At 40.0% G+C, this 54,700-nt stretch overlaps 1 protein-coding gene across 1 annotated transcript; it reads right to left on the bottom strand.

The window, feature by feature from the left end:
* Window positions 1–38,277: 38,277 nt before the first annotated feature.
* CREG1 (cellular repressor of E1A stimulated genes 1) lies at window positions 38,278–41,225 on the bottom strand. Its single transcript, XM_003202828.4, is given in 4 exon segments — window positions 38,278–38,463; window positions 40,423–40,542; window positions 40,871–40,935; window positions 40,938–41,225. Coding segments are annotated over 4 exon segments (576 nt in total). The 5' UTR covers window positions 41,143–41,225.
* Between the last annotated feature and the right edge of the window lie 13,475 nt (window positions 41,226–54,700).

Below are 54,700 nucleotides of genomic sequence, written 5' to 3'. Positions count from 1 at the left end.
TTTTAAAAGCAAGACTGTGATGATCAGAGGTTGTTTGTTTGCTTGCAAAACATGGCTGAGTTGTTGCATTCATCCGTGAAATGAGCTACCCCTGGAAAGCTCAGCAGAGAGAAGTGAAAGCAATGCCTTGACATCTAACACTATGGGCTCTGCTGCCTGAGCTGAGAAAATCAGCACTCAGCACCTCCCGGGAACCTGGGAAAGAAAACACTAACTACTCCTGTGTTGCACAGCCAGACCAGGGTGCAACAAGGGCAGCCCCAGTGAAAATGCTGCCCAACATGCTCAGACAAAAAGGAAAGGCTACAAGGCTTGGTGAGCTTTGGTTTGGGTTGAGTTTTATAAAAGGCAAAATATAGATCTCTTGTCAGAAGGCAGCTTTGACTTTGGAATTGAAAAATGAAATTGCCAGAGGGAAAAACAAGTTCACATCCACGAGGAGTAACCACCAATACATAAATACTCTCTCCCTTCTTTTATAAGAAGCGCCCAGAATAGAAGCATATATTTTCTGCTTATTTCTTGCCAACTCCCACTCCTTCATAATGAGCAACTGGAAGGTTTCAATCTGAATAATATACTTTAAAAGATTTAAGGAAATATAACTCAAGTTATTATGTCAAAGAGTAAAAAAGCCCTGCTTGTGCTCTCTGCAATATACTGTATTGGTTCCCATGAGCAAGCAACAATTTTGAAGATGTAGAAATAAAACATGGCTTCCTACAAATGTTTCATGCACTGTCATTTCAAAGTCATAATAAACACTCAGAAGGTTAAATTCTTATTGTATGAGGCCAGGCTAAAACTTTCTCATAGAAATAAAGGTAACCACAAAACAGAACACTGCCCATAGAGCAATGGTTTTTTAGAACAGCAGGTATGAGCTGCAGTCAGAACTGCAGAGGCATTACACAGTGTTTGCAAGAAAAGGTTTGAAGGTCTTTTGCACGATCAAAAAGATTAAGGCACACAGCTGCAAACATGTAGCAGAGTTCAAATAATCAAAACAAAAATCTACATTGACCTTTTGAAAATATCTTCAATTCAAGAACATCTTTTCCCCTTTCCCATTATTTTGCATTAATGCTGCCTCAGATCATCCTGCTCCTGAAACTACCGACTTCAGTGATAGATAAATGGAAAGAAATACAATAGGATTCTCCTCTGATCTCATCTTCCAGTAATGTAGGACTTGATTAAATCAACGATCCTATTCAGTCTAAAAGAGATCCTTAAGCCTTTTGGTTCATCCATTGCCATTTTGCTTTTGCACACGTGCGACATAATTGCTGTATTCCCCGTTATATACCAGGGGTGTTTGTGCAGGTATACGTACACATATATATGTATGAGGAGTGTGTTGTGGATGTAAATACACAGAAGTGCCTGTGTATCTGCTCCCCAGTTATGCTCATGGCAAGTTGCGAACCTGAGAGAGGAGGACGCTCAGCAGCAAAGATCACTCACATAGTGGCAGCTTTCAACCAGGCAGACACACGTTAAAGAAAAAAAGAGCTCAGCAAGGAAGGGAGGCACCTATCCTGCAGGCCACGTTGCAGGAGAGCCTCCCTGCCTTCCCCTCACAGATCAGAGGGTGCCAGGACCGCAGCACAGAGGAAGTCATACCATCTTTGAAATGAGTCCCAGCACAGCACTCCCACCTCCCGCGGTTTCCCTCAGCGGAGTCCCTTCTACTACTCTGTGCTGGGAGAGCAGCTGGCTGCTGAGAATGCACTCAAGTAGAATGCATGGATTGGCCCTGCAGTGGAAAGCCCTGAAGCCTGTACCCCAGAGAGCAGCTCAGCCCAGGGCAGCCGGCAAGGCCCCACCTGCCTGAGGGGCTGGGCTGCTCTGCTTGTCCAAAATGTGAGATCTGCTGGCTGCACAAGAGAGGGTCCCTTCTGAACGGCCTATGTCTCACTGGCAGGCCTATGGGGCCAGCTAAACCGTGTCAGAGACAACACTAGTGCTTCAGACAACACGGATGGGCTGGTAACCACACCTGCATACCAGCCCCATTTAACCCACTACTGTGTATTTAACACTTGCTCTGGTTCTTGTGTTATCATAAGCAAGTACAAACTCCAGGATTCCATTTGCACCTTCCTTTGTAACACTAAGATCCTGACAGAAAAACGTAGCATCCTCTGTTTTCTTTCTAATCAGTCTACGCCATCCATGCTTCAAGTTCTTCTGGCATTATTTTTATCTGATTTTGACTTTATAATGTATGTATTTTTCTGAAGACAAAAATTAAGAATGTGGGCAATTACATGAACCCTCAGAAGCCAAGGTTTGAAGAAAAATTACCACTTCTGTAAGACACACAATAAAATTCATGATTTAAAGACAGGTCAGAAAGTTATTCAGAAGTTAAAAAAATACCAGGTCAGCAAATGGAGCCTGTATATTTGATCTCAAGCTATTAGAGAGAGTGTGTGGTGCTCTACAAGTTGTAGTTAATACCTCATTTGCATGGAGAACCATAAAAATCAGTTGTTGTCCTTATTCTCATAATTAATTTACAACATTTCCAGTTTGTGTAGCTGTAAAGCCTCTTTACCAGAACCACAGATACTGACAAGTCCATCAATAAGCCAATATCAAAGTGTCAGTGATCACTCATGTCACATCAGTCCTTTAAAGCACTGCAATGCCCTAGCCCAAAGCTGCCCTGACACCTGGCAGATGTTCCTACACTGAAAGGACCAGAAAACAAGAAGGTGAATTACATAAACTACATCAAGCGCTGCCTGTCAGCATTTATGATGGAGAGGACTAACTTACTAACAGAACAGACAAAAAGATACTTGATCACATCAAGTTGTATTTCAAAGCACATTTGTTGTACTAAATATTTGTACCATGAGAACATTTTCCTTTGTGGAAATAAGTTGTTAAATTTCATACCTGATGTGTTCATTTATGCTAAAATAGAAGCAAATGCTTAGGGCCCAGATTATGCCCTCCTTGAAGCAGCAAACATAGATGCCTTCATTTAGCAGCATAAGCTGCTATAGTTGCCTTCTTGAATGCTCTTTCCAGCCCCCAATGAACCTGATAACTCAGCCAAAAAAAGCAGAATTATTTTGTCCTAATGCACTCTGAAGAAAATGGCACGCATGCTCCTAGGCCACTCTAATGATAAAAAAAAAATATATCACTCCTTGTGGTGCCTGAGGTTGTTGACTGAGTTTGCACACTAAGAAGTTCAAGCTACATTTATTAATGTGCTATAAACAAAAATGATTTTTCATAGCTAACACCACAGTTTCCTATGTTTTAAGGAAACAAGATGAGAAAAAAGTGCCAAAATTTGGTTTTAATACCCTCTGTTGCAAGTTTGTATTCACGTAGATATACCAGTATGGCTAACAAAAATAAACATTCCCTCATTGTTTAAAAGCTCATAAAACACAATAAAGCTGAACGCTAGTTTGGTGGAGATTACAGCTTATAAACATTTTCATCCTGTAGAATTAGAACTCAAATATTTGGGTCATTACCGTTTTTGTTTGGTTTCTTGACATATCAGAAGTAGAAATAAAACCATATGCTTTTTCATGTAATTTTTTACTTTAAAAACCTCAAGAAGTACCTTTGTTCATTTATAAATATCAAATGGCTTAAAAGTAAACAGAACAGACAAAAGTCTTAAAAATCTTTTCTGGAGTTCATTGTAAGTCTCAATGTTCTGGCATAATTCAGAAACTTATCTTTACTATCCTGATATTGAGAGATCACTTTAATTCACTACAATTACACATGAAAATTACAGCAAGTTGAATTTTAAATTTAGTCAGTGCAGTTGGATGGAGAAATTTCAACCACCGAACAGCAAGATAGCTATTTGTATTTAAAAACTTATCTGGCTTAGTCAACAACAACCTTCTTCGAGATGCAGACAGGCTTCCTCTGTATGATGAAAACCTGTATTGCTAGCCCTTAACCAAAACCACTTGCACGAGAGCCCTGTCAGGCTGCAGACCTGGCCTGGTTCATTCAGCACAAAGGTCAAAGATGGGGTTTCTGCAGCTTGCTCCTGCATGGCAAGCACCAGCCCAGCTGCTTTCTACCGTTTACGATAAAAGGTAGCAGCAGACCCTACAGGAGTCGCTCACATGCGGAAACACTTGAGTTCATAGAAGCCGTGGCTTTCTGACTCTACGTGGGTTTTTCTTCTGCTTGTTTTTAACCTCCGTGGTACAGCCACGTATGTTCCATTGCCCACACTGTGCCACACAGTCACAACCTGAAGATGCTCCAACACTTGAAGAGTTTTACTGAACAGCTCTTGTCACCATGACTTTCTTCCATATCAGCCTTAAACACAGTCTGTTTGCCAGTATATCCCTTCCCCCTGCAGAAGTTTTGGAGAAAAACCGCGGAATGCCATGAGGTCAAAGAGAGACAGTGCAGGTGGCCACTAACAACCATTCAGCAGCACCCAAAGCTACAAACACAGCGAGGAATTGTGCACAGAAGGGCAGAAAACATCTGTAAAGGCAGGCAGGTACACTGCTACTGACAGGGGATGGAAACTGAGATAGGAAGAGCTAGGAAAAGCAGAGCTACTGAACTGCCAACACAACACATTGAAAAAATAAAGGATTATGAAAGTAGTTAGCCTGCAATCAAAAGTTTTTAGTAAACACAAACAAAAGCACAACATACTTGAAAAAATATCACATACTAGCAGTTCCATAACAAACAGAACTGGGTAAATGTTTTGTAAGACTGAGTTCAGTGACACTGATATTGAGGCAGGGATTCTTATCAATCTCAGGCTCTCTGACACAAAGCCAAGCTGCCACCTTTCACCTATCACCTTCCTTTCAAGAGCCACACTTCCCTGCAATTTTAGCACACTTTCAGCACCGAGAAGAAAGAGTGAAAAAAAAAAAAAAAAAATTTACACACCATTTCTGACTAAACCTTAGTTCTGCTCCTTCAGAATTTAGCAGCATCCTCAAGAAACGGGATCTAGAGTTGTGTATTAATGTTACTTGAATGTTTCAGATTTGATGTCAATCATGAATTCCTTTCTGTACGTGCTAAAATACACAGTCAATAAATGCTTTATGTGCACAAAATCACTAGGGTACAGAAATCAAGGCTAAACATGGCAGAAGGTTTAAGGTGGGGGAAATGTTAAAAATTCAGTCACCTCTTTATGCCAAGGTAGAAGAAAGACATTCCAGCAAAAAGAATGAGGGCTCCAGCATACCTTCTTGTCATCAGTCTGAATTCCTTGTCACTGAACAGAATGCAGCTGAAGATAGTAGACAACACAACACTTGCATTCAATTCAAATAAGGCTTAAAAAGACATAACTTCACACAGCAGCAATGTATTGCTGTATGTAATCATCATTAGAGTTGTTACAAACTTCTGTTGAACTTCAGATAGCAATTTTCATCTAATTCTTCCTCACACTTCTAACAGAAAGGAAGGAAAATCATGATCTTTTCAGTTTACTGCTGTATTGTTAACTAGAGAGGCTTAATTGGCAGGGACATAAGGTGGCGACGGTCTGGGCTTTCTAAGCAGAGATAAACAGGACTCACTAGAAGAGTTATTATAGATGAAACCCAAGAATGCCTTCCTATTGCCCTATCCCAGAGATGCACAAGCACAGTTCATGCACCACTTTAAGATCAGTAGGGGCAACTTCAGCAGTTAAACTCCCCTGCTCATTCTGGCGTGCTGTTTCAGAACCTGAGTTACTTTTATGGACTCAGAAACTCTAGTTTCTATTTTGAATTAATTAACATTCATTGTATACTAATTTTGTTTGTTTCAAGTTAAAAAATATTTATGTAAAAGTACAGTTCCTCATATCTTCTACTGTATAGCAATAGCATCTGAATAATAGATAACATGTCTACACTCAAAGAATCATAAAGTGGCCTGGGTTGAAAAGGACCACAATGATCATCCAGTTTCAAGCCCCCTGCTATGTGCAGGGTCACCAACCATCAGACCAGGCTGCCCAGAGCCACATCCAGTCTGGCCTTGAATGCCCCCATTTCATCTTATTTGTACCAGTCCATGAAATCCAGTCAAATATCTCACTCTGCTTCTGTGTTGAAGACGTGTTTCAGCCTTGTGTCTTCAGCAATTTTTATTCACATACTCCTTTTTTCTGCTACTGTTATTAGCTAAGACATTAAATGGTAATATCCAGATAAGCTGTTAGAAATTCCCACTAACCATCTGTTTGGTCTTCAGTTTTCTCCTGCAGCATGTCCTACTGACACTTTCTTGCTAGCCACTTCACCATGTCCTTTACAATACCGGCACTAAACTCCTTCTCTTTTCTATGTAGCTTCTATGTAATGAAAAAACATGAAAAAACATGAAAAAAGTCTACCATCCATTCATATGTGAAGATAACTAACAATCTTATCAATTAACCATTTCAGTTATCCTTAGAATCAATCTCTGGTTAAGTCTTTTTGCATTTTCTGTTACTTGACCTATAACTGTCTCTCATGCTTTCCCCACTGAATTTACCCAGAAACATTTCAGCCCACTGTGGTAAAAGATCAGCAGAGTGGTAATTGATAACTGTTCTTCTGTTTCTGAACTATTAGCATCAAGTTTGTTATGCTTCTGTCTTACAGAGAAGTGACCCCATAGTGGTTCAATCCCAGTTTCTACTGCCTAGTTAGTAAAGGAGTAGGAAGCATTATTTACAGACAACCAGCGCAGAAGAAACTGAAATATCTGAGATAGGAAGTGTTTTAAAAAGGAGAAAAACAAGAAATGTTGTGGACAGTTTAGATGGACAGTGTAGATGTCTATCCAAACCTACGTACTTATCTGCAAGAATGACACTGCTATCACAGCTCGATGCTGTGTGAGATTCAGCCAGAACAATCTTTTATTAGACGGCTCCAGCGATCCCCCCAGGATTCTGTGCTCATCCCCATCCATGTAAGCAAAACTCTAGGAAGGTCATTTCTACCTTTACCTTAGAGGTCACAATCAAAGCAGTGTTTGAATTGCATCTTTTCTCTGAGCCACAGCTTGCCTTCCCAGAATCATTTCTAATATGAAGAGGACGATACAAAGGTAAGTTACTGGGCCATCAAATCTACGATTCTCTCCTTAATCTTCTGCTTTGCTGCTTATTCTCTGATCCACTAAGTGATGCTTTCCCTTTTGTTCCCACCTGCGCTGTCTCTGCAAGTAGTTTAACCTTTTACAGAATATTTGCCTCATTCCCTCCTCCTCTTCTTTTCATCTTCACCTTCCTCCCCTTCCATATACATCTTACAGAAAAGCTCTCCAATTTTAAATCATCCTATAGTAAATTACAATTAAAATGGGGCACCTGTGACCAAGTAATCCCACGTAACGGCAGAAGGCCCAATTCTGCATAATTATGGAGATTCCACTGCTCTTATTCATCTCCGTAGAAGTTCGAGGTTCAAGCCCCTCACAGTATCAAGCCAAAAGATTGACTTGCAACAACTTTATAAATAATTTAATATTTGTCTGATGACATTCATTGTATCTTGGAACTCTCCTGCCTGCACTAATGCAAGGTAGCTTCTGCTTCCCTTTTCTTTACAATCAGAAAAGGGAACATCACAGGACTCCATTCTTATCCCTCATTTATTCGGCCTTAGCACGACTTAGGTATTGAGAGATGGCTCTGAATTGAGAATCTAAAAACTGAAATTGAACTCAGACATGGAGCAGTCTCTTTCAAATCATGCAATTATTTTCCCTCATATCAGTCCGTATGATGTATGGATTTATACTTCAAAGACTACTACATAAGGAACAGATTAGTGGCAGTGATATGACTTGGTAGGAAGGAGAAGGATAACAAAGAAAAGAGAAAGAATAATGAAAGGAAAAGGAAGGACTACAGATCCTTTGGAGTTACTCAGTTCTCCTTTGCTTTTTCACTAATAGTCTGCATAAATTGTCTCCCAGTAAAAGAGAGGGAATGTAATGATTCTTCGTAGTACTTTGCTGTCCATAGTTCCTCTGCAAGTACCCTGTGACTGTTTTTCTTGCTGGACACCTGCACAGAAGCAAGGTCCCACAGGGTAAGTTTGCTCTTTTCCTGGAGGCCCCAAGAGGTTTGCACGTTACAGAGAAAGAAGGTCTAAGAGACATGCTGGAAATGTAAAGGTACTGAGTGCTGCTAGCACAGAAATGTCTTACAGCTCATCTGAAGCAAAGAGCTCTAAAAACTTCTGCCAAGGCTGCCGCAATATAGTAGTTCTAAATAAAACGGTGGAAAAGAATTAGGAAGTTCCTGAAAAAAATACTCCAGTCTGCTTCCAGTATTCTCACATAAAGAGAGAAACATTGCTGGTAGAGTCCTATCATTCAGACGTTCCAAAGAAGGATGCACATTAGATGAATAACATTGCCTTTCTGTACAAGAAGAAGCCCTTCTTTAGCTAGCAATCACCACAAGTCTTGCCACAGAACACAACCTTGGGCTGTATGTGGCATTTTTTTTGGAGAGCATCTACAGAATTGGAATACACCTATTTTTAGCTTGCAAGGTACTGATATAACATATTGAAATGTTCCCTTTTATCCAGTTAAAGTCAGCTAAACTAGGAGGAAATAAGGAATCTGCCTGTAACAAGTTATACAATTTTAAAGCCTGAGTCACTATAATTGCTTAGTATGTCTAAGACATCAAAAGTTATCTATTAGAAACAAATATCTGGTAGTGCTGCCAGCATTTAGGTGATTCAGGTCCTAAAAAAATACATGCACACAATACCTAGCACTTGGACATTCTATGAAAATTCATTCAAAGTTTTAGTGCTTCCCCTGAAATAAATTCTTTATCAGGTCAGTGTCCCATTTTTATTGAAAATAACTCCGGTATAGACATTTTATTTCCAGAAGCTAATTATCTAATCATTCCTTTTTCCCTCAGCTTCTCATGATTCACAGCTGTGCTGTGCGTACAGTAAGGCTGTTAACCTCAAGTCTCCAATTAATACTGTTATTTCTTTATTTTCTGTTCTGCACTGCATTCTCTGATGTATTAACACAAAATGTCTGATAATGTTTATGTTAAAAAGAAAAAAGGGGAAAAAAAAAAGACAACATTTCTCCAAAACAGCCTAAAATAATAGACACTGCTGATGGTTTCTGATCACATATATGAAAAGCTGTCATAGTGAGTCAGCCCAAAACCAAATCCAGATAGTATTCTTTGCAATACAGTCTAACAACAGATGTTTAAGAAACATGACAGACAATGATCTTTCCCTAATATATCCACTCAGTTTTTGACAATAGTTGTTGAGGAAATTACTAATGTATATTTAATGAGCAAAGTCATATACAAAGGTGAAGGTATTAATACAGCTATTCTTAGCCACAAATGTATTAATATCTGTAAATATTCTTTTCCACTTAGCTGCAGGGTAAGTTGGAGGCAAAGCAATTCCGATTCAAAACCAGGCACCCACGTCCTACCAAATGGTATTTTCCTAACAGTACAGGGGCAGGATGAAGAAAAACAAGTTTATAATTCAGAAACAGTTAACACACTGAGAAGGAACATGACAAAGTTAAAAATAAAAAGCACTGAGAGGTGTGCTTGTGTAATGTGAGACAAACTAAACCAGCTGGGTCTACGCTATCTTTTCCTTATTTATTTGCATTTTTTAAACAAAAGCTGACACAAGAATTGTTAATACTTTGTTGAATATACTCTAATTAAAACAGCAAATTAAGCAAAAACAAACAAGAAGTCTTTTCATGTGGGAGAGGGAAACAAGAAAATACATGCAATATGTAAAGTAGATAAAAAGTAGGAGGTGGTGAGAACTGCAGTATAATTTATTTTGAACAAACTCTTAATTCTACAAAACACATTATCTCACTAAACTGTACTAAACCCAGTGTTCCTGTCCCTGTTTTTTCTTTCAGCTGAGTACTCAGATCCGAGAATAAAGCTGTCACTTCAGCCACCAGGTGCTTTCATTCCCACCTCCAACCCACAACAGTTATGACACGAGATTAAGAAAAACAGCTACCCCAGGCAGCCCAAGCTGGTGTGTAATAAACAGTTTAACCCTGGATAAATCAGATGATAAGTGTGGGTGGCTCTGATTGAAATGACAAGGCAGTTTGTCACCCATCGTTCTGCCATAGAGATATCAGCAGTACTAACATTTTCTGCTGAGTTGAGAGGAAAGCAGCCTGAAACTTGCATGTTTTGGAGGTTATGCGCAAAAGACATTGAAAACAAAAGGGGTCAGCCCCAGTGCTGAAATGTCTCCTTTGCCCTAAACAAGTCAGCAGTGGAAGAAATGTAGTTTCTAAGTGGCTCTTGCAAGAAAACACCACTGTTTGTGGAGACGGACAGGAAAAATAACAGGACAAGAAATAGGCCGAGTTCTCTTGCTTTAAGTTATCTATATACTACTGTCAGATGCTCAGCTTACTTGAAACTCTCAATAGCAACGCCTGCTACTATAAGGGCTGCATTTTACTCTGTGAGGAGTGTTCATTGCTCAACAGCAAGACTCCATCACTGTCATAAAGCATTAACTAGTCTTGAGTGCCCCACGGGATTTGGATGGTACTGTTTCAGGTACAGGTATATATATATATACACACATCAATTTAGCAAATGTTCGCAAAAGACTGTATGTACCTCAGTCTTGCAATGACCTGTATTTGTTTGATCTTAACTTCCTTTTGTGCATTAACTTCTGGACTGCACAATATGGTACATAATCAGAATCTAAATGAACAGCTGACAAAAATCTGTTAAGGGGAACAGGCACAAAAAGAGGCAGCAGCTGTTTGAAGTTCAGAGAATCACAGAACCGTAGGGGTTGGAAGGGACCTCTGGAGATCATAAAGTCCAACCCCCTTCTAAAGCATTTCCCTTCAATAGGTCGCACAGGAAAGTGTCCAGGCAGGTCTTTAATATCTCCAGAGGAGGTGACTACACCACCTCTCTGGGCAGCCCACTCCAGGGCTTTGTCACCTTTGTGACAGGTCAGTAATAGCCCAGGATCCAAAACCACTGCAAATGGAGAGGGCATGTGACAGCGTTACGAGACTCCCAGCAGCATGAGAGGCATCGAGGTTTATAAGAGGAATTAATATCATAACTTCAGATCCTCTGAAGTTGTGAACTTATTCATTGTATGAATTTGAAGACTGTGGCCTTACTGCTTTTTCATTTTCAACACCCACACAGAGCCTTTGTGAAAGCCCCTCTCTTTCTTCCCTCTGACTTAGCCTTCTAATGAAGAAGACGTCAAAACATTTTTAGCCTCTGCACCTGGAGAAAAATTCTGGTGGCTCCTTTGCCTCCCACTCTCACCACTCCTTTTCAGCACCTTGGAAAGCCCCTACTGTTTTTAATCTACATACCTCTGCAGTTAGAGATGCCAACATTTTAAGTTAGTCAAAGTTCATTATCCTGCTTCAATGCCAAGAGCAGGAGCAGACCCTGCTAAAGGTTTTCTACCCAGCACTAATCCAGGGACATCTGGGTAGATGCAGCACACTATCTAATCTCATTGCAATGCCTTGGGAACTCATAACCTTACTACAGTTCTGCACACCACATTTTGCACGAAACAAAATGTTCTTTGCTATTAAAATTTTGCTAGAAATGAAAATATAAATCAAGCAAATGGATTGATACACTTTTGTTCCATTAAAGCCCTTAATTTAATACAGCAGTTGCAGTATTGGCATTTCAAAAGAAAAACAAAAGCAAAGTAAAGAGATTTCCCTTCTGGCGGTAACACAACAATCTGTCATTTTCTTCTACAGAGGAGCACATTCACAATAGGTTTTCTGGTGTTTATTTCCATACTGACCTCCTTCTAATATCAACTCTCAATACCCAGCTCTGTCAAGGAAAAGTCAACTTTGTCATTTCTGATCTACAGACAGTTGCTTAAGAGAAATACTGTGACCTTATTCTTGCAGTTTCCCATACGTCATTAGCATTCTCAGTAATAAGGGTAGTATCATGGAAAGATATTATCTTTTAACATCCATTTAACACCTTGTAATCAATATCAGAAGACTTCCCCTTCCCAATGACCTATCTGAACATGAATGCTAACTGATGAATGCAATTCATTCCTCATCTCCAGGTTTGTTTGCACTTGTCCTTTTGAATTCTTCTGCTTTTACATCTTCTTTCGCTCTTATCTTTTGCATGTACCCCAGACTCAAGCTAACCTTCTAAGAACTTCTAGAAAACAATCTTCAGTGCAATTCCTGTGGCTAACCCATACACTGAAATTCCATATTTAATAGCCTACCTTTGTCTGGGATCAATAGATGTCCAAGAGTAGAAGAATAATCTTTCTATGAAGTAGAATCTTTCTGAGCTACAAGAACATATTAACTGGTTTTTTGGTTTTTTGTTTTTTTTTTTGTTCTCTTATGACCTTTCAGCATCCTGTTATGAAGCACTGAATGGATTTTAACCATTCTTTGTAGCACTAGTAAGCTTGTGTGAACATTTAAAAGATGTCATTTCAAACAACCACACTGATTTCTTCTCTAGTGTTATTATGGGCCATTGCTATTTTGAATTTTGTTAGGTCTCGTCTTGCAAACTAGCTAGCATAGCAAATATCCTCATGGGAATTCTATGTCTTTACACACATTCTCAATTTCTCTCTCTCAAAGTTTATTTTCTTTAAAATACCGTATTCCCTTTTACATATTTTTATCCTTCCTCTCTTCCCTCCTCTTTTCTTTCTCTCCCCAATTCAAATCTGTTGATACAGAAAGAATCAGAACAGATTAACTTACCCAGTGAGTTCTCAGCACTCCCAAGAGATAAGGCCATTTAAGGTTCTATTAATTGGACTCTTAAAACCTTCAGTCAATTTTGAAGTTTCATTCTTAATGTAAATCATTGTAAATATTTGCACAAATTTAATTTTAACATTGCTGACAGATTCTGAAGTGATCATGTGTGTTTCAGCCATGCTCTACTGTTTTTATCCACCTGTTATTTCTTGATATCACACACTCTGAGGCACATTCCAGCTGTGCCCAATACACCTCACTTCAGCCCAGTTGTACAAGAGGTCCTGGCCTCTGCATGCTGGACGTGGCACTTATTTGCTGACAGACTGTGCTTTGATTGATGGTTTTATTTTTGTTAATTTAGTGATTGTATACATAAATAAATCAATAAATAGTATCTTACAATTAATCTACTACACGCTTCAGCGATGTATTTATCTTCCATTTCTTTCTATTCTTTAAGTAACAACTTATATGGAGATACTTCTCTTATCTTAACAGGTATTTCTATTTATATTTCTGGGTTTGTTCAAAAATAGCAACAAGAAGCAACTTCCTCTTGCTTTGGTGGAAAACTCATAACCAAGGGTCCTGAAAAATACTTTTCAATAGTTTCTTGCTAGTTCTAGTTGACTCTTCCATTCCGTTTGTCTATCCTGAATTTAGACAAGGAAACATAATACAGCTAAGAGCTAAAGTAATTAGTATTTCTATTCCGGGCTTTGCCCAAGATTTAAAAACAGCAATTACCCATTTGTTACTTGATTTACCACATTCAAGAACATACTACCTCAGAATAGTAGCATTAGAACCTGCTAATGCTCATGAAGTACTGCAAAATTCTAAGAAATTATTAAATTAACAGAAGTAGTATAATTAGCAGCAAGCGCCATTGCATTAAAGGATACAGAAATCTATACTGGGAGAGGAGAATATACTCAGGAGATGATAATTGCTAAATCCTGCTAGGAACATAGTTTATTCTGCAGTGTAGGTAATGTCAAGCCACATTCCCAAATGATGTTACAGCTCAACTGGAATCAAAGGCTATCATGTAATTCAGATTAAGACACAATTCATCGTCCTGTTTACATTACAAGACCAAAATGTGTTTTAGCTGCAATGTAATTACAGCTATCAAGAAGCTAATTTTTCAGCATAATTTGACTGATTTTGTACAGGGGCTTCTTTCTGTTTGCATTCACAAAACGTCTGTCTACACTAAGGCTTTTAGGAGATTCCTATTCATACTGCAACTCTGATACTGAGATGCTGATAATGGTTAAAAGCCTGGTGTAGCCATCCTATGCTAATTTCATATGCTAGGTACAGCATTCACATTGTCAGCTCCCAATACACAATGCTAGGTATGAAGGCAACATCCTACCCATTAAAAAATACAGTAGCAATGCTTCCATTGTTTTGTGACCTCACACAACTCACCCACCCACAGCGGTCGTCTTGGAGGAGGAGGAAAGCAACTGAAGTAGCAATGATGAACACCTTTGGGTAAGCAATGTGAACAGGACACGAATCTAAAATACATATAAATTGTATAGTTCCTTACAGCAGAGCAGCACCATACTCTCTCCTCATCATTCAGTACAATATCTCTCCTTGTAGAGAAAGATTTGTGTCTCAGTCTTGTAGATATAACCATCTCTGATAACTGATCTCAGCTGTGTCACCAATGGGGAGGTAAATAACTAGAAAGTCATTCCTGTGCCTCTTGCTTCTAAAAGACAAAATCCTGGTAATACTACAGCAAGAGAATTGAAGCAGGGCAGAAACAGAGGAGGTCCCAGCAGCAATACCACTCACTGCCTTTGAAATTGTAAATGCAAGCTAAAAGATAAATATTGTTATTACCGGCATCAGCTGAGAAAGCATTCTTGCCCCTCATCTTGGACTGCGTGCACGTAATACAAAACAAAAACACAAACACCACCAACATGCTGTATATCATAGAAAAGATGAAATCAATATGTTTTGTAATTTTAATACGTACAGATATAAGGTTAAATAAACATTTGCTTAAGATCATTTTATTTATTAAATTTACATTTATATACAGCTTAGGTAATGGAGGTGAAATTAATTTGCATGCTACTATACCAAATAGCACATATGAATTGAATGGGCTTGCAGAGATTTGCTTGCAATGCACCCATACAAACCCATTCGCATGTTTTTGTATTGCTTTCTGCATATACACTTGTGCAAAGTTAACTTGTGCAGTGTCCGTAGTTTTATCTGGCCATTCACTTATAATGTGCTTGGTTAAACATAGTGTATTCTTGTGCACCTCTCGAATACGCAAACAAGAACAAAGGTCTGCAGAAGACCTTCTTGGCTAACTGTCTTTTGCTCCTACATACAGTCATATGATAAAATTCCACAAAATCAGCATGCTTCTCCTGAATATCAGATTCTACTACCCTTGCCCAAGAACAATCTATGCCAAAGCTCTTCATATGGTGCCAATACCTACTTCTGTCCCTCTAACGTAGTTCAGCAACTAGTTTATACCTATTTGTTCTAACATGCACTTATTTTTATTTCATCCTCTCTCCTCGTGGTATATTTTAGACAGCAGTCATCACCTCTCTCAAATCCCCTACACAAATATACAAGTGAGTGTTCTTTTACATACCACATACAGATGTTGAAGAGGTGATGTTTTGATGAGCTATATGTAAATTCCATTCAAAGTGCCACTTGCCTTTAGGGCCCTATTTCAAAATATTTCACGCTTCCCCTCCTCGCCCTTCCTCAGCTCAAGGCTCCAAGATTGAAAGGTTCAATAGAATGACAGCTCTGGAAAAAAATAAAAATAAAATCCCAAGCAGCTTTCAGGCAAGCTCACACCCCTCTGGCTCTCACATACTACCACACAGATAATAGATAAGTGCCATGCACTGAGCGTTTTCCAAGCCACATTATAGATATTACCCTGTATAAGCCAGAACATCCTGAACAAAAGCTTTGCTGAAGTATAGCTCCCCTTAGGCAACTTGGCTTCTCAGAAGCCAAAGACCAGGGAGTTCAAGACCGAGGTGCTCTATTCTGTGCCTGAGGCAAAAGAGGCTACATACATTGAGCAAATAAACTGCAGTCAATCCCCAAAGGAAGTCCTTGCTTTGATGCTTGGTTAATAGTTAATGCATAGGGCAAGTCCTCCGTAGCCAGAAGCTACCTATGAGAAAAGAAGCAGGCAGTTCTAGGAAGATAGACAGCTGAGAGCTGAGCTTCAAAATCCAATGACATAGTAAGGACTACTTCCACTAAAAATAATGTATGTTTTAATTAGTCTAAATGAGATACGTAGGCATTACAATCATCACGTCCTAGCATCGGTGTTCTCATGGGAGTAAAAGATGGCTGCAATAATTGTTCACATAAATTTGTGAACCCAATGCCGTGGTCTCTAAACAGTAATGCTCAGACTGTAGCCAGGTCAAATACCACCACTCTAAGAGTTGCACCAACATTAAGAGCACCAGCATGTAGGTTTTGCTTTACCTAAGCAGTAGCATTAATTCATGCAGAGGAGGACAAATCTGTAAAATACTGAGGATGTCAGAATTTTCTACAAATGCCTCAGACAAGATCCCAAAGTTCAAACTTCCCAATTTGAAGTTTACATTATATTCATATTAATTTTGTCTAGTGTCTTAATAGCAATTTTCCTAATCTGATAAAAAAGAAAGAGCACCAGAAGATGCTTTTAAAATATTCAGACATGGAGTTAAACAGGAAAACACCGAAAATGAAAAGCTTCAAAACAAAGCACCGCTTCAGGAATCACAGAATATCCAGAGCTGGAAGAGACCAACAAGGATCATCAAACCCAACTTCAGGCTCCACACAGGACCACCCAAAATTCAAATCAAATTTCTGTGAGGAATCAAATACCTAACTGCAGACTTAATAAAACCATTTTAAAGAATCACTTATGCAGGCAAATTGACAAATAAAATCTGCTTAACATGGCTACTTAGAGGTGCCTTTTTTCTTTTTCTTGGGAGTAAGATACTTTCTAAATGTAAAAGAAGCTGAAAACTACTACTAATATGATCCCAATATTTAAAAAGAGGCAAAGATCCCACTGCATTTAAAGGTACAGAATGAGAAATGTGTCCTTTCCAAAATGTCTGTGCGTGCTGCAGTTGTTATGGAAGCAGCGGCGGCTCACAGAAACGTAGCTAAATTGGTTTTATATCAACTGACTGCGGAGTATTTCCTTCAGCATAAATCATTGTGTGAGCTGCAAAAATCTGACTGAACAGTTTGCTAAAAGCTTAGTCAGTTAGTGTGAAGTAGAACTTCTGCCAATACCACTTGAGAGCCGCCTAAGTAGGAACACTAATTGGAAGTTAGATATGTTTAAATAAGCAGCATTTTCTAAAACATTAATGTGCCCCTTTTAGAAGCGGGAAGTTTGACAGAAATTAAATATTTTGACCACTTTACAGTTACAGCATATAGACAGCATATTTAGACATGAAGCTAGTCATCCAAATCTTTTTAGGTGCCCAAAGCCCTCCTTTATTGCTCCAGATAGCTTGTGCACATGCTGGGCTTTCTCAGATTGCTGCTTCCAATCATATTCCATGTTGTTGGCACCCACAGGTTCTTATGTACCCTCAAAATTCAGCAGCTTATGACCTTCTAAATCTTACAGTCCTACATGGTTTCAGAATTGGAAGGTCATCAATGTACATGGAGAGAGAACATAGAGAGCACACTCTATGCTGCATTTTGAAGACAAAGTCACACACAGGAGCCTGCTCAGGGTTATGCTGTTGCTGAAATACAGTCACTACTAAAGAGTGCACAATTCATGTAAGGATGGGTCGGGAAACTCTCAGGTACACACTCCCCTGTGTAATGCTGACCCTTAGTATAAGGCTTCTTAAGACCAGCAAGGGCATTGCTAACTCTTCTCCAGAGCAAAAATGCACGTATTCCATTGATTGCAAAGGATTAAACTGACTCCATAAAATACTACTACTGAAAACAAGACCATTTTTTTAAAATACATATGTTTAACTAGATAACAGCAGATCATCAGAAACATTTCACATGACAAATTCTGATGACACATGGGTTGGGGAATGTTTCTGGTCTCCCTTCAGAATTTCTCATCAATACCACTGAGCATCTCTTGACAAAATTAGCACATAGGAGTCCCCGTCAAGCTCCTGCTTTGAGTCAGACAGACCAAGGACCTGAAAGGGTTTCCCTCTTCCCAAACACGAAAGACTAGTTGGTCTCAGACTGCTTGGCATCTCAGGAAAAAAAACTTTGGAAGGCTTTGGTTTATCCCAGTGGAAAACAAGGAACAAAAATCTTGAGAAGTTTAGCAGAATCAAAAAATGGCTTCCCCTGAAGTTTAATTTTAAACCTGGTATCTGATTTACTAAAACCATCATGTCTAACAAACAGACGTTTGGCCCAAGATATAAAAAGAAGAGCAAGAGAGAAAGGAGGCAAACCTGTTAGCTACTTCTTTGCAGCTGAGAAAGATAAAATCAGATAAAAACATCTTGGAAAAGATGTTACAATGAGATAGGGTTGAAGCTTCATAGCTATAACTTCAAGAGAGTTATAAAAAAAAAAAAAAGAAAAAAAAAAGCCTGAAAATCTGCTGTTTTTCGGTCAGAAGAGACATACCTAACAGCAGCAACAAATGCTTTATAGCACTGCTGGGTTTTGAGGCAAGTAGTAAAGTAACATCTGAATTATTAGAAGAAAAAAGCTTAATTTTGCTGTGTGTAAAGACAGGACAATGAGAATTCCAGTTCTGCCCAGTTCACACTGGTATCAGAAGCATCTGAAACTTAACGGAATTCGAAAAAGCATGAATTAAATCTGCTTCTTCTGGAGAGAGAAATAATGTAGTGGGAATCTCCATTTTTTGAATCATGGAGATACAATCAAGGATGTGATCAAAAAATGCATCCTCAGAAAAAAGATCAAGTAATACATCAAACTTTTCTTGTCATATTTTAGGCAAAATTCTTAAAAACAAAAAAAACCCCACACACGCACAAAAATAAATAAACAAACCAAAAACCCCAAACCTTTCATGAAAATCTGTAGTTACTTTCAGAATTTTGGGGAGGGATTACATTCTGAAGTTACAAGCAGCCTTCATTAGACATCTAGGTCACATCTAAGGTAGCATTGCTAATTGTCTGAAGCAGCCACCTTAAATGACACCTTTGAGATTTCTCACAAAATTTATGTATAAAGAAAATGGACAATGTTGTGCTGGTTTTAATAAAATTATTCATCATTTACTATGGGAAAAAGAAAACCACATTCTCAGCAAGCAAGCTGTAATTGAGCCTGATGCAGAAAGTGGAAGTCATCTGTCATAATGGGGCACTGAAAAAGCAATCCACAAAGCTAAATTCCAGAGGGCTTTTACATAAAAGATTTTTATATTAGATTTTCATTTTTTTTTAAAAGAAACTGAAATGACATCTGATCTCCACCTAGAAATCCAGATTGGTTAACCTTGCTTGTCTCTTCTGGTCTGTTAGGTGTGGTTGCTCTCATAATACACAAATGCTCAGTCTTATACATAAAAGATCAGTAGTTTCAAGAAGTTAAAAATCAAGTCACTTGAAATTGAATATTACTCCTCTTCCTTCTCAAGAAAAGGCAATTAAGAGACATTTTTTTTAAAATTGAGGTTTAATTTTATTTACTTTCACCAAAACTCTTTAAGCTCACTATCTGCAAAATTTCATTGGTATATCCTATTCATCAGAGTAGTCCCCAGCAAACATATATATAGAAAAGTTGAACTTCAGGGAGAGATCAAAAGAAACAGAATACCATTAGTAATGAAGAGTATGTCACAGGCAATAGGAAAAAAAACTGCAGGTAATAAATATGAAGTCAAACCTACTGCTAATGTAAGCATCCACAGTCAGCTATCACATGGATTATTTTGGCTGCGTTGCATTTGTAACTCTTCATAACATATGTCAAAGTAATATTAACAGCAAGAATATTAACACTTCCTGAGAAATGTGAAGAAAAAACACAACAGAAAAATGTGTACTTACGTTACTTTCTAGAGTATCATTCTCACATATCTCTCCTGAACATCCTTTTGACAAATTCCCTGAACAAGTTCCAGCCTGTAATGATTAAGCCTTCAAGAATGAGTTCACCTGTACAACTTATTCCTGGTCAGGTATGATACCTGAGGGAATAAACCATAAAATAATACAAAATAGCAACTCGAAAATTAGTAGCAAGTTGTTAGGAAGAAATCTATAGAACTGAAATAACATCCTTTAAAAAATTGTAAGAAGCCAATCTGTTAGAAGACCTGTCATGAACGGACGAACTGTACTCAGAATAATTCACAGAATTGTTTGCTTCCTTCTCAGAAACCAACTGCCCTTAGTGAAGGTAGACTGTTTTTAACAAGGTATCAAATAGTAAATATTACTCCCTCTATATCCTATTTTCCTTCCTTCATAATATGGTTCCTAGTGAAACTCGCAGGGTTTTGTTCCACTTTTCCTCATAAGTGCACCTGCGTGCTTGCACAAAGCACTGCCAAAATTGCCTTACTTATGTAAGAGTGCAAAACAGTGATACTGTGTGAATTCTGTAAATTCTCACAACGGAGAGGGAAACTCAGAAGAAAGGAGCCATTACTCCAGAGAGTCCTGTTAAGACTTCTTTACTGCAGTCAGTTTTACATGGTTAGACGGGAAACAATGTAAACTGCAATAACTAATACAAAGTAGAGACAGAAAAGAGTTCTCCCACCAAAGACTGGATGTTGGTTTTCGGACTGAAGCTTGCCAATATATGACCGAAAAAAGAAAATAATATTATAAGGATCTAATGTATAATTGGGTGTCATTCAAAAACTTTCATTGTAAAGACTTTGTACTGACTACGAGCTATAAAGTCTCATCCCAGGCACTCAGTTTAATTATACTTTTAAAAATCATCACTCAAACCATCCAGCTATTTCTGAATGACAGAACTGGATACACTGGATAGCCAGGAATGTGCAGTACCTAACTATAGAGGTTGATCTCTTTCAATAAACTAATGCATGCCAAGAATATTTAAAAGTAGTATTGTCACATTATGCAAAACTCTTGCTTCAAATTGACCTGAGAAAGTAATGAATTATCCTATGTTAATTTATAGTTTGAGCCAATTTTCTGTATTAAATAATTCTAAATAAATACCTTTAGCTGAAGAACCTTACCAGTTTAGGCTCTGACTCCATACATCAATGTCTGCAAAAAGGTATCTTGAGTCGCATGCAAGATCGGTGTAACAATAAGGGCATGCTCTCATCCATCTAATTACCTACTGGATATTTTTCTCTTTTCCCTCCTCTAAGCCTCAGTTTACTTTGTGACAAGATGTACACCATGAGGAATTCGAATGAATTTATAATGCAAACTTATGCAGTCAGTATTTGGGAAGCATTTCTATAAATATTTGACACTGTTTATTTAAGGTTTGGCTGTCATATAGATGACAGCAACGTTTTAAGTGAAATGAATACAAAACACTCATACTCCTAGCTGGAATAAATTGGATATAAAACCTGGATAAACAATCAGCAAAAGATTTTTCTCATCAGGTAGCTCTTTCCTTTATTGAGCAGCTTACTTAAAATTAAATAACATACCACAAAAATTAGCACTGTGATATTAATTTCCTGAATATCACATCTTACTCCATTAGAAAAGTGTTTCAGTTCATTACTTGCTATTTTTTAAACTATTATTATTTTTTTAACATGCATAATAAAGTATGTTCTTTTTTTTTTTGAGATTGAAATTTCAGGGCACCTGGGAAAGCTTCTTTTTAAGCGTTCTTTAGTTCTACATGTTCTATATGCTTTTTGACCAAGAAGCTATTTTCAGTTCTCATTAACCGCAAGCAATGCCAAAAAAAAAAAAAAAAGAAAGAAAAGAAAAAAGTTACCAGCTATATAGCTGTTAAGCCCTTTTTCTGGTGTCATACAGGTTTGAAAATGCAAATAAAAACAAGCAGAAAAATAAGCAAGCATCTTAGCAGTGAAAATTAGTATTTTCACTGAAGACAACTCTTGAATTGTAAGTAAATCAAATAGGGTAAAATTACTTATAAAGCCACGCGTGTTGATGACAGAGCCACAACCTCAACTTACTGCATGCTATGATTTGTTGACAATTTTCCAACCCTTTTTCCTTGTCAACCTCCACCTACTTGTAATTTAGTATCACCTCCACATTACCTGAGCTTTTGTAGAGTTAAGCTGTAACTTCATGGCTTCTCCATCAATCAGAAATACAACGAATTTTCAGAAAGTTGTTTGACTCCAAAAGAATCAGGACGTAGGTGAGCATCAGTCAGGATACAGAGATGAAGTTTTCACTATGAATACATTCTTGAAAGAAATGGGGCAAATAGTCCAAGCATTTCATTGGGCTCAGCAACCTGTTTACTAAAAGCGCTATGTTTAACATACTCTCATATACAATAAGCATGTGGAGATGGAAAACTCCCATCTTTCTCAGTTCTTCTCCCTTTCATTCTGTATATCGTTGTCTGTCCTGCCCAACTGCCACCAGTTCCAATAAGAAATAAAGTGAGATTGAAAGATTTGAAATAAACATAATAAAGTACTTGAAACAAAATACATATAGAGCTTCGGAAGGTTGATGTTTTATTCCTAGGAAACTTGTAGGGATTCAAACATTTCCAGGCTATATGGTTCAAATATAAAATGACTTCTAATCCTTAAACAGAACTTGTATAGACACCAGCGCTTGCAACTTCAATGTTTAGGAGATAGATGTTTTCACTCCTATTTTTAATACCCGAATTGTCAAGAGGGAAAGAACCATATCTCTGTAAGTTTAACCTTTAAAAAGATGGACATATCCACTGCACGTGGCTACATATGTGCATTTTCACTGTCTCTCGATTTGTGCACTTGAACAGATAGACTGAGTTACGGCAAACTGAGCTCATTTGCACATGTATTTGACCTAGGTTACATATGAAGCTACTGATCAGTTGCACAGGATAATGTGGAGTTAAATCCTTCCATTGCTCTCCTGTAGAAAACTGATCCGGACTATGATATTTTAAAAACTAAAAATACTCTATTTTTTGAAGAAGCAGAACTGATTCACATCATACACCAGTGTAAATCAGAAAAAATAAAATAAAATACAACAAAATCTCAGCTTCTCTGAAGTCTTTGGAACAGCCAAAATTGTTTTCTTAATGCTAAAGAGGAACAGTAGCAAAACTTTATTTTAGACGTTAACTGAATTCACATCAGCAGAACACTGAAAACGAACAATAAACATACAACTACACATACATACAAAATAAATACTTCTAGCGGGATAAATATTTTATGAGCATCTTTAAGAAGCTGTATCTTCATTCATGCCACCATAAAAAGATGCTCAATTTTATAAACTGAATAGCCAATATACTGTATAATCCTACATACAGTCATTCAAATATATGATAAATTGGAGGAGAGGAAGGATTTGGCATCCATCTGCAATTGTTCCAATAATTCTTTTTTTCTTTCACTTGTAAAAGGACTTTGGTTACAGCTTGGAGATAGGAAAACAGTTTATTTATGAGTTTAAGCATGTCGCTAGTCGCAATTCAAGCTTGCAGGAGTAACAGAAAATTATTGTCACAACTGTCCCTCACGTGGGCATTCCTTCATAAATCAAGCTCTCGTCCGCTATAAACTGCCAGAGAACCTCCTATGTTTCCCCCAACTTTAGCTTTTAATCCACACTGTCTTATTTGATGTTTGAATATTCATACTCTGACAGGACAAATGTATGGAATATAATTTCAGAAAATTCTCTCTAGCGTAGATGAAAAACAACAAAAGGAACACGATAATTAACTTGCTACTTCACTCATTAGGAATTTTGCTTGGAAAAGTTCCGATGGAAATCTCTTATTCTCTAACAAGCATTGGAGAATTGACTATAGCACTGCAAGAGCTCGACAAACGGCCCTTTACAAAGAAAAGCTACATTTGCCTACATTTTGTTCCATTTGCTAGTGTGCCAGTTCATACGGTTTTTTTACATGAATTATTAATGAGTCGCTGTGAATAGAGAAGAGAAATGGGAAATAAAACAAGTAAAAATAAGCCTTTTGAATTGTTTTTCCACCCCCTCGAGGTCTGACAAAAATTCAGCTAGGAGACCTTAACAGACCAGGGATAAGGACATGTGGGTGGCAGCCAGAATTTTTTGCTTGGGTTTTCCAAGGGTCTTGTAAACAACTTGAAATTTATAAGTCTTGTAGTTTGCAGATCTGCTAAGTCATCTTACGAAAAGGAAGGTGTAAAATGAACCCTAACACCCGCAATCTGTTTAATCATCCTGCCCATTAACTGATTAGAAAAAGCTCCCGATAGCATGGCGCCCATTGGGCAGAGACCAATTATGCAGAGCAGAAAAATATTGTGCAAATAAGCTGTGCAAGTAATCTCTGTCAATGGCTGACATGTTTTAGTTTCCGCAGAGCTAGCAAAAAAAATATGCACTGTCCAATTCTGTTTAACACATAATTCTCACGACAGCGATTTTGTGAAAAACAGGGAAAGGCTGAACTTGCAGAGTGCTTGCACACATATTTGTATATGTATATATGTATTTATATACATATGGGGGTGCTGTGTATTTATAAAAGTCAAAACGCTATCTCATCAGCCATTTTTAAAATGAGCATTTCTACAGCACTGACCTACTGTCATTTAGAACGTCATGCTTCCGACTAAAAGCTCTGTAAACTATACAAAGATTTCTACCATTCTCATTGTCGTATTTGTGTAGTCTTTTAAAGTTCTTCTTACGTATCAAAGAAAAGACAATCAATAAATTATCTGCCAAGATTAATATCTAGACACTTTTGAATAGAGAGGTTGTAGAAAGATCTCAGCTAGACTTTGAGAGCTACACTTTTGCACCGTGGATGGGGACCACACAGAAAAATAAACATGTACACGATAAAACTTGTCTGTACTTGCTCAAAGGTCAAGGATTCTGAAATGTGTGGTATAACGTTAGGAACTCAACAAATCAGATTCAGAATTTGTGTTACATCTATAGACTTATTTACTTGAAAACAAAATGTTTCTCTTGCCTGACATACATACTTCAGCATTCAAAAGATCAAAGCAAAGTCGTCACAAGTCTATCAGTCCCAGTCTTGGTAGTGTCTTCAGTTTGATTGCTTGGAGAGCAAGAACAAAATGCATTACAGTGAAGTGGAAATGAATTCACTGCAAAGCGGTATGCAGTTTACCAAACTTTGGTCCACTCTTAGCTTGTTCATGAAAACTTTCTGGAATTTTACTTCATGTTAAAAAGGCTTGAAAAACACTCCAGGCAGCAGCAGATCTCTGCATTTGTTCTGTTTGAGCTGAAAAACCTCATCTATTCAGCCTCGTCTTTGAGCTAAGTTCATGATTATCTTACATGTTTGCCTCTGTGTATTTTGCATCAATAACACAGCAACAATTCCACAAATTTTGTGTTACTTTTCTCATAAATACTACAACTCTTCAAACTACTGTGGTTACCTGTGAGAAACACTTCCCCTCAAATTCATAGGCAACCGCCTCAAAACAATGGCAGCTGTAGCTTGTTCAAAATTCAATCTCATCTATTCTTTGTGAGTGTGAATACTCCAAAAGCTTTTCACAAGAGACACTTACAGGGCTGGCTTCAGCCATCTGCAAAGTATTACATATTTTCTCAGTAAGTTTTCTTACAAAAAAAATTACAGATAAGAAACCAGAGTTCCGATATGTTGGACAGAATAGAAGAAAAAAAATGCAAAAAAGTATTTTCAGCTTAAAATGTGTCTGAAGTGATCCCCATAACTCCATTTTGTATATAACTCCATTTTATATATGGAGTATATAAAATAAAATAGTCTTTTCTTGAGAAATCTTAAAGTTGCATACATTTCAAAAGCGCTTCTCAAAGATGAAGGAAAAGGAGTTTCTACTGTCTGTTTACATCTCACACCCACATCTGTGCATACAAAACAATATATGAAAGGCACTTAAGTATCACAAAGGGACACAGCTTGTTAAACGTAGACAAACAGAAGGCATACTCACCGCAGAGAATGTTATTCTATGTAAAGTCCTCCTGAAACGATCTCCACGAACTACTAGAACTGGTGCCACATATGGTTGTGAGATGCTTCTCTGATCTCCAGAAAACCTTTTACTAAAATTTCACTGCAGACTACAAAGCTCTTTGGAGCAGCAACTGTGTGTTTGTTAAGCATACTTAGTGCATACTCTTCCAGAGGATTTTAATACAAGCACAAATGTGGCCTACCTGTATCTCGCTGTTGCTTATTTCCCCAGACACAGGCCTATGCCCTCGTCTTCCCTGGATCTACATTCAGTTTTCTTGCTCTTTTGAACTCCTAAGCTACAAAGATGTATGAATGTACATCTCTCCTAAAATGAGTGTGACTTCTGAAGATTTGGGCACACCAAAACAGCCTCACTTTCTGTCCAAGCGCGGCCAACCCATACATCACCACAAATCAATACATAAAAACATTTTCATTTTACTTTGTCCAGAAGACACAATCACTGGTGTAAAGACACAAAGGGAAGGATTCTATCCCTTGTATCTTGATGTGTGTTCCTGTATATCAGCCCGCTGGCTCTGCCACACACTGCCTCCAACCACCAACGTCCTGTTGTGAGTAACGTGGCTCTAACTTAATCTGAATTTACTTAGATATTCTCCTGTGCTGATTACTGAAAGTAACTACATTTTCATTTTAGTATCAAATAGCTCCCTTTAAATCCCAGGGAATGCTGCCCAGGTGAGGGGTAAGATTTTGTTTATGGCCCAAAGCACTGGCCTCAACGCCAGCGGTGACCTTCCTCCCTACCCACCAGAGGACATCTTTGCGGAAAGGGGTGTCAGACTGGATCAGTCCTATGGCCCCAGCCCATCACTAGCTGCAACTAGAGGGATGGACATGGTTGAGGTTCAACGTACCCCCCTGCAAACAGAGGGCTGGGGAATTTACCACACAGCATCGTGCTCTTCCCTTACCTCAAAAACGTCTTAAAAGAGTGCCTCATCAAATAAAATCCTGCCTTACCTGTAAGTGGGAGCTGCGCCTGCAAGGTGACAAAGACAGCAATCCTCTTCCACTTCATCTTGCTCCAGCAGGCCGTGCTGGGGTGTGTAGTACAGGATGGTGAGGAGGAAGGCACCTCCACGGGCTGGTACCTTCTGGTTGCCTCCGCAGGAAGCACTGCTTCTATAAGGTCTTTCAGAGTCCACCTGCTGGCAGCCACCCCAAAACGCATGCATCTTCCTCTCCCTCGCAGCTTCTGAGGTCTGGGTTTTACATTCTTGGTACTGATGCTTGAGGTTGGGGTTTTCTTTTGAATTCTTCTTTTCACAAGACTTTTTAAAAACTTTGATGGTTGCTAGGACCATTCCGCAATTCAGCAGCTCTCAGAAGATCCTAGAAAGTGTGCACAAATTCAGTCCAGCTTCAAAAGCAACACAACTGTGCCCAGTGTGTATTATAAGCAGCAGCCACTGTCAATGTGGTAGCTTAATTACACTTGTAAAGGCACCAAGCTCATTTTAAAGCTCTGATTAAAATACAGACTTCACATTAGCAGCTGAAAATTGTTGCACTCTCAGGGCTAGACAACAGCCTGCATCACACGTAGAACTGGACTCCATATACCTTTGCGGTGTCCACAAGACATGAAGCACTAGCACAGCTGGCACTGCCTGCCTTATTCAGCTGTATGTAACTGAAGAGAGGAAACTTTTGATGTGAACATACCACATCTTTGTATTGTGAGAAAAACTGTGTGCAGTACTCAGGAGCCATTTTGTCCTCAGAGGCAGAGCAGCCTGCAGAGTGGAGCACCGGGCTGTCTTTGTGAGAGAGCACAGCATGCATCTCCTCCTGCGAGTCTGACACAGGAAGCTGGGCACCACACCTACAGACTAAGCAGGGCACGGGATTCAGCCTTCTGCTGCTCAAAGCTGTTCTCTAGTGAGATACTGCAACGGATCACCACAGATCACAGAATCACACAGAATGGCCAGGTTGGAAGGCTCCTCAAGGATCATGAATCTCCAACCCTCCTGCCACAGGCAAGGACACCAACCTCCTCCAATTATTAATAGACCAGGTTGCCCAGGTCCCCGTTCAACCTGGCCTTGAACATCTCCAGGGACAGGGCATCCACAACCTCTCTGGGCAAGCTGTTCCAGCACCTAATCACTCTCAGAGTAAAGAACTTTGATCATGCATGGTTAGAAACAATCTGGATGCGGCCTTGGAATTTACAGGAATTTTCAGCCCCATATTGTAGGCATTGATACAGCACTCAGAGCAATGCGAAACAGAGCAGCTCTGCACAGCTACAGTGCCTGTGAATCTTCATTTCCTGCAAGTGCACATTCCACATCCAGTGCAATTGCTGTGGCATCCTCCACATTTTCCTAAACCTCTTTTGCTCTCTTGGCCATTTCACACCCTCAGCCCTCCTTCTGTGGGGCCAGGTGACCAGGCACACTGCTGTGGGTTATGTGGCTCATTTGAAGCACATGTGCACGTGCTGACTTACCCAGCAGCCTCATGTGAAAGTGAAAATGCCCTCGTTTCTTAGCCCTGCTCTGAAGGTACTAATAAGATCGCTGTGGGAGCCTGCACAAAACTACAGGTAAGAGCAGGTTATGTTTGAGTCTCCTTTGTTTTCCTGGGTAGATGTTAACCCCCCCAGGTCACAAGTTGTTGGGGGGAGGTGGTGGTGAAAGGCAGACTGAGTCAGGAGAATCATAACGCTTGTTTCTTTACAGAACCAAGCTTCTGATCACATCTAGCAGTATTAAAGCAACATTCAGTAGGCAGGGGTGGAAGCCACACAGGTAACAGAAAATGCACAGTTAAACATTAACCTGGCAAATATCACTCTGGAGAATGCACTGTGCTACGAGCTGACAAGACACAAGAAAATGATTTAATAATATTATTTTGTTATGCTTTTACTTGAGGACCTCAATGTACTTCTGAAATTAATGCTACAAAGCTGAGGGAGTTAAGCTTTTACAGATGAAGAAATTAAGGAAGTCAAGAAAAACAAGGCACTAAAAGTTAAAGACAAAGAGGAATTGAAAGGTTCTTGTTAGAATTTTAAAACTTGGAGGTTTTGGATGGAAAGAACTATGGCTAGGGGTACTTCTTTCTTAATATATAGTTATTATTCTGAACAATAAGAAGCTAAGAAAAAAAAAAGACATTAATTTACAAGTAATAGAGGAAAGGAACAAGCCAGCATAATGAAATTAAGAAAGATGAAATCTGCAGCTGTAGAAAGCTTTTCTTGAGAAGGGAATATATGAAAAAAGTACTTTCTCCAGCAAAAGAATTTATAAGAAAATTAGAAGAAAAAAAAAGAAAAACAAAACAAAAAACTCTTCAGCATGATGCTAGCTCTCACTTTGAAAAAAAAAAAAAATTAAAAAATCGCATTAACTTTTTCAAATGCAAATAAAATTTTTCACTTTTATTACCAGAAATAAAGAGTAAATTTTAGACATCTGTGAATAAGAGAAGCCTGAAAACGTGACTTAGATGCACCTTTGAAACTGAAAAGTAAACCTTCCCCTCCATCAAATACAATGGGCTCAAAGACTGTGGAATGCTATTTAATATATTTCAGGATGAGAGCTTAGGGTGGGAAGGAGCACAGGTATCTTAACAAAAAGTGGGTTTTGGTGTTTTTTTTTTTTTTTTTTCTTGATTCTTAGAAATAAGACAAAGGAATGTGCTGCATCCCCAGCAGATATGGGAACAGGACTGGTGATCTCTGTTTCCCAGTATTCTGAAGATGACTGACAAGGTGAGAATTATTGTGCATATAAGAAGTAAGGATTTATAATCTTTCAAAAGCAAAGTAAATTGAAATTCTTGGAAGATGGAGACCAAGAAATGTATCACCTTGCAGTCTGGAATAATGAAGGCTAATATATTGATAACACAGCATAATTCTATTATTTAATAACTATTACATACGGTACCATTCAATATCAAAATAATTAGAAACTAATGTTACTAGTGCTGCATGCCATTCTGCAGTATGTGGACAGTACTGCTGAGTGTCTGCCCTCTCTTAGCCTCAGCAAGGGTTTCCTGTGCAGCTTTTCAACCCCAGATGCTAAAAGAGGAAGCTGGAGATGCAATCGCTCATTGTCAGGCAGTGAGCAAAGCACAGCTCATGAGAGCCACCTCACATGCTGGAGTTGGAAGAGGTGTGTCAGATCCAGAACTGGCTGCACTCAGGTACATGGGTACATGGTCTGTATTCCGGTGCAAGCTGAATAAAGCTCTCTCTGTCCACTTTACTACATAAAGGAAGACTGAAATAAAGAGTGAGTGAGCAGAATAAGAGCCCTGCTTTCACTGCAGGCTATCTAAATCTCACTGGCACCTTATCCAAAAGCGAAAATAATATCATACCAGTTATTGATATTTTTGGGTACCAGCGCCTTCAGAGAAGCAAATAGCACTGCTCATCACTATTCTGCTGACCCCTGTCTCCTCCTGTTATTGATCACAGCTTCTCCCTCAGGCAGAGAGCCAGCAAATTATCACTTTGAATAAAGAGTTGAGGCCAAAGGTAAGGAAAAGGAATGAAGAGCTGTATAAGAAAGGAAGATTAATGGCAACAGTAGGCACACTGGGAGAACAGCAGTTGGGTCAGTGTGTTTTGATGTCTAGTTAGGGAAAGGTCAGAGAAATGGACTTCATTTAGAACTGTGGGTAGAGAAAAAAAAAAGGCTTTGCATGATAGTGCTCCTAGAAATTCTCTCCTCCAATCCCTCATCTTTTACGTGGAGGCAAGCATATCATCCTAATCAAACTACAGTAATTGAAATACAATAATCAAAATACAATTGAAGTATACAAAGGAGCAATCACACATGCATTATGAGTTATTCTCTAAACAAATATAACATTGGAGATGCAAATCACATGCAGTTGAGGATGCAGAAAAAGGGGAAGTGGTCTGTTTTCTAGGAAAAATCGACCCTGTCTTCACATGTCTTGTGATTGCACTATGAGAAATCATTTTCTTATTCCGCCACCATATTTTCAGCTTATTTAGTCTCTAGGAACCACACAGCACAGATAAAATTTTGGCAGCTCCTACCTATCTTGTGTGTTAGACAAACTCATACATGCGTTTTTAACCAACACTTTAAACGACTCAGTGTTTCAGTTTACTTATTTCCTAATAACCTTGATAACACTGGTCTAGAGACTACAGCCAACACTAATTCAGCTGAACCAGCAGTTATTCTCAGATCAGACAAAGCCATGTGAGAGACATGAAAACTTCCCTGATGGGTTAGGAAGTTCTTCCTAAGTCTCGAGTTAGCTCTCTGCTAACTCGACTCTTTATCTAAACATACTGGTGGAAGAAAGCACATTTCGAGAGTTACTCTCCTATGCTGGGAAGACCACAAGATTTTATCTATGGTTCCTGAAACAGAATAGGGCGGGGAACTGAGGTGATCCCCAAATACAACTCCGCTGTGTTTAGTGCAGGTTAAGGCGCAGCTCTTTATCTATAAAGTATAACACCTTTCATAAAATAGATAAGGCATGCATTCAGCTGGTTCTGTGCATCAATATGCCCTTCTTTCTCTGGACACAAGAAATCCTGAAACAGCTCTAATGCAAGGGGCTGATTCATCCCAGAAGCATTTCTTTTTCATACTTACTGGTTATGCTTTGACTGAACTGAAGAAAAAAAAAAAAAAAAAGCAGCAGGGTTTGCAGTTTTAACAGGAAATAAATGAAAACTAGAAAACAAACACACCGCAGTCAAGCTGAGGATTAAAAAATAACTACACACTGCCCTCTGGCTCATGTATTGCTACCACAGAGAGCTTGCCTGTAATCATCACCGCAGTCTGCTGGGACTGAGAACAGGTCAGTTATCAAAAGTTCTCCTAAGCCAATTTGGTACAGTTAGTACTTGCAGGCAAAATTAATACCTACATCACCTGATGGCGGAGCTGGCCAACCTGATAGAGGAGACGGGAGAATCCAGATTGCAGAGTCTTGCCCCTGATTCAGCAGGGAATCAGTTATAGGACCAGAACTAACACTACAAGTATCAAAATCGGTTTTGGAGATGTTCTCACAAAGATAATGGATGTTAAATAAGCAACAATTTTCTCTGATGAGAACGCTGTAGCCCCCAGCGAGGCACACCATTCATGCACTAGACCAATACACTGAAAAGAAAATGAAATTGCTGTTTACAGTATGTAAGCCCACAATTTCTATTGACAAATTGTCGAAGAGTGACAGTCCTATATTGCCTCACCGCATTTCAATGCACCACAGCGCCTTACAGCGAAGCTCTGCTTTGCTATAATTGGGCTCAACTGTGCTAATCCCCTTGGCATGCCGCAATTAATACTTATTTAGTGATAATTGCTGCATTCCGAGGGGATTAGTCCCTGCCCTGCACTTTTGCCAGCATTGCACACAGAGAGCTGGAAAGAAGACAGTGCCTCACGACGGGTCTTGCTTTGCAGCTCCCAACAGGGAGACAAGAGAAGTTGGTCTCACTATATCTGCTCCCCTCTGTGTGTGAAAATACTGCTTTTCCAAGGAAAAAAAAAAAAGCTTGACTGTCACTGCTCCTTGCAGCTGCGTTGTGCAAGTAGAAACCCTGCCACATCTAAAGAGAAAAAATAAAAAGAAAACAGACACCTGTGCAGCATCATAAAGACAAACACAGAGATGAGCGTGTGTTTCCTATGGGAGATGATAAAGAGGCCCTGATACAGTGTAAGAATGAATTCCTATTCATTATTTTGTTTCTTGTATCTAGAAGAGCCCTGTTCCTGCTAGGGTTTAAAAACTGCCAGTGCAACATCAGTTTTGGAAACCTATAAAGGAGATGTTAGTAAAAAGTTGAAATGCACCCTCTCTGTATATCACTGAGACTACTGAATATACTGTGCCTGATTCTTTCATACTCAGAGAAGTCCTTATGATCTGCTCTAGATTTCTATTCTTTTTCATCCACACGAGCAACTACTGCTTATGTCTTATCTTCAAAAGGAAGCCCAGTGCCTCTTCTCCTTTGAGCTAGTTAAGCTACTGTCTCACATCACTAATACTTTCATCTGTAAATTTCAGGTTAATTTCCCTAATGACAGTACAGTAAATATTAAAAAAAATAAATTATAAAGCAGCCTCAGTATTTTCTTGAATGCCTGTGAAGACTGTAATTGATCACTAAGATGATGTCTTCATGAATGTAAAGGTACTATGAAGCTAGAGATCAGAACCAGAGATAAGTATCTTTATTTCCTACGTTTTGTTCAAAGGCTCATCTGGGAAACTTACTTAAACTTACTTAAATGAACTGAAAATCATTTAAGCATTTAAAAGAAATCAAAAATCCAATTCACGCTCATTAGACAAGCTTTTCTTTTCATAAGTGTCACTGTGAAAGAGCTATGCAAAATTCTTATAGTCATACTGTATATTTTGAGCAATTATTTCTCTATTTCTTATCCCTAAACAATTGCTTGATTTCAATCTAGAAACAGTAACTTGTTAATACTGGGTAATTTTAATAAGTTGAATTGACGTAAGATTCTAGAAATGCAAAGTATCTTCCTTTTCTTTTTTTTCCCCACATAAATACACACACATATGCAATTAAATACTACCTAGTATCTCTTGAAAGTCTGTATCTTCCATGTTTGCACGCATATACACTAAGCCTCTACACAGCTTTGTCAAGTTACCCTGTGTTTATGACTATCACACAGGTTCAAAATGAGCCCTTGTGAGTCCCTTCCAGCTTGGGACATTCTGTGATTCTATTGAGCTCTCAGTTGCCTGGCTTCAAGTCCAGATCCAACTGGTGGATGTTCCAGGGTGTTCTACCTCTACAAGGTGAGGAATTCACATTCACTTCAATTTCCTTTACTAGAGCTTTTAAGTACAAAAACCTTTAAATTATTTCCATGGATATTGTTTTTGAATACTTCATAGCACAAAATGATCACAAAATAGAAAAAAAAGATGAAAGGTTCTGATTTTTAGCAGCTAGTAGTCCACTGCATTCATAATGCAAAGCAGTGTAGAAAAGGAGTTTGTTAGTACCGTGACACAGTCATACCCTTTTCCAGGATTTCTGAGTTATGAAGAATTTAATAACTAATCTCAAGTGTTAAACATTTAGCAGTCGATCTGATTGTAAGTCTATGGCACCCTCTTGTGTTCACCAATAATATAACAGTTGACTAAATTTTAAATCTTCCTAAATTAAAAAAGAACAATATCATAATACTAAGTTATAATTAATATTTCTCGTATTAATCTAATACCCTTATTAATGTTATTTTACTGTGACGATCAAAGATATACTATTAAATAGCTAGAAATTAATCCCAGATAGAACTAAATAAGGGATTAATCTGCTCTATAATGATATAGAACCTCACAACACTCATAACATCAATATGCAAGATCAGTAGACAAAGGAAATACAGTAATACATTGTTAGAGTGCGTGCTAAAATTATCCTAATTAGATTCTTGGCTAACAAACATCCTGTGACTTAGTGAGTTGCCCAAGGTTATCCTGTGCCATTGATCATCAATGAATAGAGATACTTAACTTCCTGAATATGCAGAATGAAGTCATTATTATTTAGAATATGCTCAGAAACTTCAAGCATGTCATAGTAGAGACATGATCAAAGGTTAATTCATTTACAGCTACATTAATTTCTTATACTCAGCCTTACTCTATTCTAAGCCACAATGTTATTTCCAGATATTAGGAAAAAAAAGAAATATGCTCAAAAGTAAATTCCTTAATGAGTCTAATATGAACGTTAGCACATGGAGAAGGAGATGAAAAACAGGACAAGAAGTTGATGACACTCTTAAGGTAAAATCTTGTGTTACGTTAACATTTACATGCCTGTTACTAAGGGAGAAAAATGGACAAATGTTTAGTATGACTTCTATTCTAGTCTGCTTCATACTCCACTTCTACATACAAAAGTCTTTTTAGCTAAGCGTTTGATGAGATATATCAATATGACAATTGCAGACAGTATTTTTCCTATTAATCCTCAAATCCAGCTTGGAACATCTAGATCAACCATTCTGTTGTATGTCATTTTCCAGAAGTACCGCATTGCTGAGATCCTCTCAAGTTTCAAATGTAAGAAAGTTTGGATGATCTAAAACTTTTCTAATAAAATGCAGTAGCCTTACAGAACTATTTCAAACCATTTGTTACCAAAATTACCCATTTGATAGGACAAGGGGAATGGTTTTAAACTGAGACAGGGGAGGTTTAGGTTAGATATTAGGAGGAAGTTTTTCCACACAGAGGGTGGTGACACAATGAAACAGGTTGCCCAAGGAGGTTGTGGATGCCCCATCCCTGGAGGCATTCAAGGCAGGGCTGGATGTGGCTCTGGGCAGCCTGGTCTGGTGGTTGGTGACCCTGCACACAGCAGGGGGGTTGAAACTCGATGATCACTGTGGTTCTTTTCAACCCAGGCCATTCTATGATTCTACGAAAATAAGCCTTCAATCCAAAATCAGAAAATAATGGGGAGTTTATACTAATGGGAGTATCAAATCTGGAAATATAACCAAAACAAGGAGGAAAAAATGCTTGAATCCATTTAATCAAGGGTTCAGTACAGAAGTGGTTCTTTTAATAGTGTGGCTGGAGTTTTACAATAGAGATTCAAGTTTTATTAACAATGAAAATAACAGTGAAAAGCCTCACTTGAAAACACCACCTTAGGTTTAGAATTACACTAAATAAGTACATACCATGCCTTGTACAAACACATACATTTATGTGTATATTAAGGAGACCTATTAATATTTGCACAAGGCAAAACATTTGAGAGTAAGAAAGTATTGGTACAAAAGGCAACTGCTGCAGTCATTTATAAAAGTAGAAGCCTCAGCCAAAAACAGCTCCAGCGTTATTGTTTTATGATTTATTTCACAGTATTAGTTGCAAAAAAAGAAAGTGAAACAAAAAGATGCTTATTTCAACCAAAAAAGGAAATAGAATGGTTTCACCATGTATACTTTAGCAAGCATAAATGACTCCTGAGTGACAACAAAACAAGAACCCTGAAGTAAGCGTGCTTATGTGAAAGTGTGAGGGAGATAAATAATTTCAAATGTGCAATAAATAAAACCAAGAACATTTTTCATAAAAATATTTTAATTTTATCAAAAGCCCAGTATCATCAGTCTCATAGAACAAAAGTTACAGTGATAGGTAATACACTCACGTGTCCCCATCAAAAGTATCAGTCCATACCATAAAATCATTTGAGTTTTCACAATTGTTATGTCTTATATAAAAATATTTCCACTATCATATTTAATTTTAATGTTATCTAATCATCATAAATTATTTCCATATCTTCAGGTTTTTTTTTATTATCCCAAATAGTAGCACACAATGTGTTTAATACAGTAAAATGCACACTTTTTTCCTCTTCACATAGAAGGAAAACTTAATAACTTACTTCAAAAGTGCTTTCATAAATCTTTCCCATACAAGATGAGCAGTAGTATAATGATGCAATAACTATGTAGAGATAATTGGAAGTGATCAATTTCACTATTCTAATACATGGATCTGCCTCTAAGGATTCTACACTTTCACATTCTTCACTATGTTGAGCAGGTAATATTGGCTTGGGTTAAAAAATCAAATTAATTGTTCGTACTCAGTTTTGAATATCTGTGAACTTTGCACGTGGGAGATGTGACAGGATATACAAAGATGTTCAATTTTTTCCCATGGTTGAGTAGGGCTTATTTTATGAAAGAGAATTCACTTTCAACACTTTTCTTTACTTTTCATTCTCTAAAGTCGACGAATATCTGTTATATACTGTATTAGTTTCTTTCTCACTCTTAGATTACAGACCTAAAATTGCTGTGTTAAACTTCCAAAACAAAAAATCTACCAAATTCTACTACTGAAAGCAGTAAAAGCTGCTACATTGTCATTTGATCAGAATGCAAAGCCAAAGATTTCAAAATTGAAGTCAGTAAACATCTTTTTGTATCAGTCTCACTGGATTTACAAGCCACTATTCTTCATATACCACAGTCAGGTATTTTCATTATTACTATTACTTCTTTAAAAGAATCATGGCATATAACCACTACTAGACAAAGACTTACCAAGAACTCATTGTGAACCTGAAGTACACATACAATTTTCATTAATCCAATCGTGGTTAGCAAAACAGAAAAACAGCTCAAATTGTGAGCATACAGGTATTGAAAGAAAAATTTAGAACTCAATATATCATCTGTCGTTGCAATATAAGCAAGGCTTCCCGGTCTACAGTCAGCTGAGCCATCTTGTAGTGCTGTGTCAGATAAAGTGGTATTTTTAATACCACTGCAAGTGAAGTGGTATTAAAAATGAAAAGAATTAGAGAGTGCCTACAATCAGGAATGATTTAACTAAGGCACTGAAAGTTTAGAACCAGACTAATCCTTTACTTTCTAGTAAACACAGCATTGTGGACTATTAAGACAAATAACACTCCAGATTTGTGTCCACTGAACAACATTTAGTTATGGCTTACGCACAAAGGATGTTGAGCATGGCATGATTCAGTCTGTGTTAGTGTGAATTTACAAGTGCTTCAGAAGGATTACACCAGCTTATTAACAACGCAAGGTGTAAGAATTTTTTGCATTATTAACTCAGCTCTACTACACATAGAAAATCTTTCATGGAGCAGTCATCCAAAGTAATCCATTTGTACTGTCAGCATCACCAAGGATCTTCCTCTGCCTACAAGGAATAAAAGTGAAATAGTATGTGTGTTTGTTGACTGTGCTAAAACGTATCTGACAACACACATTGTATATATATTTTGTATCTATTAATTATTAATATATTATACTTCAGCATTGTAACAAAAATATTCAAAGCCAATGTATTATTGCTAAAATCCCATTGATAGAGCTTCACAAATGCTTAACATTCTATGTTTAACTATTAGACCAAAACCTAACTAATCTTGCAGTTAACCCAAATAAAGGATAGTGACTGTGCTTACTCTGCAGGAGTTCTCCCAAGAAACCTCTTTTAAGCTGAAGTGCAGTTATCCATAGAGTTAATTATATATACTATGCTTGTTTTCTTTAGGTAGGTGGGTCCCCTATTCAAACATATCTTACAATTTGAGCTACTGCATCCAGGAGACTACTTATGGAAATAAGACAAATGTATATTAAAAAAGCAGAGATGAGTAATACACACTGTTAATAAGAAGCGTTACAGCTTCCAAATACAGTGAGTCAAGCGTGCAAACTTAAGTACTTACTAAGGCTTGACATTGTAATATTCTTCTGGTGTCACAATTTTCAGTCCACCGAAGTAGTCCAGAACCCAAATATTGGTGATGTTGAATTTGGCAAAGAACCAGTTATGATCCTTAGGCCAACTTTCCATCTCAGGGTGCCGAGTGAATAACGCCTTTTTTGCTAAGGCTGCTTCTGAATCATTCACCTGAACAACAGCCAGAAAAATATTAAGACAGAGACACAAGGAAGACAAATACTATCTAAAACACACTTCTGACTATAGAGTGCTCTTCTTCATTTAGCCATATTTTGCCCCAAAGTGCTCATTATTGTGGCAGAATCTACTTATCTTCAGGATAGTGTACAACTGCACATGAGACAGGTAAATGCTCCAAGGGAGTTGCTTTCAATACTAAATCAAAAGGGTGTTTTAAAGTAAGCAAGAGCAAGAAAGTACTTCATCGACATTAGATTAAGTCTTTCTTCTTTTCTCTAGAGAAAGATGCAGGCTGACAGCTTTGAAAAAAGTATTGATTCTGTTCTGATATAAAGACTATATCCAACCTGACACTGATCTGTCTAAGGATAAAACCACACCCTGTGCTGTGGACAAAGAAAAACTTTATTTTAGAGATGAAAATTACCCAAGTCCACAAACATCTATTAAAGTATCTTAAAAAAAAAAGTTCTTAAAAGTTCTTAAAGTTCTTACTAGAGAGACAGTGAATAAATAGTAGAATAATGGGGTACAAAGCTTTGCTTTTTGTTAGTAAAAGACAACAGAATGATTTTGGTATGAATTAAGACATCAGCTTTTACTTTTTAACAGAAAAACAAATATCTATGTTAACTATGCATTTACAGAATGAAATCTTCATGTGAAATTGCTTCTTGAAGCACTGTCTGAACTCTAGCTTTCAGTATGTAATCTAGAATGATGTTTTTGGAGGCAGATTTTTTTTTCTTCCAGATTTTCTCCATGTTCTTCAAGATTTAAAGTGTGCACAACCTGACTGGACTAACAAAAGCAGGGGGGAAAATTAACTGTCTTTGGCATTAATACTTAAGCGGGAGTGGTATTCTATGAAGAATAAAAACTGAATAAGAGCCTAAAACCAAGGCTGGAAGGTGTTTTGTTTTCAATCCTAGTAGTGACAGATTTGTAATGATATATAAATTATCAAATTAGATACGATTCTTCAAATCAGTAAGCAGCAACAACATACACCATGGTCTTGGGTGTTATTTGAAACAGCAACAACTCACGAAACAAAAGTATCCGTGCTGCATTATGAGAAGGCCATGTTTTAGGTGTAATTTTACTTCCTCTACACCTGCTCAGTCAGGGACACCCACAAACCAAACAGTGTTTAGATGCATTCAAGCACACACACGTACATTCCATGAAATAACAAAGTCTACAAGAGAATGGAAACTAAAACCTGTGACTACTTGATGTGCAAATGTTTAAAGGGTCAAATCAACAAAAGTTGTGGATACGGTACAAAAACATTTAGAATAAATGGTACTGGAATTAAAATAGCTTCAGTATTGATGACAAACTTCATGAAGGCAATTCAAGGATTGCTGGAGTGTAATGTAATCTGAAGTATGAAAACACCACATATAAATTCAGGCTATCAGATAAAAGACACCAGTGATTAGTCCCCATCCGCACCAATTATCCTTAATAATGGGATTAAGATCTTCAGTGAATAACACACACAGTTCTAAATTCCTTCTATGGCAGCAACAGCACCAGGTGAGACAGTAAACTTTTTCTGTGGCTAACGCTTGTAGCTTTACAGCTTGGATTAATATGTACTTCAATAAAGTTTGGGTCATGCATGTGTCAAAGCAGCTGTGCCACAGAACGTAACTGATCATAATCATAGAATCACAAGGTTGGAAAGGACCTACCAGATCATCTAGTCCAACTGTCCTCCCATCACCACTGCTGCCACAAGCACTAAACCATATCTTGTAGCTCCTCATCCAGTCGCCTCTTGAACACTGCCAGGGATGGCAACTCCATCACCTCCCTGGGCAGGCTATTCCAGTGCCTGACCACACTTTTATAAGACATGAGCGAAGCACGAACTTGAACATTTTCATCATGGACGTTTCAGTTTCCAAACAGATCCAGTGCAAACTTCCTGCTTACCTTTACAATGCTCCCACAGAAGATGATGTGGGCGCAGAGGGGGTTCTGGGGGTCATATCTGTGCTTCTTGCAGTACGGAGTCTGTGCCAAAGACACAGTTAGGGAGGCATTCGAATTGATCTGAAAAGCAGACGGTAAGATAAGAGGGTTGCGTACCCTCACGAGAACAAGTTACAGCACGTTTTCAGCTTTCTGAGGAAGTTGCTTAACTGCGAAGAGCGCTGACTCACCATTAGTCAGCACTATCCGCTATCAGCTGCCTCCCTCCACGTGACCGCCCCACAGTTGCCCGATAAACCTACGTCAGGAACTCAGCGAAGGAAATTGCCGGCTAACAGCTTACATACCACAGAAATCAGGCTATCAGCACCACTGAGACGCACAGTCAAACTATTTTAACGCATCAGAGCAATAGCCGAGCCGCAGACACGCGCAGCCGGCCGCTCACCTCCAGGTCCTGCACGGAGATCTCCATGTCGGTCAGGTACAGATAGGGGACGCCGCTGCCGCCGCCGGCCCCGGGGCGCCGTCGCTGATGGAGAAGATGTTGGCGAAGGGGCGGCCGCGCAGCCCTTCCTGCGCGGAGAGCGTGGCCAGCGCGCCCCAGTCGCAGTTGTGCAAGACGAAGCGCGCCATGCGCGCCGCCTCCTCGGGCGGAGGGATGGATCCGTGGGCCGACACCGCCAGCGCGGCCGCGCACAGGAACGCCAACAACACCATTTTGCGCACCGCAGCCGCCACCGACACCGCAGCCTATCGCGAGCGACGCGGCGACGGACTACAACCCGGCGCGGGGTGGGGTGCGTCTCTGCTCTCCGCCAATCGAAGCCAACTTGCTCGACTCTCAGCCAATGGGAGATGAAGGGAGGCGGGGCCGATCGCGTCGGCAGCCGGAGGTGGTAAACAACTCTGTGACAGCCCTGGCTCGCCGTCAGGAGGAGCGGGGAGGGGACGGGGCCACGGTGATCCAACAGCCAATGAAAGGCCTCGCCGGAACTCTCTGCCAATCACATTTCACGAGATGGAGAGGGGCGCCTCGCTCCGCTTCTGTCTTAATCGAGTGCGTCTACGCTGTGTGTGGGGCAGCGTGTGGTAGAGAAACCGAGGCTGAACTCAATGCCACAGTTACCGGGTTTGCGGGAGCATCAACTGAGATAAGCAGCAAAAAATGACAAGTTTCTATACTTCAAATATTGATTTCGTGCCCCTTCGAGAAATATTCTCCAGCGTTATTCTGCAGCACCTTGCAGCATGCCTGGTGCAAATATAGGAGTAGAACAGGAGTGCAACAAAGCATGAAGTGTGGTATAGCCAGCTTTCTCAGTTCTTTTCCACATTCAAGTCTCTTACAGAGCTTGATGGGTCAGTTGCTAGCTCAAGATCCAGCTGTATGCAAAGGTGAATTTACAGCTAAAATCATCCAGGTAACAATGCCAAGAATAGAATATTCTGCTCGGATGGAATCTGCCAAAGATCAGCCTTACAGAAAAGAAAGGGTGAGCCCTCCTATAAATACTGCAAAAGCCTTTTCTCCAAGAGTTCTGTTTGCAATAGGATCACCTCAACATCCCAGAGCCCTTCTAGCCAAACCCCCAAAAGCCATATTAAAACAGGCAGACTTTCAATCTTTCAGAAGTTGATATGCCAAGAGTTTTCCTTTAGCTTAACCCCTATTAATGGAAGGTGTTACGTTACAAAGATGAGTCCCATGTGCCTGTTCTGAAGTCCTCCTTTTTGTCTGATAAATGCTCAGGTCCAGACCGTAATGGTTTCCAAGCCTTCAGCTGGAGTAGGTGACTTGCTTTCATTTTCCCGAGGCAATGGCCGCAAGTTGTACCAGAGGAAGTTTAGATTAGACATAAGGAAAAGCTTTTTCTGTCAGAGAGTGGTCAGGCACTGGAATGGCCTGCCCAGGGAGGTGGTGGAGTCGCTGTCCCTGGAGGTGTTCAAGAGGCGTCTGGATGAGGAGCTGGGAGATATGGTTTAGTAGCTTGTGGTAGCAGTGGTGATAGGAGGACAGTTGGACTAGATGATCTGGTAGGTCCTTTCCAACCTTTGATTCTATGATTTTATGATTCTATGACTCTTACAAAAGGCCCTTCAGGGCTGCAATCAAGGCTTCTTTCTCACCGTGCATGCTTCTCACGTGACATCTGTCCCCAAGTACCTCTTTGTATGGCACGTGTGTATCCAGCCACCAGCTGAGGCTTTGGGCACGTGAAAAGGATCCGGCTGTGGGCTGCCAGACCAATGACCTGACATGCCTGTGGAAGTGATGCTGTATGCCAGAGGAGTCAGGTCAGCCATCTCATCTCGAAGAAAAATAAAGCGCAAGTCCATTTATGCACTGTCCTGTAGCTGTGTACAGGCAGAATAAAACTGTTTTTCCTTTAGTGTTCCTCTCATTTCCAGGACGCAGGCAGTGGCATCCCTCTGGGGAAGAGGAAACGCTGAAATACAGTCTTCCACTGTTGCCCTCTCCTGGCAATGCTCGGAAGAAACCTGCTCTGCTGTAGCACAGGAATAAGAGCACCCGTTCCTCTGATTTAGGGCAAGTTCTATCTCAGGGCAAAACGCTGAAGAGAAAACATGACAAGAAAAGAAGCTAGTATGAGAGAAAAGAAGGCTGCTTGAAAGGATGCTTTTATGTAGATAGGATTATGGGCTACATTTGGAGGAGGGGCGGGAGTGAAATATGTCGAAAAAGACTGCAAGACTGTACTGCAGAAGTGAAAATAGTATGGAAAAGAGGGACAAAAACGATCTAGAGTTTCTAATCTGTTTAGTTTAGGACTTACAGAGGGGAAACACATACTGCAACAAGCTCTTTTTGTTAGAGATTTTGCTAGCTGAAGTAGAGATATTTCTTCCTCTTTTTCCACCAACATATATATATGCAAACACTCTTTCACAGTTCTGCCTTCTGAGAACCAGAGGGAAGGGTTCATCTTCTCCTCACTGCAGCTAAAGGGTCAAGTGGTAGGGGAGGGTGGGGGGGTGAGGATGGGTGCATGGTGATTTTGCTGGGGAACAGGACAGTATCGTAGGGAGCAAATGGGAGGTGGTTGGTGGAGTCAATACAGGAAAGAAGAGATGTCACAAAAGTGAGAAAGGATAGAAAGGAAAGGAGATAAAGGAGATGATGGAAGGAGGTCTTTCTTTCTTTCTTTCTTTCTTTCTTTCTTTCTTTCTTTCTTTCTTTCTTTCTTTCTTTCTTTCTTTCTTTCCTTTCTTTCTCTTCAGAAAAAGAAAATGCATAAAGGTGGAAGCTTATATGTTATAGAGTTTACATTTATTAGCAGAATGTATTTGCCAAATGTGGTTGTCTGTACTTCAGCAGAAGAATGTGTATTACCGGAGGTTCTCCTCAGACAGTACCACTGCATGTGCAAGTTTTTCCTCTCCTGCAGTGTCCTGCAGCCCTCCCTGTGAGCAGCCACCATGGGGTGCTGCTGCCCAGCCCTGCTCACAGTGCTTGCAGAGGCCGGCAAGCACACCTGCTCACAGCCCTCTTGGGGGATTTGGGCTGTGTCCAGTGGGTGTTCATCGCTGAACAGCATTTGTTGACACGAGTAGTATTGGCTCTCTGTGTTGTAAAGAGCAGGATTTATTAGGCTGAGTACTCTCCGCTGTAGGCAATACACATCAGGATGTAGATTGCCTTGCATACTGCGCTGAATGAAGGGGGCTTGTACTGGCCCCCTTCTTCTTGGATGGCTGTTGGGTGAATCTGTAGGATGAAGAAAGCAGTCTTTAACTCCTTTTGCTTGCTCTGAAGCAATGTTATCTGAAGTAAACGTCCAGGCCTCTTTCACTTCCTCAGATTGATTTCAGAAAGGAGAAGGATTCTCTCTGTTGTAATGCAATGTGTCTAGGGGCATCCAGGACCCTTGCATAACAAATTCAGAAAAGTATTGCTAGCCACCAGTTCCCCTTTTCAATTTATGTTCTCATTTACATCAGCAAAACTGCAAATAAATGGTAAAATCTTACTGTAATTGAGCCAGCTTGCTCCCTCCAGGTGTTGGCCAGGTAGTGGAAAAACTATAATTTTAGTGTACTTTACATATCATTGGTTGGAGGATGTATTTGGGGGCCATGTCTCTGAAGAAGGTGTATTTTAACCAGAAAGTCAGCAAGGTCTCCATTGTGCCCAGTGTTTCATCATGCTTCAGCTGCCCTCTTCATAGCTGCTTTTGCCCTGAGCCAGCTCCACTGAGATAGTATGGTTGTTTGATGGGCTGGGCAAGTTTTCCCTTCAGATGAAGCCTAGCTGGGAACTGGGCCAGGCTTCCTGTCTAGATCATGCAGTCTCTCCATGAACAGAAACCTTTCTTTGTGCAGATAACGCTTGCAGGCCATGCAGTCTGGTCCTGAATGGTGCTTGATTTGTGAGCCAGGCCAGCTCTCTGCATCCAAATGACAGCCAGGGTGATTAAAGTCGCTCACCACTGCATTTGACAGAAGGCATCGACCTCTGAGTCAGCTCTGGCAAACCTGAAGTACTCGGTGCTTTGAAGCGCTGGCACTGGGTGCCACATGAGTCCCACCATGCAAATTGTTTCTAAAAATGTTAGTTAGTTATCAACCTAAGGAAACACCAGCCCTGCTGGACAGTGCAGTACAGCTACTGTTAAGAAATTTCATACCATACAGAATTTTACTGAACATGAAAAGGTATTGTGTGCTTGTGCCTAATGCATTTATTTGTTCTTGTCCTCAAAGTTGCCAAATTACATTTAGTTTCTGACCCTTTTGTCTGTATATATTTCAATAGAGAGGTGAAGTGAACACAGCACTGGCCCAGCGAGAAGTCCTTCTATCTTTTTAACAGCTGCTATACAGAGCATGGCAATGCAAGCTTCCTCTGTGTGTAACCTGCAAGAAGCAGAAATGTTGTTTTGTTTTCAGTCAGAAAATCTTGCTGTTGAGTCAGAGCTTGGGCTGCCTGCTCAGGAACCTGGTTAGAGGGCAGGTATGACACTGCTTTCTGTGATGCCGAGATGTGCAGTAGGACTGGCTTGGGAATGATGTAGTAAAAAACATTGTTGTATCCAGCACCGATACCAGAGACTGTGTTAGCAACCCTGTTCTGATTATAAGTTTGTGTTTCTATTAGGTCTTGTTGCACATTAGAGCTAGTAATGGGTGAAGAATCTTTCAGTCTAGAAACAGGCCAGCAATAGCTGTTGCTGCTATTTGTCACATCGCCATATTAATAGAATGTGATGCAGCCATGCCATATAGTACCCCAGTTCAATTTATCTTCTAGAGTCAAGTGGATCAGCAGTGAAAGTAGAGCTCTCTGAAGAAATTCAAGTGCAGTGAAAGGTGATGCTAGCCTCCTGTACACCACTCGCCTGTCCTAGGTTGCCTGGTGTAAGTGGAGGTGGTGAACTTCAATGTGATCTTCTTACTAAGAGCAGAACCACCGGGGCAAGGCATTCACCCTATAAAATATCATGTTTTTCTAAGTTGGCTCTGTTCAGGGACAGGGTTTTGACCAGATCCTGGAACTTAAGGAGCTTGGCTAATTTGTACAGAACCATGATGTTAACAGTGAGTGTCCCTTATATCCATGCCCCTTCATTTTAATCAAGCATCTTTGGTAACAGAACATGCCCATTAACCTCAGCTCCCAGGGGTGTATAATGTGTGGCACGTGAGTCTGTGTGCATGAGCGCGTGGTCGCACGTGAGCATGTGTGCGTGTGTGCTCAGATGTGCCTCACTGCAGCTGCAGAATTAGAGCAAAAAATATCGATAGTACAAAGCGTTCCAACTGACTTCATTTCCTGCCGATAACTCCCTGAAGAGGAGGGTGAGGCTGAGCGTTTGCAGCATTAGCTTAATGGTGAGAGGCGAGGGCAGGGTTAGCAGGAGGAGATATTTCAGAATGCAGCCAGCAGAATGGTGGGTTCAAAAAGCGAGTTTCCCTAGAAAATGCTGTTCACGTTCACTTCCTGTGAGCTTGCCTTTGTCAGAGGAGTTGATGTATGAACCCAGCCCAAAAACAGGATGCTGGCTTTTAGAGTTGATTGCTCTTTGAAATGCAAGTTCTTTTTTTCTTTTTTTTTTTTTCTGTGGCCACCCCATCCCCTTTATTTTTCAGTTGAGAATTAAATTGCTTGAGTGGAATCAAGAAAGGTTGAGACCTCCATTTCAGGAGAGTCAAAAACTCAACTGGTAACAGCTGCTGTTTAATAATATAAATTCTGGAGAATGGTGTGGGTATCACCAGCCTACTTTGAACACATAGATGGACAAAACAATCTCAGATAATGGTACAGACAGGCATGTTCTAATAAACTCTAAACAAACATTTTAACCAAACAGAGATTCAATCTATCTTGCAGAAACCCACAGCTCCCTCCACCCTCTGCTAATCCACCACCCTCACAAACACACCTTCCCAGATTCAGTGCCCACATTGACACACCCAAACAAACTAGCTATGGGGACACAAATACTTGTGACTTCAAAGCCAGACTGGATGGGGCCCTGGGCAGCCTGGTCTAGTATTAAATGTGGAGGTTGGTGGCCCTCCATGTGGCAGGGGTGTTAGAGACTCATGATCCTTGAGGTCCCTTCCAACCCTGGCCATTCTGTGATTCTGTGTGTGATTCTGTGTGAAATATCTGAGTCAAAATTTCAGTTGCCCCCCAAAGCTTTCCTTCCTGAGTGGCTGCTGAAGAAAGAACTGCCACATCCCCACATGTCCTTTCTATTGATTTAGTATCGTAGAGGTGTCCCTTACTCCATAATTCATTGCCAAAAAGCAAGAGGTCAGCAATTATTATATATGGCATTGCTAAGCATGGCAGAATTAGTTATACTGTGTCTTTTTCAGGCACGCCAGGATGAATGATTGCATATAGCAAGAGCATCAGTCATTTGGTCTGAAGTGAACTTGCTCTTTTGGCCTCACACGTATCGAAGAGAATCAACTGGGAAGCTGCAAAACCCAGGGGTCCACAGCACAGCATTTTCTCACCTCTGTGAAATATGTGTTAATCTGTCTGCTTTAATGTTATTTGTGATGACTGTTGTTTTTTTTTTTCTCTCTAGAGGAACAGATGTAGAAACTTCTTTTGCATGTACCAACAAATGAGTCTTATAGACATCCCAGAAAGTCTGTAAACAGAGATACAGAGGGTCACACTCCAGAATATTTCACATTCATGTTTGCACATACACATCATGTAAAACACTCAGCTCCTCAGTACAACCTCCCTTAATAACATCTTTCAGAAAGTTCTTGCAGTTAAAGCATGTGAGTTGTTTGTAACATATCTTTTGGTATACTTTTCAGTCCAGGAAAAAAGAAAGCCTAGAGCAAATCCACACTTTGTGTCTTCGTTTCTGGAGAAAAACACGCACTATATTTTTGCGCCTTTCTCTCCTTGCTTGTTCAGGAAGGAAGAATAAACATTAATAAACCGAGTACTGTGTACCATGCTCAGAGCAATGGCATTTGGGAATTCTGCCGGCAGAAAAGATTTACTTCATGACAAGATACTTTGGAGCATAAATAAGTAGAGTGGAGAAGTGTGGGGGGGTGTAGCTGTAACTCCCTGTGCTTTATTAGTGTGGGTAAAGTGATACTATCCATGTCTAGCAGTTTTCTTTTCTGTAGGCCCAAGTAGTTTCCTCCACAGAGTAAAACCTCTGAAAGCAGAAAGAAAATACTGAAATGGACTGAGCACAATGAAGCAACTGTGGTATCTAACTGGCACCTCGTTTTGGCAGTCTGTTTACATGGCAGACATCTTGAAAGTGACATTTGTGACCAATGCCCACAGTGAATTCCCTGAGTATGAAATTCTCCTGCTACTGCTACAGCAGGCAATGCATGGGCGGCCAAAAGTATCTTGCCCTCCCCACCCTAACCTGCTTCTCATCGTTTCAGTTCCTATCCATCCAACTTGTGCAGAACTTTAAGAAATGAACAGGATTTCCAACCAAGAAGGAATTTCATTTTTGTATTCCTTTTAGAATAATAATCTCAATTTTCTTAGAGTTCTTGTTACAGCATCCGCTGGTTGCTTACACTAGAGAGGATTCAACTAATCCAGTGTTTCAGCAACAGAAGATTATTTTGTCCTCTTGCCTAACCTCCAGATTGCAGTAACTCAGCGTATCATTCTTTTGGCTAAGAACTGAGCAACACTGTGTGTTGAACTTAGGAGATAATGAGACCACGATTTAAACTGACTAATTCCTATACTTTCTAAGGAACTGCAGGGGTCCTACAGCATTCAGTACTGCAAAAGTTAAGTATGCCATAAAAACAAATGTATTGAAACAATTTATTGGTACCAATAATCTGGGATTTGATGATGTTCACATTTAAATTCATTCTGGAGTGTTTTCCTCCATAGACAGCAGAGGCTTGTGTGAAACACTGCAAGGGAAAAGTATGCATCGCCTTCAGAAAAGATGCTTTAACCCTTTTCTGCCCCCAACACAACAACATGAAATTGTGTCACTTGAAAGGCAAAGAAGCCAAGCAGAAGACAAAGGGGGTGTTTCCAAATTCCTCTGCACCACCCTGCTCTCAGGAGGTGGGGACTGAAATTCTTGAGAAGGAGCATGTGCAAACAGTTGCTAAAACAGGAACAAGATGTATAGTTTACAACACTGCAGTCTGAATGGAAAGGGAAACCGTAGCAAAACATTCCTGAGGCTTAGTTTTTCCCATCTGAGATTTTGCACCTCCACAGAAGCTTCTCATTTCCAGTGCACAAGTCTGCCCTTCCCTTCAAAAGGAGGGATGAATGTCCTGCAATTTCTGTCCTAGTAACGTAAGAAATGAATTTGGAATGGAAAGAACAAGTCCTGCACTAGAGCTAGCCAGTGAGACCTCGCATGGGGACACTGTACTTATGGCTGCTTTTGTGCAGCACTTTTCTCAGTGAAGCTGTGGTCTCTCTTCAGGGAATCACCCAACAGCATGTTAGTACTGCTGATATTGTGCCTGAGAGTCCCAGCCATGGACCAAGGTACCAAAGCCATATCTTCTGTGCATTGCCACCTGATTTCTGCTCCTTTTCCACCTCTCAGACTACTTTGAAGAAAGTCCACTGCAACTGAAATTGGAGGAAAAGGGACACTTTAGTTAAAGAAAAGATCTGACTCAAATACAATGAGGATACCCTGCAGACTTGGAAAAAGAGACAACAGGGGAGAGACTGAGGCAGATGTTGGGGAGCAACTGCCAGCAAAAGAGAGAAATAGAGGCATAACTGGGAAGAGAAACAAACAAATAAATAAATAAACAGAGTGATAGAAATACGAAGGGGAGATAGAAAATGAGGGAGAAAATGCACACATGGTGTCCCCAAGTTTAGGCACAGCAGCAAAGTTTGCTGCTTGTTGTCTCATGAGTACAACACTCTGGGAAGGACAGTATCTGTTTAGATTTGTGTCTAAATTTAAACTCTGATTGCCTTGCCTCCCCTCCTCTCCTCTCGTCTCCCCTCCCTCCCTTCCTCTCACCCACCCGCCCTTCTTCCTTGTTCGTAGTGCAGGGCCAGTCACTGGGCTCTGTCAGTTTTCAAGCTGAGCAGGAGTGTGAATATTACATACTCTCCACAGCAGCGTGATTTTGCTCTGGCTCGGCTGAAGTTTTCCCACAGATAAGAGAGAAAGGGGTGGGGAAAGAAGATTGCCCTGAGGACACCTCTCTCTAGCAGGACATGGAGGTAAAGAAAACTTACATTTCACTTGCTTGTGGCTTGTTCCTAGATTCTGCATTAGTTGCACCTTGCAAAGCAGTTTCTCACGAAAGGTGGTTCAAAATGCCTTATTGTCAAGGTTCAGATAAATGTATCTCCACTACAATTCCATCCTCTGCCGTGGACCTCAGAATGTTTTACAGGGTTCAGATTTGGACGTGGGGGGAAGGTATGGGGAGAAATTATATCTGTGAAAGGGGAATGAGAAGGACTTTAGCAGTTAGTCTCTGAGGTAGGAAAATGAGTTACATTTTAATAGGAATAATTTTCAAATGGGGATTTGAAAATTCAGTAAAATTGTGCATGTAAGGAGAAGTGAACAAACTGTACAGGATTAGTGGACTCCTTGGGGTTGATTCCTAGCCAATACATAGAACAGCACTGTGATTTAGACCTACTTGTCCCCCCTCTTCCACGTGGATCTTGCAGTCTCACTTTCATTACCAGCAGCATTTTGGTTCAGGAAAGCAAACTTGAGAGCTGTTGCTGTGGCAAGGTGAAGGAACAGTGCAGCCACAGGACAACTGCTGTGCTTTTCTTCACGCTGTGTGCCTTGTGCTTCTAGGGAATAGGAGCTCTTGTCTCTTGGCAGGCACACTGCTGATGGACAGGGGTGTGGAAGTAGGAATGAGAGTCCCCTGCCTTTTCAGTTCAAACCTTCTCTTGTACAGCAGCTTCTTAGGAAGGTAGTTCACCTCTCTTTGTCTTCTTTCCCATTCATATGAAATGGGAGAGACAGTGCTTGCTTTGCTCATGTGAGATTGGATTCACTGGCTTTTCAAACCATTTTAAGTGACAGAGGAAAAATTGTGTTTAGGAGGGGCATGAAAGATAGAAATGCGATTACAACATTGGCAAAACCTCAAATGACGAAAGAGGACTTTGGATATTTCTTTCAGCAAAACACAGATCTTACCAAACACTTTATATTAATCTTCCCAGAAAAGCCTTTTCTTTGTGCACTGATGTGGCACCAGCAGTGTGGAGCACGCAACAAAGCCAGGCACCACTGTAATTTTTCTTTGAAGATTTCTAGCACATAGCTCATCTGGGCAGTTCTGATAACTCCCAGGTGTTAACATTGCAGCCCTTGTTATCTGTGCTGGCCTGCCCTGCAGACAGGGGTTAAAGATCAGGCACGTTCATTACAAGATAAGTCCTCAACAGACTATCTAAAAAATTTTGGTGTTGAGCAGAACCAAGCACTGCTGAAACCAATGCAGCGTAGATGATACGTGCCATGACAAATACGGAGCTTTATGAAGGTTTTTAGGTTTGTCAAAACCTGGATCAGTAGCTGTTACTGCTTGCTTCATACTTTTTCACTGTGTAGTATCCTGTCACGTCTCAGAGGGGCTGTTGAACTCTTAATTTGTTATCACTTCTCTGCACAGGAAGTAGCATATGGAGCAAAAAATATTGAGGGCTGAAACAGATATTCTGTCTTGTTGAGGACACTTTGCCCCATCTCCTGTCCTCTCCACCGCAGGGGACTGCACCTCTCAATATTTTCTGTCATCTGCTTCAGGGGTGTTCTGTAGTTGCAAGGCACAGACCTCTGTTTCCTTTCAGGAGACATGTCACATTTGCAGTGGGTTCAACTGTCAGGAAGTTTCTCTGAATATTTAGCCTATGACTTTCATCCTTTTGATTCTGATCCTCTACTTCAATATCCAACTCTTTACTCATGCTATCTTGTTTTCAGATCAGCTGTAGATTTATATCCTTATTTTTATAACACCTCAACTCCCCAGACACATTTTTAGTAGTGGGGGAGGGGGGGGAGGTATAGGGGAGGAGGGTCTCTCCTCCTTGCCCCAACCCTCCAAAAAGGTGGTCAATGTCCCAAACCTAAGATATTAGACCAAAACAAAGCAAAGAGCAAAGACTTGAGTTCCCACCTGCCAATATTCTATTTCTTCCTGAGAATTTTCACAGGCAGCGTATGCAGGACACGGGAGGCTCATTACCGTTTACGCTTTAAAAAATGTGTAATGATCCTGTGCAACAGGAACAAGAAGTTCTGTCGTTTCCCCTTTTGCTTCATCGGCAGCATGCAGAGCTGCTTTGCGCTTTGCTGCTGGCACAACTGGCAAGTGCTTTGCTCCAGTGGGACACATGAGGATTACCAGCATTAGGGAAAGAAGGACAGAGGGCTGACCTAGACAGATGATTTCCATCATGTCTTTGGCAGGAAGACCCTGTTTTTGAAGAACTTACAGAAGCAAGACGAAAAATGAAGCAAGGCCCTGTTCTTGCTAGATCATATAATTTTGTAGTCTGATGATGTTCGAGATCTTTTTTGTTTTGTTTTTGCAAAGACCTAGCTCCTTGATGCAAGACAGATTTCAGAACTGGTTTTCATTCCAGTGTTAAAGCTGATCAAATGCGCTTGAAATCATGAATCTACCACAAACAGACTGTTAGCTGCAAGAGTCCATAAAGCAGCCACTAAATCTTTGCACCTACAGTAAAAAAAGGATTCTGTTTGTTAGCTTACACTTTTGGAATTGATCCAAGCTGTTTCATTCTCTTAGCTGTATTAAACCTCACTGAAAATGTTGTGAGTTAGGGCATCCACTGACAGCGCTTGTGGCTTTCTGCAGCTCATATTCTACAGCAGTCGTGGCATTCCTCTTTCCTGCTTCTCTGTAGGAGCTTGGGAGCATGGAGACATTTGAACTTGGCCACAAAACAAGGGGAAGTGATTCAAGCCAGAGTTTTACTTTGGTGGCTCCCCATGGTGCACTGGGTTCCCCTAGTTGTGAAGATGCTGCAAGTAACTTTATATCAGGAAGACTACTCTCTCCTTTGTGCCTACCAACAGATTTCATGTCTTTCTTTGCTGTCGTCAATCCCATGTCTCTTCTACAATTAACTCCTGCTGGATCTTGATTTTGCTTGTTGTTACATCTGCTAAGCAGAGGAAAGGCTCAGTTCTAAGCAGAGGCCCTGCTCAGTTTTTCACTTTCCTACTGTGCAACTTACTAGACATTTCTGCAGTCCCCAGCACTGTGCTCTCCCTACACCACAATGTCCTCATCTGTGACATCTGAGGAGTGGTGGCTCCACTGCTCTTTTCAGTAGCCTTATCTTTGTTGAGTGAAGATACCATGAAGAGGCCCTGGGACTGCTCTGACCCCTCTAGCTAGGAGCAGAGCTAAAATTTGTCTGACTCTGTTCTCCGTCTCACTGGGAGTCTGCAGAAACCTCTCTAGGTTCAAACACATCCCCTAACTGAGCTCCCTCAGACAGGCAAAGTCAGAAGCCGTTTTTTCTTTTTGCTGTGGTCAACCTAACATTACAACAGAGCACATTTCCAGGTCTAGCATCCCAACTGCTACATCCCTCCAGCAGCCATGGGGAATGATGCTCCGTCCCAATATACAAGGGAGCTATCCTTCTACAGAGCTGCTTACCATGACCTAGGAAAACTGCACAAAGTGTGCATCACTTGTTCCACAAGAGGACTGAAGTGGAGAGAATGAAGAATGAGTAGCCAAGAGGGCTGCAATTTGTGTCCTTTATGGCCCCTCAGAGCAGTAGAACAGTAATCCACATAAAGGTAGACCTAGTTGAGTAAGTTCCACTCTTGCAGCCATGGATTCAAGATAAGTACAGGCAGTATACCATGGCTAGCTCTGCCAGGAAACAATTTCCCTTTCTCAGGAAGCTGTTCTGTTTGGTTTTCAGTGCAAAAGTTAATATCTTCCTTTTCCACTTCTCTTTATTTTCTTTTTGCTTAACAGTATATGCACTTATCTCCAGTGTTTTCCCCCAGTCTCATAAAAATAACACATTAATGCAGAGAGTCTGCATCAATAAAGGGAAGAGTATTTAAATATATTAGGAGAGGTACCATATGACCCCAATTTACTCCTTAGGTCTGGACAAGTTTAGTTTTGCCTGACAGTAAATAGCATGTCTGCAGCAGAGCTGGAAAGGATCAAGTTTGCCAGACTTCCACAGTGTAGTGACTGGATGAAGCCCCCTTTTGATAGACAGGAAGGATCAAAACCAAAGCCCAGGGGGGTGCTGTGACCCTGACTTGTACTTGGAAGGGACCCAGGATAAACGGTGTGCAGAATCTAATCTTTTCTTGTGCCAGTAGAGAATGCATGATTCTTCTGAACCCTTCCTGTCCCTTACTCCCCATTTTGACTTTTGTGTGTCTGAGTTTCGTCAGTCATGGTGAAAGCTTTTTGGAAAAGCCTTCTTTCCTGTACTCCACAGTCTAATTGGCAGGACATATTACCGTTTAGCAGCATATTTATGCATACCTTCTCTACCACATTCCCAGGACCCGCTAATCTGAAGAACAGGGAAAACATCGGAACTGCTTTACAGATAGCTGCCATAGGTGTTGCTAGGAAGCCCTGCTGGCTTTTGGCTAGGAATTGACCAAGCCCATACAAACTAGGGGAGATTTTCTCCTCTGTTTCTAAGTATTTGGTTAATAACTCTAGAGGAGTGGATGCTCTACATCAACTCTATAACCTCATTTTGGGATCTGAGATAACAGCTGTAATAGCAGCAAAAAAA

The sequence above is a fragment of the Meleagris gallopavo genome, chromosome 1 (genome assembly GCF_000146605.3).
Source record: "Meleagris gallopavo isolate NT-WF06-2002-E0010 breed Aviagen turkey brand Nicholas breeding stock chromosome 1, Turkey_5.1, whole genome shotgun sequence".
Classification (NCBI taxonomy): Eukaryota; Metazoa; Chordata; class Aves; order Galliformes; family Phasianidae; genus Meleagris; species Meleagris gallopavo.
This window is presented reverse-complemented; position numbering and strand designations above follow the sequence as displayed.